A 63,405-nucleotide genomic window follows, 5' to 3' on the forward strand; every position below is an offset into this window, starting at 1 on the left:
AGTATAATGATGTTAACTAGTACTCTGTAGATAATGTTATATAGCTGATTATATAATTATGTTAATACATAATGAGGAAACACAATTATAATTATCTATAATTGTTTATTTATTCTTTAAATATGTCAATTAATGATGCGAGGTATGTGGGTGTGTGTGTTAGTGTTGTAATTGTTAAACAATGACTAAATCAAAAATAGTTTTTATAGTAGCTTATTAATTATTGCATGTTAATAAATTTTTTAATCCAATACAACAATTAATAACAGTAACACACATTCTAAAATTTTTTGTAGCATAGGAAATTTGCAATGAATTTATAACATACCAGATCATAATTTTGGGAATGTCAATGTACCTTATACACAACTGTAACAGTCCATTTCAAACAGTTGTAGCTATTAAACACATTCACATTCTGGACAGGAGCTCATGAGCCGTTTCAGTGGCTCATAAGCTCCTGTTCTGAGTAATTCATGTAAACATATTGCCGGGTTATCTTACATACAAAACACTGTTTATTTTAATGACTTGTGAAGAATTTTTTGTCATGAATTGCAATATGGAAAACTACACATAAGATGAGTACCAAATACATGTGTGTGTGCCTCATACTGGTAGGTGCCTCATACTGGTAGGTGCCTCATACTGCTAGGTGCCTCATACTGGTAGGTGCCTCGTACTGGTAGGTGCCTCATACTGGTAGGTGCCTGTTGTAAAGTTTTCAAGTTATGAAATCATTGTATATAGCTATATAGGATCTAGGTGAATTGTGAAGGCATGTAGAGTTTGCTAGGCAGGTGTCTAATTATCAAGGAAAATGATCCAGTGTATTGTAGTGTCCGACAAATCAAAACATGTTGTAATCAGTTGCATTGTCTCAATCTACAATCACTTTTAGATACATTCTATATAAATGGTGAGAAATTACCAAATTTATAGGATCTTACAATGCACTTAACACAGGAAATATCTATTAGAAAAGGATGCCACTCTTACATTTCCACATCTTGCTCATTTTAGCCTCAGATCTAGAGCTTTATAGGTTGAGATCTCTGAAAGCCGGTGTATATGTAGTGACCCACCGATTATGCTGGCATAATTATGAGCATAATAGGAAGAATATTTGAGCCATACTACAAACCCTTTAGTGAATATATAAAATGTTATTGTACAAATCCTCACTAAACCTAGTTTTTGGGAAGGGAATGCTCATGTTATGTATAGTAGCTAGTACTAGTAAGTCTAAATTTCAGATGTGAAGGTCTGCAGAATAACCTCCAAACACTGGCTAAGTGGCTAACTATATTCTTGTAAAGGATGAAATCTTAGGAAACCATACCAGTGCCTCAACACTTAGTAAGAGTTGCCTCAACACTTAGTAAGAGTTGCCTCAACACTTAGTAAGAGTTGCCTCAACACTTAGTAAGAGTTGTGTACTACAGTAAAATTAACCAAGAAACTCCTCCACTATTGTTAGTTCTTAATTGATAAAATCTTTACGTATTTTCATCATGGCACTTTATGTATACTTCTCTTACTGTACCTCCTAACCACCTCGATATAGTACTGTACCTCCTGACCACCTCGATATAGTACTGTACCTCCTGATCACCTCGATATAGTACTGTACCTCCTGACCACCTCGATATAGTACTGTACCTCCTGACCACCTCGATATAGTACTGTACCTCCTGACCACCTCGATATAGTACTGTACCTCCTGACCACCTCGATATAGTACTGTACCTCCTGACCACCTCGATATATTACTGTACCTCCTGACCACCTCGATATAGTACTGTACCTCCTGACCACCTCGATATAGTACTGTACCTCCTGACCACCTCGATATAGTACTGTACCTCCTGACCACCTCGATATAGTACTGTACCTCCTGACCACCTCGATATAGTACTGTACCTCCTGACCACCTCGATATAGTACTGTACCTCCTGACCACCTCGATATAGTACTGTACCTCCTGACCACCTCGATATAGTACTGTACCTCCTGACCACCTCGATATAGTACTGTACCTCCTGACCACCTCGATATAGTACTGTACCTCCTGACCACCTCGATATAGTACTGTACCTCCTGACCACCTTGATATAGTACTGTACCTCCTGACCACCTTGATATAGTACTGTACCTCCTGACCACCTTGATATAGTACTGTACCTCCTGACCACCTTGATATAGTACTGTACCTCCTGACCACCTTGATATAGTACTGTACCTCCTGACCACCTTGATATAGTACTGTACCTCCTGACCACCTTGATATAGTACTGTACCTCCTGACCACCTTGATATAATACTCTACACTTATCTCAGCACTTATTACTGGTGTAAGTAGGCAGCTATTATCTGTCCTCCAGAATTGGTGTCTGTAACTAACTAGTCATGTACTTTCAAATCAATAAATTTTATTCAGTTGCCAAGGAACCTGCTTATGTGTACCATACTGGGCAAACTGATAAAAGTAAATTATGGTGATTGTAAATTGTGCAAACCAGCATGAAGGATGCAAATACCAGCACTAAGTTAACCCAGAAAACACCACTACACATTTAATAATAGCTGTAGCCTTTGGACATTAAGTAAATAGAGAGGTTGCTAAGGGTAACCTGTTAACAGTCACCTGTAACTTATCAGTGCAGGTAACTCCAATTTCCCAGCTAGGTAAATAATTATGGTACTTGCATTGACTGTCGACGAAACCATTTTATTATGGGTTTTATCTTCCTTAACTTAATACTTTATAATACAATTTATATATACCTTTTCGAAAGGTCTATATAGCTGCTTAATTACAATATGTGACCCAGTCTGGGAAAACCAGTCTTATTGCCTATGTTAGCAGATTCGATTTTCACCAAGAACACAAAGCTACATGAATAAACTATCTAATTTCAAAATCAGCTAGACTTGAGTGGTCTGGTTTTGTTAGCTGCTTTTCCCAAGGTGACCTGTACATGCAGTGTGGGGTCTTAATGGAACTCTGGTCAACCTGTGGATGGCTGTATGTGGCTGTACAGTTCCGTGGTGTTGAATAAACACCTCTACCTTTCATTTTATATAGCCAGTTTTGAGGCCTGCATGGTCCATAACTTGGCCTAATTCATCCTACACCTTGATTGATTGATTGATTTATTATCCCCTTCATAATCGGCATAAGCCGTTCTTCCTTACCAGAGCTAAAACACATACGTACAGCACAAACAGATACAAAAACAAGACTATACACATATACACTAATTACTAACATACATCATTACTTAAATACATAGATTTAACACAATCAACAAGTTCAGGATAAGTCATTACAGGAGGAAATGATATCTTTGAAGTAACATCATTCCACCAAGTGCTAGCACTAGATTGAAAATACTTCATAGTCCTCAATAGATGATAATTAGATAGGTTGACAAAGTGATCACTACAATGTGTAGCATATGAATGCTGGTGGCCAAAAATTATAGGGGGTCTAAGGATAATGTCTCTTGTTGTTGGTAATAACGTGACATAGCAGCTATAAACTGTAATTGCACCATGTGTGAAACAGGTAGCCAGTTTAATTCCCTATGATGTGAAGTCACATGATCAAACTTACATAATGACATGGCGATTCAGATGACACGATTTTAATTTGTTGTTATTGAACATGAGCAATCTGATCTTTTCTAAAAGGTGTATCCCCACACTGATGAAGCATATGTTGCTCTAGAAAAGATCGATGACTAAGATAACAGTTTCAAGATTGAGAATGTTAAAGATTTACAGTGAGTACTTAATAAATGTAGATAATATGCTACTCGTTTGCAATCATCATAGACTCGGTGATCCCATTGTAACTTCTTGTCAAAAATTATTCCCAAGTATTTTTGGTGGTAAACCTCCTGTAAATTAATACCACTCATAAAAATAGCAGGGCAGGAAATATTCTGTGATGTTTTAGGTGTGAACCACATAACACTAGATTGTTGATATTAAGCTTCATTTGACTTGAAGATATCCGGTAATGCCAGATCATGAGACAATTGCTTTTTCACAGTGTCAATATCAGAACCAGAGCAAATTAGGGCGGTGTTATCTGCAAACTGTAACAAACTTCACTACAGATGGCATTGCATTGACAAAAACAAGAAATAACAATGGTGACCGTCCCAGAGCACTGTTTTGCAGGATCCCAACCCTTACAGCTGTCTAAGAAGGTACTTTACCATTGAGTTTAACCCGTTGAAGGTGATTGGAAAGATAGTTCATGAACCATTTAAGCTCATTTCCAAGCACATCCAGCTTGCTAAGGTACTGTAGGGCTGGGGGATAGTATGTGCATATTGGAATATCGGGATAGTATCACTATCGGTATCGCCTATATCGCTTGAAAATTTACTATCGGACAGTAATTAACAAGTAAAATACGGAGAAATATCTGCAAAATACTGTAAAATAATAACTTTTTGGAACAAGAATCAGCCTAAAAGGCTGTTTAATATCTTATGTAAAATACATGCATAGGTACATCCCTCCTTACAACTCTCTTTGAAGGCAACTAATAGGAAATAGGTGAACTATCACTATCGTTTTACTATCGTCTATCGTGAACAGTGTCTTGATATCGTTTGGACAGTGAAAATTTCACTATCGCTCAGCCCTATAAGGTAGTGCAGTAAAACTAAGTGATCTAAAGAGTCCAAAAGCTTTGCAAAGTTCTAAAAAGGCTGTGCAAACCATTTTCCCACAATTCAAAGCATTCACAGTAGTATCACAGCATAAAGAAGGATCTGTTCTGTTGACTTACCTTGACGATATGCATCTTGAAAGGGACTTAAATGTTAATTTGTTTCAAGGTATCGATCTAGCTGATTAGCTAGCTACAATTTTTCCAAAGTTTTAGCGATTACTGAAACTACTGAAATTGGGTGATAGTTGGAAGGATCATCTTGAGGCCCTGCCTTATGCACAGCAGTAACATTACACTGCTTCCGTTCTAATGGAACATAGCCACTTTGTATAGAGATATTATGGAGCTTTGTCAATGTTTCTGCAATCTCAGATGCAACCTCCCTGAGAAATCTACTAGAAAGACCATCAGAGCCAGTAGACTTTTGGTTGTTCAGATGTTGCTGTATTTGTTGAGGATAAATAGGTGTGAAATAAAAGAAGGAGTCAGATGGAGTCAGCTTCTACCATAAAAGAAGGAGTCAGCTTCAACCATTGGCAAGCTGCAACACACTAAATATTTAAAACTGCATTTCTTGATACTTTTAAATAGGCAATAAGACTGGTTTTCCCAGACTGGGTCACATATATACTTTGTCATGACATTAGCAGGATCTCAAGTTATGGTGTAAGAACGATAGAGTTGCACTGGCTTTTGACAGTAAAATATATAATATGCATCACATACATGCATGATGGCAAAAAGTGATCTTGTATGTTAAAGCCACAGTAGGCAGTATACTAGGTATTTTGGGTAGTATTAAATTCATGGATATAGCTACTGGTCATTGCTATTGCACATAAGAGGTTCCTTAGCATGTGAATAAAAATTTATTAAATTTGAAAGTTCATGATTAGTTAGTTACAGACACTAGTTCTGGAGGACAGATAATACCAGTAGCTGCCTACTTGTACCAGCAATAAGTGTTGAGATAAGTGTAGAACATTATATAAAGATGGTTAGGAGGTACAGTAAGAGAGGTATTGTATACACAGTTGGTAGCACCGTGGTGAAAATAAGGATTTTATCAATTATAGTGGAGGAGTTTCAAAGGATTACATCAGACATGTCAATGTTCACACTGGCAGAACAAGGAAATGTAATGGAACAAAGAAATGTGAAGATTAGCTATCTTTACCTATAGAGAATACTACAAATTACAGAGAATTACTTAGCCTCAGACCCTGTACAGTGCTGGACACTCTCCTCTCCTCTTGGTTTTATCCTTTGGTTATAATTGTACTGTAGTACACAACTCCTACTAAGTTTTGAGATACCAGTTTCCTAAGATTTCACCCTTTATATAACCTAGTTAGCCACATAGCCAGTGTTTGGAGACTATCCTGCAGGCCTTCACATCTGGAATTTAGATTTGCTTGTACTGTAGCTACTATACGTAACATGAATATTTCCTAACCAAAAACTAGTGAAGATTTGAACAAGAACATTTTATACATTCACTTTAGCATAGCCATGATTTAAGGATATCTATAAGTGTAGAGAGCCTTGGGCTCCATTCTGATATGGAAATTACAGACACTGTACAGTGCTGCACCAAGGCATAGACTTCCAAAATTTAGTCATGATTTTTATAATTCTATAACTCTGTAATGGAAAGTGCTATTACCATGAAATTTGGACCAGTTATACAAAATTAGGTACCTGCAATTTGAGCCAATTTTCAAGTTGTTTCAAAGTTCCCTTTATAAGTTACAGACCTATCACTTCATAAATCCTGATGTTTCATGAAGAATGCATTAAGTCAGTGACAGTTCAAGATAAACTAGATTTACAGCCTTTAATGTGTTCACCTATGGTACTGTGAAAAAGTTACAGAGCATTTTCTTGATTGCTGCTTTAGAATGAGTTATACAAGCAAATAACTGAAAAACTTAAAAATGCATCAACTACTGCACACTTGCAGGGATCCAAATTCTTTTCACAGAATAGAATATATATTCTATATGTACAAAAGTTACACAGCCATTTTAGCATAGCTTACTTGGTTGGGCAAATACTGTTCAATCTTTGCAGGCATGTAGAAACTTTTACTTTAAAATCTTGTAAAATTGATTTAAAATATGTGATAATTTAAGTTAATTGGCCTAAATTTCATAGGTGTGAGAGGTGGTAAGAAGTTCCATGAAAAATATTTTTAATGCTTTGGAAGTTTATGCCTTGACACACCGTATTTTTTGGAGACTGAACAGTGTTAAATAAGTTATTTTTAGGCACTATAATAATATTAGTCTCTTAACTTTCTTAAAAACATTTTGATTTTTCAATCCTCTTTGAGTTCATAATTATATCACTGCTTTTTAACAGAAATGGTAGCTAATGTACCATGCAGTAAGCAAAATAAACACCAACAATAAATAAATGTGCACACACTACTGTGTAGAATGCTTGCTGTCCATACATATATCAGTCAAAGTTTGGTGCTATGTCCATAGCTCAAAAACATTTCTATCACCAGATGTCTAATGCACTGCATGGTGGAGCAACATGTTACTTGATTATTTTGGTTTTTAGTGTTATGGTATTAGGGAATAATTCCTCTAATATTAGGCCATGCAAAGTTAATTGTATGTTTCTGGTCCTACCAATTCCCCAAAATTGACCAGGCCACGGAGACCATAAGAGTCTAGCAGAGACTGTGAGAGACTACTATAAGCGTGCACTAGATACTTGTATATAACATTTTAAACTATAAAGTGTAATTGTATTTCTATATATTTCCTTTATATTTGGTGCTGTACAACACCAAGTCACAACCAATCCGTGGTGGTCGATAAGTAAAAGTTGCTAGTTAAGACACTAGTGGAGTTTATATTGTTGTAATTTGTTACTTGTACCTAGTCAAGTATTTCCTGATGTAAAACTAATAGTTACTAACATTAAAGGAATTGTTTGGCAATTTTAAACACTTTATCAGAAACATAATGTCTGAGATGTCTAGAAAATACATAAGTGGCAAAATCTTGAGAGTCATTAATTGATGTTTATAATCAATAGTATAGTCATTAAGAATATATTTTGTTGCTCTACGTTGAAGTCGCTCCAGTGTTTTAATGTCTTTCAATAAGTTGGGTTTCCATAGTACAGAACCAAACAAAAACTGACTTCTGACATACTAAATTTGTTCTCATAGTAACTTTGTAGTGTTAGCAGTTGTTACCATGACTACCATTGCTAGGAGAGAGTGACACTGAAACATGGTATGAAAGTACAAAAATAAGTGATATCTAATTTTAAAAAAGCCAGGGTGAAAAAATGTGAAATCAAAGGTGGTGGCCAAGAAATGGGTTGATGGCAAAAATTTTAACAACAATTCAGGTGAATTTGGTGCTGAATCCTAGTGAAACTTGAAGGAGGCTACACAAATTCACCTAAATTGCCATTAATCTACCATCACAGCCATTTCTTGGCCGCCACCTTTGATTTCACATTTTTTCACCCTGGCTTTTCTGGAGGCCGCACCCTTTTTTTACAGCTTGGCTGTTTTTGATTAGATATAGCATATAGTGGAAGGATTCATTGTACATATGTCTTACCTGAATGACAACAATTTTGCAAAAAGTACCACCACATTCAATCTTGTAGCACCTATTTTCCAAAAAATTTCTAGAGGGCATGTCCCCAGGTCTCCTTAAAAGGCACACTGTTGTAATCACTGCAACCATGAACAGGTTCCACAGCTCAAATAATTTTGCCCCCCCCCCCAACTTTTTTCACCTTCCTCCACCTCTGGGGGTGGCACATACCATTGTGGAATCCTGATACAGTACATCGTGTGAATAAATCTTACTACAGTTTAAAGCTTACCTGTTAGAAACTGTTGAATTTCTTTAAATTCATTATGCTGTTTGTATTAACTGCCTATGATCTTAAAAATTGTACACAATTTCACTGTGTACTGTTTAAATAATTCATACAAAGTTGCACATATGTGACGATATTGATGATGTAATGCTATAACATTATGATAGTTATCACAATCCTGTTAGTAGCAAAATGACACAGTTGCTCAGCCCTACATATTATCAAGAGTACATAATATTAATATATACTCTTGATATTATTGTTATGACCTGAAACACAGTAAGATAGTGAAATACAAAAATATACTAAAAATCACAACACTAATGGTGTACAGCAGCACTCCAGTAGTAGTTGTAGACTTGTCAGGAGATGTGTGCCCACATTGCCTGGGGATACCCCTACATTATCATCTGGTGGGGTATGTCATGTTATCAGCTCTGGTTCACATGTGACCCATCCATCCTATACAATGACCACCATGTTGTCATTACAACATGTTTCAACCTTACTAACATGACGGCAATGACAAAGGGACCTTCCTTCTTTCCATGTGTCACCCACTTCTAGCCTACTGTTACCATGGAGACATACCCACCGTTCACATGACATGCTGTACTGCTCCATCTTAGCTACCTGCAGATGTGGGTTACCATGGTAACCATGGTAACTGATTGAATTACATACCTTCATTGCTAGTACTCCAAATGATTGTTTGATCATGTCAAGTTCTTGTTCTAATTGTTTAACACGGCAGTCCAGTGTCCTACCTAGCACAACACACTCATTGCAAATATCCTATATGGTGCACACCATATTCTATATAAATCACCTTTATCACACTTCATATCAACAAGGTGGATTAGTTGGTTGCCATTCCAACACTTGATACCATGACGACGTCTTGCCCACTCAATTAATGAGGAATCCTCACAAGTACAACTAGTCAACTCCAACTGGCTACAATGTTACCATGACAACACACAATATAAGTTATATAACATGACCTGACTTGGTATAGGTCTATACCATTTCTATTACACTAGGAGTGCATCAATTAATCCTATGGACAAGGGAGCATGTAACTTGGTAAACAGTGAAATTTAAACATGGTTGCTGTGTACTATAAAAAGACGGCAGAAAGGCAACACAGGCCCATAGTAAGACAATCTTTCTACACTGATTTGTTAGTGACACAAACTTACTCTGGTTGACAACTATTGCAAGCTTCACTCAACAGCTTTCCTACGTATTCACAAAAATGAAGCAGGCTAGAGCCTCACCTTGTTGCATGCAAGTGTGATGTAATTACAGTACTATATATTAGAGATCATGGAGGTTTGGGCTTTTCTGGCCAAAAATATCACCCTAAAACCAGCTACCTCACAATACCTTCATGGTGCCTTGGCAGTCTTGGTTGGTATAACAAAGCCCAAAAAGTGCCATCAGTATGACCTGAAATGCTACCAAAATGTTGCTACAATTTTTTAAATCCTTCAAAGATGGAATTTTGAATATGAAATAATGCGTAAGTGTGTACTGTAGGCAGAGCGTCAGGCTTCTATTACTGCACAACGGGATATTCTTATACATGAAACAAAACTTTATTTCAAGCACTACAGGAACATGTAAACAGTTTTACACAACACTAAAGAGTACTTTTGATACGAAGCAATGAACAGCAGACATTGTCTTTACCAGAACTAGATGGTGTTTTAATTGAGATAAGCGTCCATTTAAAAATCACGTGATCTTTTGTATACCACTCGATTCAGTAGCACACGAGAATTCTAATGGCGCTTAGTTTAAGGCCATAGTGTGAAGATATGCCTTGATTAGTAAACCAGTGTACACCCGTAGCGGATATTTGATGAAGAAGGCTCTTTTTCCAAGTGGTGTGATGAATGGCGTTTTACTCAAATTCTTCGATGCTTGGTGCCATTTTATCGAGAAGTTCATGGTAAGTAACGTGGTGGCTGTGGGATCTTTCTGTTGTTAATACCTGAGAAGTTATTTGAGTTTGTACAGAGGCATGTGTCAAAGCCTAAATATAGGCTTACGGTTGTTAAAGGGTTAATTAATTATTTGGTGGAGCTGCCTGATTCCTTCAGACAAGTGTAACTCAATAACAGCTAAGGCTGTGGGCTTGATTTTGACGTCACTTGCCTTTTGGCATACCGCAGTAGTAGCAGCAGTGTGTACAATGTATGCTTTATGGACTTGTGTCCTCTTTGTATCCTATTTATCTTTGCTGCCAGCGCAAGATGTTGATTTGCAGGAACACTACATGATGGCTTCCCAAGTTATCTATTGTGACTGGGTTGATCAGTGTTCTTTATTTGTAACGTTGTGTAACAGGCTGAACATAGCTGAAAGCAAAGCACAATGGCAAGAGTTAACAATAAGAGAGGAGAGTGTCTAATGCTGTATAGTCCTGTAGTAGATGATTGTGCGGAAGTTAAACGGCTTCTTTTCCGTGTAATGTATAGGCTTCTAGTATTTGTTCGTTTCCTTACTGCAATTAGTTTAGCCGCACCATGATGAATCCTCAAGAATATTTGAAGACTGAACCAAACACTGAGCTGGTATGTACAGGGAACAGTGCTCCTTCAATTGAAGAATGCTCAAAGGTAGGGTAACATGGCGACGCAATGAAAATTCAAAGCGATACTCCGCCTTTGGTTCAGTGTCATTGGTTTCTCAAACATGCCCCCCAGAGTAATCTACAAGATTAACAGCCACACTTCTTTACACAACAGAGCGATGCTCTTCATGGTAAACTTGAACATCGAGTTGAACGTACGCCCTTGTGGCTGGGATAGCCTTTGTGGTTAAATGCAAAAATATACTAGCCAGTCTGTAGATTACGCGGAAAGGAAGCCGTTTAACTTCTGCGCAATCATCTATTACAGGACTATATGGCCTTAGACACTCTCCTCTCTTATTATTAACTCTTGGTAATGGCCACTTCATTATATCAGTAATTGATAGTTGGCAGACAAAAACAATAAGCTTGGCACTATTCTCTCTTCTAATGTGGACTTTATAAATTTCACACGACTTAAAAATTCATTGCACTGGTTTGTTATCTTTTTGTAACATTACCACGACACACAGTACTGAAACTAGTGGACATTTAATCCCTTAATTCCTTGTACCTGTGATATATGTCACTAACACAAGATGTCATTTGTCTGTACTGTATGACATTGTATGCTCCCTTGTCTATAGGATTTGATACACTCATTACTATAGATACCTTAATTATCCCCCCAATATATAGTTGAGGGGGGTAGGGGGTGATCACCTGATCACCCCTTGACAAACTCTCTCCACCTCCCCTTAAATTTTAGCAAAAGTGTAAATGAAAGTCTGAGATATACTGTCGTCCCTTACTCTCATAAAACCTTATTTTGCCCCCTCTTGAGTCACTTCCTAAATGAAGGGCTGGATATCAACAAGATGATGCTACTTTGTACCCATTATCGGATCAGCTAAAATATCGGCCACAGATATGGGACCAATAACGGTATCAGTACAGAACAGGCATGGGGTGAACAATAAGTCACTGGTACTAAACAGCTCCAAGGATAACATGGAAAACAAAAGTATAATCCATTTATGAACAAACTATTGCTACTGTATAAACATCGGTAGCAATATTAGTCCTGGAACCATTTTCCAAGCATGGGGCCAAGTACATTTACGAGTACTTAAGTACAGTACAAGTACTCCAAGTATGTACTTGATAATACTTAAGTACAAATACTCGTGTACTTAAGTAAAGTACAAGTACTTTCAAATCTGTACTGTACTTGGCTCTACAGCAAGTGCTACGCTACAAGAAGCCATACAAATACACATGAATTTTTATTGTTAGAAGTTTATCACAGTTTTTGGCACCTTCAGAGCATTATAAAACAGTCACAAGATAACTAAGGAAACTTGCTGTACCAGCCTTCTTCACAAGTGCAGAGTAATGTAAAGTAATCAATAAAATATTTGTGGCTATCTAATTCTAATTGTCTGGATTGTGCAATAGAAGCCAAACCACTACTACATGAATACATGTTACTACAAGAGGCACACAAGTGATGACTTGTTTATTGTGATGGTCTGCTGTGCTAAAGGAAGGTGAATACACTTAAAATGTGTAATGCAAATATTAGCGGATTACAGTATCAGTTATCAGCTTCTTTTGGTGACATCAATATTGGATATGAGTAAATGCCAAAAACCCATATCGGTACACCTCTAGATGCTACAGTTTAGTTTGGGCTTGGCTTGTGCTCACCACTAACCAGTGCACATTATATAACTGTTATGTACCACTCACGCTAAAGGTGGGGAGAGTCTTATAGGACAGCAGCTACACCTCTTATACAGGCCAGGTTTATTGGTCTGCAGCAGTACCTTACAGAAATTACAACACTGGCAGTGCCTTTGAACTCTACAAGCAGATGGTGCATATCGTATCGTGATATTGTGACATAACCCTTGGTGACAAAAATATTATGATACAAACTTTGTTATATTGTGGCAGCATTATTTGATATTGAAATTTGAAAACATGTTCATAGTGCCATGCTTGTTCCTATATATATGCCACACACTGAGGCGATACAAAACACAGCAATTACACTCTGGACAACACATTCTGTATGAGGGAGGTGTAATAAGCTTGTTTCTACATAACATTACATTTCTTGTATACAAGCAGTTGTCAATGAGTTGTTCGTTAGACTTTGAGACACAGGGCTCTTTGAATTTAGTAAATTGGAAGGCCCTGTAGCAGTGCCTTCGCTTCACCCAGGTGCCACAACATAAAGCTCTCAGCTGTGTTTAGAAGTCTAACTACTATTTAGTGTCACTGACAGTGAAGGGACAAACTATTCTAAGCAAAAGACAAATCGAGATGAAAATTAAACCACATGCACATTTCATATGGCACATAGCTAATACATTTGATATGCCATTGGTAGGGCCTACAAAATGAGTAGGTGTCATGTTAGTGGTAGCAAAACAACACTTGTTTAAATATTGAGTCTAAAATCATTACTAGAAATTCAATGCATGGATCAGAAGCCCTCTTCATCACTATGGTGTTTCCACGTTAACACAATGTAAGTCCGGCATCTAGTAGAGCCCAGACAGTTATTTCTTAGAACACATGAGATGCATGTGATCATGTGATCATGGTTAATGAGAGTGTTAGTAGTTCTCCACACAAAAACAGCCAAGCTGTGAAAAAATGGTGTGGCCTTAGAAAACCTGGATGAAAAAGTTGTGAAATCAAAGGTGGCGGCCAAGAAATGGGCTGCAATGATGTTAATAAATTTTAACGATGCACACAGCCATTATTAGCATTAACATTATTGCAGCCATTTCTTGGCCGCCACCTTTGATTTCACAACTTTTTCATCCAGGTTTTCTAAGGCCACACCATTTTTTCACAGCTTGGCTGTTTTTGTGTGGATTTCACTTCTTTTTGTACTTTATAAGCCTATGGCTGACTTTGAGGTTTGTTTTTACTCACATTTCTTCTTTTCTATGTAGATACAATGATGATTATTGAAGACAGACTTATAAATGTATTTCATTGCATGATTTAATTCAATATTTGATAATATCATTGTAATACTCTAATAGAGTGCACATTTTTTGAGGACTTCTAATAGAACATACATAGAATGTTCTAGTACTTCTATTGGTAGATCTATGAAATTACAAACGTTTAATTATAAACTAGCAGAAATTGATCAGTCAAGGTAGCAGTGGTTCAGTGGTTAAGGATGCAGGTTTTAAGTATGGAGGTCCCTGGTTCGAACTCTGGTAAGGCTTTCTTTTCCAACATTTTTGTGGTGACTGCTCTATTAGAGTATCTCAATCTCATGATTTTACACTTGTTTGGTTTTTGCTATATAACTTTGTCGTTGTAACTCTATTGCTATTCAAACTATCAAAAGGCACTACTACAATGATCAGCCTATCTACACACCAATTTTCAAGTTATTCCTATACTCAGTTTACCCTGTAGCCATGACAGAAGTTTGATCTTTTTTTATGTGAATAAATGCTCATAACTCCTTGGATATTCCTCAGATTCACAGCAAACTTGGTAGGTGAATCCACCATTACACACTCCTCATTTGTGCCAAAGATCAAGGCAATCGAGTTACAAGTTAGCAATTTTTGCAAAGTGTGTGAAAATAAATTGAAGCCCGTACGGCATAAGAAAAAAAAAACGAAGAAATTAAAATGAAACTTTGAACGTGCATATCTCGCAAATGGCTGTTGCAAATTTAATCAAATTAGCTGTGTGGCCTACTCTACCTGGCAGAGAGCTATAGGGTGAAGCTCTATCCAGTATAGTGTCTGGTGTTAGAATTATAGTCTATATTTTAGCACCGCGGTGTTTAAACAGATCACACAGTATGGTAGTACTGTATATTAGAGTTTTGGGCTTTCTTGTCCTTCAAAATCACCTGAAAAACAGCCACAATTTTCTTTCAACAAAGCTTGACAGTATTGGTTAAGCATAACCAAGCCCAAAAATGTCTTCAGAGTGATCCCAAATCTTTCCAACTAGTTTTTAATAGAATTTTAAAAATTTCCTATTTCACTAAATTGTCTACTAACTAACTAACTGATGCTTGCATAACTTAATTAAGTATAAGGCTACGGACTTGATTTTTTTCATTGTTCAACGTCACTCCATCCCAACACAGTACAGTACGTACAATACACACATCACGGACTGGTCCCAGCACTTTTTGCTGACAACGTAGGAACATTTCCCATACTGTTCTTCATGTGTATCACTGTGTAACGGCTGTAATATAGCTGAAGACATTTCTAATAATTTTTCCTGTATTAGATAAAGTACCCAGCGTATAATTTAGTTCATGTGTTATCCCCTAGAGCTGTGTAACACCAGAAAGTTAGTACACTCAAAGAAAGGATGGACCACCTGGATGGCTGACCACTCTACAGTAAAGACTCACATTCTGGCATCAGCTACTCTAATAGGTGCTTAGTATTGTCACCTGAGCATGTCATGGTTGCCATAGTGTTAATATCAAAGTAGGGATCCCCCCCCCTCCCCAAAAAAATGCTGCGCACCGCCTAAAATGCCACCTTTAAAAATCATCCTAGAGACATCTTACGTCATGAAAATCATCTTTACGGAATAATATTAGTCCATCTAACATGAAATACAACATTAACAACAAGAAAACACTTACCGGTGACTGGATATAGAATTTTAAAAAAGCCTCCAAAACTTGAAATTTCGTCATTTCGTCCCACTCACTCACTCACTCACTCACTGACCAGTCGCAAGCCTAGAGCCCAAACGAAGCAGCGCACGGTCACCATTTTACGCCACAGCAACAAACTCACTGGTGGGATGTGCCTTTTGGGGTTCCAACGAGTGTACGCCCTGTGTGCCTTGTCTTTTCTTTTATCTTCAATCAGGTTGGTACAATCGTTGGCCTAACTTACATGCACAAGTTGGCTAGTCATGCAGCCGTATGCTCTGAGCAACCAATCTCAATTGTAACAAGCTGGTCTTCTTCAAGCATCAAAACCATACCGAGGTGTTAATTTTCCGTTTCAACACTTTTCTGTAGACACCACAAAAAATTATCAGAAAGCGCTTATGCTGCTGAAAGAGCAGGGTGCTTATAATTTCAAGTGTTGCACGTGAAACATTAAGGCTGCTGAGTTGTCACTTCGACTTTTACCAATGCCTGGACTGCAATCGACAAAGAGATTTGTTACTTAATAGACGGACTGATACTCGACGGCTTGTTCCTCTGAACACTGACTCAGCCGGACGGCAAGATCAGCGAGTGATTGGATATTACTCAAGTGGAAATTATATTACTTCATCCTGTTAGTAGAGACTAAGCTCCAGACAACTGAAAGGGCCTGTTCGTTCGAACAACTTCCAGCCGAGGTGAATAGAACGTGGACCATCGTACTGAGACAGGTCATAGATCTGAGTGCCACTGCTGCTACGATCAAAGATAAGCTATGCACGCTACTACGGGCCTATGCGCTTCCAATTTTGGCACAGTACGTACTTTAATAAGCTGTACATGAACTTAATAGCTAGTTCACAAGTTATACTGTAACTAGCTGTGCTACAACAAAAAACTAAACTGGTATTTAAAAAAAATGTGAATTTAAAAATGAAGTAGGGATCTATGCAATAAAAAGTAGTGAAACAAGAGATGAATGATGGCATTACAGCATGGCTCGATGGGAAAGTCCCTACTTTGGCACATTAGCTATAATTTACTCAGTGCCAAAGTAGGGACTTTCCCACCAAGCTATGCTGTAATACCATCATTCATCTCTTGTTTCACTACTTTTTATTGCATAGATCCCTACTTCATTTTTAAATTAATAATTTAAAAAAAAATACTAGTTATTGTGCAAGATTCAGTCAATGTTACTAAAGAAACAGCTATGGAAGAGGTGGGGGGGGAGGGGGGCTACAGGACTTTTGGTTCATATAACTATCACATACTTCTAATAGAGCAGCCACCTTCTGTTTACCAAATTAAGCTGTCTCTACTTGTACAGTATCTTATGGTAGCCATTACCATAATAAGTACACACACACCACTCTCATGTGGGAGAGATGTCCACCCCTCCCAACATACTGTTGGGTTCTCAAATACTTCACAAACCACTAGATAATTGTACCCCAGGCTACTTTAGAGTACTGCTCTCTACCCTATAGTATCAGTATACACCATCACACAACATAGTTGCCTCTATCATACATCACTGATACATTTTAACAAATGTGACCAGATTTTACAAAACCAATCCAAATCACAAAATCAAACTAACACCACCAGTGGATAGCTACACTATCGTACTACTAGTTTTGACCCTCAGTACTACTCAAACTACTCGAGGCTGGTTTTAACAGACGTCTTTTCTGGATGGTGTGGAGGACTCTAATGGCGGTTTCTGACCTTGTGAAGGGCCTGGCTTGACGATAATCAGTGGTGTACTGGTGGGATGGCCTGATAATGTTGGCCAGAAGTGTTTCTGTTGATTTTGCTGCATATCAGCCATTACAGAGCCAGCACAGCTTCAGTCATGGTCTGCTCTCAATTTTGAAGTTGATCTCTTGCCCACCCCCACCCCTTTGTGAGCACTACTTCATTCGTCCAACTACTCAGATGTTCTTTCTTATTTGGTGAGAAGCAGCTACAAGTACTGGAAGTGATCTGAATGGCAACAGATTGATACATCTTGTGTAAATTTTATACAACTGCTCAGCAAGTTATAATAATGGCTAGACTTTTTTAGGACCGTTTATCTGAAACTTCTAACACTTCTAACACCCCATCCATTCACACTGTCCTGGGTTACTTTCAACTCAGGCCAACTCTTAGGACTATCACAAACTCTCGTTCACACTCAACAACAGGGCTGATTGTACACACCTGATATTGAGCTATAACAAGTACACAATGTTTAATAATGTTTAAGGCTAAACTACTGAAAACTGTAGCAACAACATGAAGTACAATGTTATAGTTACTGTATTATAGCCAGCTAGTGCCCTTTTGCTAATGACAGTAGAACAAAACTGTTTAGAGTTTACTGGAGGCATGGTACATCTTGTGGTACGTCACATCATAATCATGCATGCTTGTAGAATAGATTGTAGAATACACTTGCTGTGTAGCCAACAGAAGAAATTAGTCAACCACAGTTGGCCATTCTGTATGAGTTAACAATGTATCCTAGCCCAGTGTAATGTGCTATTTGGGCCAGTTTATCATAATCCAGTCACAAAGCTCACATGATATGAAGAGAATCCAACAGATTGCTATGGTGAATACTGAATACTGGATTACCCTGTAGAAACCTGTAACTAGTTATGAGTTAATGTTACCATGACAACAACTGACAGTGCTTGCAGTCTGGGTAGATGGTGAAACACATTAGTTGCTATGGTGACCAGGCAGTTGTCCTGCAGAGCACTACAGATGTATACTACTTATAAGGTAATGTTACTGTTAATAGTAACTAACATAGTCTTCAGTCGAGGCAAGTTGACAAATGTATACATCATCAGTGAACAAATGTGATTACTCTGCAGATTGCTATGGTAATGAACAATACGTACAAGCATAGATAATAGACACCCCTACCTGGATTGGAAGCACACGTATAGTGCCCATACAAAAGTACGTGACTATCCGTGTTTCGCACCTGAAGTTTTGAAACACTCTTTCTCACTTGAAGATTCTGTTTTACTGTCTGGATACAGTAAGTTTAGTAGATTGTTTCTTGGGTGGTGATTAGCCTACTACTGGTATAGGAACTTTCCGTATAAAAAGTATCTGTACATGTTTGTGAAAATGGCGGGTTGAACAAGTCTAGTTTAAGGCTGATGCTTATTAGTTACTAGTGTTACGTGTACTGGTATGGGTTTCATGGTATATTCGCTCCAGTTTAGCCAAGTTCACAAATCCCTCCTCTCGTATCAACCTTTCGCGCTTGTCAAACTTCTAGCTAATACACATCAGTACACCCACTATGAATAGGCCAAACCTTATATTCCATAGCGGTGCACCTACTACTCACCAGTAAGGAAAACATGTTCTTATAAAATCCACTCCAGGTACTGTGTACAGTATAAGGGGCACAAAGCACGGATAGATTAGGTGGCGCTTAGAAGTTTCCAATCCAGTATGGGGTGTCTATTATATGGTACAAGTGATTATACACATGAAGAAGCTCCAGTATAAGTTAATTATGTGGGAGTATGAAAATTCTTTAAAACAGCTCAAAATGGCTGAAATGGGTACAGTGACTCACATTCTTAGCAAATGTTGCAGGTCAGCAAAGAGGTGTGGCTGGATGAATTGAAGAGAGTTGTAACCAAGGTTACTGTGACATGATCACAATGGCATCATCATCGTCATAACTACAACACTTACATGTTCTCTAACATATTCAGGCAGTCAAATATTCCATCAGGAAGAATAGTTAAGTGATTATGATGTAGGAATCTGTTTGAATTAGCCAATCAAAACACAGTTTGGAAGAGGAGGTTGATCACATCTCATAACCCTTACATGATGTGTAGATATATAACCAAATATGGTACTGCCGGGTGTTAATATTGATAACTTAAGTATGGATAGATAATGTAGTACTTGCTTGTTAGCTAGGAAAGTCATGCATTGTGTTGGGGTGGCTGAAAGAAGGTTTGTGAGGGTTCTGGGACAGGTGATCAACCTCCTAGTATCTTACATCATTTGTAATAGTGAACAAGATCCAAATATGGTCATTGGTAGTTCCTTGATATGGTTGTCATGGAGCTCCCTAGCAACAAGTCATGTGATCATGTAGGCGTGGCCATACTTACAGTTTAGTGAGTGCCCCATTGTTGCCTAGCAACCCAGCTGGTAACGTAGTAAGTTGATTATGTGATAATGTCCTAAACAACATTGTCATGATAACAAAATAACATTACACACACTTACAAATGTTCCAACACACTACAGCCAGTTAGTAGTGATGACGGTAGTGATGTGATGTTGTTAGAGTGAAGATGTCTATAAGGGTTGTAGTAACCATGACAACACTATAACAGTTACAGATACAGCTACATTAACCCATTAACGGCCACTGTCACCATATGGCGGCATGGCATATAATTTACTCATAGAATAAACTTTAGCCTCATTATAACTTGTAAAACACATTTCATAGTAAGATGTGTTAGTACTGAAATGGACACTCCCATAGAAGTCCCGTTTCTGGGATAACAGTATCCTACTGTGTGTAATAGCATAAAGGTGTAACTATTTGTAAAGATGAATAAAAAATTGGAAATTTTAAAATGGGAATAGGGATCGCTGAAAAAAGCCACAAAGCAAGAAGGGATCGCTGGGGTGGTAATGTAAACCACAAATCCCTATTTTGACTCTCTGTCATAAATCTTTAGTGTCATTTTGAAGTGAGTCAAAATAGGGATTTGTGGTTTACATTACCACCCCAGCGATCCCTTCTTGTTTTGTGGCTTTTTCAGCGATCCCTATTCCCATTTTAAAATTTCCAATTTTTTATTCATCTAGTTTGTGTACTTTTTATTAATCCAGTAATGGATTATGAAGATGCATAGTAACACCGTCAACATTTCAGTACACACATGAAACTGATTGTCGGAGATTGCGACTGAACTGATAACTATATGCACACACACGCAGGCGCACACAATAATGTTGTAATGCTGCACTGTATTTAGAGCTTGTTACGTGATAAGATGATGGCGTGTTAATCTAGTAGTATCCGTGTGCATCGCAAAGGACACGTTCATTCAGTCCCAGAACTTTCGTCTGTAGTATCACAACTCTCGATATTTTGGTACCGTGACCAGAGAAACTGGATGGACGATCCGAAAAAGCTGACATGCTCATGCCGCGGCCATAAGGGCCATTTATCCAAACTACTCGCCACTACAGATGATCTATTAGCCAAGCTCTCAACCGCGAAGGAGAAGGATGCCGACACCACTTTAGTAAGCTCTGATTCCGTCCTTCTGGCAGAAAACTTGAAGCAACTTCGTCTCAAAGCCCGCATGTTTGAGGAATTAGACGATAAGATTATCGCTAATACGGAGGACGAAGACAAACTTGAAGCAGCAGTATTTGAAGCAGCTGACCTGCAAGCTACTTTGTCGGAGAAAATGGCACTGATTCAACACACCTTGCAGATACTTTCGAAGACGGACTCGGCCAACCCAGCAGTTGCCACTACACAGACAAACCCTCCGCCCCAGCCACAGGAGATCTCCCAACCTCAGATGGGAAATCAGGAGAATCTGCCAACACAGCAGTCAGACACTCATCAGGCAGATCATGTGAGTACTACACATAGTAATGATAGTCCACTTCAGCCTGCGACTGATCAAAGTACTACTCACACGCGCTCCTCAACACACACGGCTCATGCTCACCCCTCCGCACACACGGCTCATACACATGATCGCACAACAAGTGGTGAGATCCCTCACGCACATCACTTTGGTGCCCACCTCCCCAAGCTGGAAATCCCAGTCTTTAGCGGAGACCCCCTTGATTGGCAGCCCTTCTGGGATTGTTTTGCAGCTGCTATAGATACCAACCCAACTGTCACCAGCGTACAGAAACTTAGTTACTTGCGTGCCCAGCTAAGAGGTGAGGCATCAAGAGTAATCACTGGACTCCCCTTAACAAATGCAAACTACAAACATTCTGTTGATCTACTGAGAGAGCGATATGGTCAGCCCCAGCGAATCATCTGTGCCCACATTCAAGCCCTGTATGATCTTCCTAAGCCATCCAACAAGTTGGCTAGCCTCAGATTTTTTCACGACACCATTGAAAGCCACGTTCGTTGCTTGCAATCCTTGGGTAAATCACCAGAATCGCTTGATACATTGTTGGCCCCAATGATACTTACTAAGCTGCCCGAAGAAACGAAGAGGAACATGGCCAGAGACCACACCAGTGCGGAATGGACCGTACTAGAACTACAAACTGCCATCCGTAATGAAATTAAAATATTTGAGACAGGCCAACAAACTTCCTCCCTCTCTAGTCAACAAGGGAATCCTACTGCCTCCTTCCACACCTCACTGCACCGCAAACCGCATGGAAAGAGAGAGATCAACAGTAAGCTAAGTTGTGTGTTCTGCAAAGGAAACCACACTGCACTTAATTGTGAAGTACACAAAGACGCCGCATCTCGCGTAGAGATCATTAAGCAACAATGCCTGTGCTTCAACTGCCTTGCCCATCATCGCATATCCCAATGTAATTCCAAGAACCGGTGTCGCAAATGTGGCAACAAACATCATACTAGCATCTGCAACGATCCAGCCAAACAGACCACTAGTGACACCAATCCCACCATTCCCAGTAACACCACCTCCAGTGAAGTAACTCCACCATCAACTGCTACTACTGACACCGCGTCCTTCACCACACTAGCACCACGCCAGCTTGCCAAACACACCACCTGTCTGCTAAAGACCGCTATTGCCATTGTTGTCGGCACCAACCTGCAGGCTGAAGCTAATATCCTATTTGATGAAGGATCGCAGCGATCCTTCCTCACTGAGAAGCTGGCAAGTGACTTGGCATTAACGCCATACAGGTTTGAAAACATCAGCCTGTCATCCTTTGGTGCTAGCAAACCACTGCACAAGCAAATGGATGTGGTGTCAATCAGAATCAGGACATCCACTGGAGAACTGCTACCGCTTTCAGCACTGGTAGTGCCTACTATAGCAACTCCTATTTCCAATCCACTGAATACAGGTGTGCTACAGCTACCACACCTCCAGGGATTACCACTGGCCCACCCAGTCACGGCAGCTGAGAACTTCGACATCTCATTGCTCATAGGAGCAGACCACTACTGGGACCTGGTTGGGGACCACATTGTTAGAGGAGCTGGTCCAACTGCCATGAGCTCGAAGCTTGGATACTTGCTTTCCGGACCTGCTCTACTACCCCGACCACCTAGCACTAGCGTTAATTCCCTTCATGTCATTACAGCACATCATCAGGAGGAGTGTGACTTGCAAAGATTCTGGCAGGTAGAAGACACAGCAATCACACCAACAGATCCAGACAAATCAGATGCTCAATTTCTAACTTCACACTCTGCCTCTCACATCTCAAGGTTGAATGATGGAACCTATTGTGCAGGCTTCCCGTGGAGAGAGGAACATCTCCCACTTCCAGACAATCTTGAAGTGTGCCAGAGGCGTACTAGATCCTTAGCTCGTAGACTTGCTAAGTCCCCCAGTTTGCTACAAACATACGATGCAATCCTTAAGGAGCAGTTAAGCAGAGGCTTCATTGAGCTTGTTCCAGAGTCTGACAAGAGTACTCTGTCCCACTACATCCCTCACCACCCAGTGAGCAAGGACTCAGCCACTACTCCTATAAGGATAGTGTATGACTGTAGCTGCCGCCAGTCACGCGAGTACCCTAGCCTGAATGACTGCCTCCTCACAGGTCCTCCATTTCTCAATGACTTAACATCAATCATTCTCCGCTTCCGCTCTCACCCCTATGGTATCTCAACTGATATAGAGAAGGCTTTCCTTCACATAGCTCTGCGGGAGAAAGATCGCAACTTCACAAGGTTTCTTTGGCTCTCAGATCCCAGCAATCCTAACAGTGAATTCACGGTCTACCGATTTCGGACAGTGCTGTTTGGATCTGTAAGTTCCCCCTTTATGTTGTTTGCCACCCTTAACCGTCACCTGTTGCAACATGATACTCGCATTTCTCACAACATACGGTGTAACCTGTATGTTGATAATGTGGTTACAGGGTGCAATACTGAGAAGGAAGCTGTATAATTCTACCGACAGGCGAGATCCATGCTGTCTGAAGCCAAGTTCAATCTGAGGGCCTGGGCATCAAACAGTAAACAACTGGTGGAACTGTCACAACAAGATGGAACATTTGACAGCTCCAACCCCATCAATGTCCTTGGAATTCGATGGGACACGTCAACAGACAAGTTATCACTCTCACTGAAGGGTTTACGCCACCCAACCACATTGACCACCAAGCGTGAAGTATTGAAGGATACATCCAAGTTATTCGACCCCCTGGGCATTACTAGCCCAGTGTCTGTGCGTGCCAAACTCTTTATGCAGAAACTCTGGCAATTACGGGTGGAATGGGATGAACCATTGGATGCCTACATCAGAGACGAGTGGAATATCATCATCAGTGATATTCAGAGGCTTTCTGAGTTGACCATCGACTGATGCTACCTCAAGAAGGTGTTCCACAGACCCGATGTCACACTGCACGTGTTTGCAGATGCCAGCACGAAGGCAGATGCCAGCACGAAGGCATATGGAGCAGTAGCCTTCCTTGTGAGTGATGATATTGTAACATTTGTGATGGCCAAGAACCGTGTGGCTCCACTGAAGAGTCTGACTCTACCAAAGCTTGAATTGATGGCTGCTGTCATTGCCTCAAGAGTTGCAACATTCATTCAAGATGCTCTGCAACTACAGGATATTCCCACCCATTTCTGGGGGGATAGCCAGATTGTGCTGCACTGGCTGGCAAGCATGAAACAGTTGCCACAATTTGTTCAACACCGAGTGGTAGAGATCAGAACAGCCTTCCCAAATGCAACTTGGAATTTCTGCCCCACTGCACATAACCCTGCTGACGCGTGGCATAAGTTTCGAGCTCCTTAACTCACAAGGTAATCTGTGGTGGAAGGGCCCACAGTGGTTGACTACACCTCACGCTTGGCCAACATGGCAGCCGGAGCCACAGATTCACTTGCATGCAGCCGCAGCTATTGCGGAGGAATTCACACCTCAGCCAACTACCAATCCCGATGTTGGTCTTCACAAGATCATCCAACTGAACAACCACAGCTCACTACACAAGCTTTTGGCTGTCACAGCGTACGTATACAGATTCGTAAACAACCTGTGCAGATCACGGCCCAAGCTGCATGGCCCCTTAACTGCCAAAGAGCTCAACTCTGCACAAACTAGATGGATCCAAGCTTGCCAAGAGCTTAGATACCCATTGGAGATGGCTAGTGCCAAATCCAAGTACATCCGTCCTGAAGTGAAGAAGCCACCTCTTGTCAGGCAACTTCGGTTGTTTATGGATGACAGGGGCCTCTTGCGGTGTGGGGGACGGATACACAATGCTCCTCTCAGTGAGCTGGCCAGGTTCCCATACCTGTTGCCTCAGAATAACCACCTAACCGCACTTATTGTTTACCACACGCATGTCTTTCTTTCCCATGCAGGTGTTGGATCTACTCTGACAGCCATCCGACAATCATACTGGATACCTTCAGGGCGTCAGTATGTCAAGTAACTTTTACGACAATGCACAATATGTAGACGACATGGAGGAAGACCATATGCAGCCCCTGAATCAGCACCACTTCCGAAGGTCAGAGTGCAGGATGTACCACCATTTTCCATCACTGGTGTAGACTTTACAGGAGCTCTGTACGTCAAACAACAGAACAATGAGGAAAACAAAGTCTACATCTGCCTATTTACTTGCGCCACCTCTAGGGCAATACACCTGGAAGTAGTTACAGACCTCTCCACTACAACTTTCTTGCTTGCCTTTCGTCGCTTCGTTGCCAGGAGATCATTGCCGGTCATCATGATGTCAGACAATGCAACCACGTACTCTTCAGCTGCAGAAGAACTCTCCAAGCTTCTGACATCAGAGGAAATTGCCACTACATTGGGCCGGGAAAGTACAGTGTGGAAATTTATACCAAAGAGAGCACCATGGTTTGGAGGTTATTGGGAACGGCTTATTGGCCTCACCAAGATGGTGGTGAAGAAGACGCTAGGAAGGGCCCATGTTAATCTTGTGACACTCCAAACAATCACCGCAGAAGTTGAAGCTATCCTGAATGATCGCCCTCTAACCTACATTTCCGATGACATATCAGACCCGGAGCCACTTACACCGTCACATCTCTTACATGGACGACGGCTGACTAAACTGCCTCATGAACAAGCTACCACTGAAGATATATCAGACCCCAGTTACCTGGACGCAGATCAACTGAGGAGAGACGCCAAGAAGCAGTCAATCCTACTAGAACACTTTACCAGCAGATGGAGAAATGAATACTTGACTTCGTTGAGAGAATTTTATCGTCCTTCAGGAAGAGGTGGCCAACAAATCAAGGTTGGCGACATAGTGTTGGTACATGACGACTGTCCACGCATTAACTGGAAGCTAGCTGTAGTTGAAAGTTTAGTGACGGGTAATGATGAATTGGTCCGCTCAGCAAACATTCGTACAAGGAACGGCGTTACCAACAGACCTGTCTTGAAGTTATATCCACTGGAAGTAACAAGTGATGCAACAAATATGCGAAGTCAGGTCGTTAATGAACCAGATAACCAGGAAGGACCTATAACTATTCCAAGTGGCCCACACATTGACAATCGTCCGAAACGGAGAGCTGCAGAGCAGACCCGGAAGCAGATAAGGGATGGGACGAAATGCATCCGTGCCCCCCCGGAGGATGTCGGAGATTGCGACTGAACTGATAACTATATGCACACACACGCAGGCGCACACAATAATGTTGTAATGCTGCACTGTATTTAGAGCTTGTTACGTGATAAGATGATGGCGTGTTAATCTAGTAGTATCCGTGTGCATCGCAAAGGACACGTTCATTCAGTCCCAGAACTTTCGTCTGTACTATCACAACCCTCGATACTGATCAAATTGCAATGTGCATACAGACTATGAGTCTCCCAATATGAACTACACTTCACATTACTGGTGCCTTTAATAGCTGTCAAATTCAGTGCAAGGATTGTTGTTATACACTTGAATGCATTATTAGAGTATTTACATGACTGCTCTATTAGAGTATTTAATCTGGATAACCCGCCCATGTACAATAATCACGGAACGAAAAAACCACCTTGCAACAAAGTCATCAGCCCAGATTAAGCTTCCTGGCCTATACTGAGTTTAATAAAGACAGATTCTATTAGCCACAAGTAGCGCACATGAAAAAACTTAACTCTGAGTGCGATCTTGTATGGCTTCTTGAGCGTAATGGTGTTTTGGCAAGAAACGGCCAGGTTTGGGCTGTTTCCATCCGAAAACGAAATCAAAAATAGGTCATGGACACGCACAATGATCCATTCAGCAAGCCTTGCTACTTTTTATCCCAGGATTCTCCTTGTAAACTTCGCTATGCCTGTGAAAGAAGAATAATTATACAACCAAGTACTAAGAATAATAAGAAATGCAGTTAAAATTACGCATAAATAAATAAATAATGAATTAATAATTAATGTTCTCGAAAACTACGAGGCCTAGAGACATGAACTAACCGGGGATAGATTCGCTTGTGAACGAAGGCACAAACGTATAATCGTTGCACCTGTTCGTGCTGATGACTTGACCATAGGTGTAATTCTATATAACGCCCAGTACCACACCCTTGCTTAATTACAGATTGCACAAAGGAGAAGATTAGCGAATGTCCTTATATAGGAAGATGGTGTACAAGTAAGTTTTTATGTTTGTAACAGCTTAAGTCTTCATGCCAGCTGCCAGTGGATTCATTCACATAAAATATGTAATTAAACAATACAAGAAAACATTAAAACACATGCCACAGCTCTTTACAATACAGTTACATATAAAATACAAGTAAACAATCTTGTCTTGTGCAGCAGGCATGGCAAACTTCCTTTGTGTTGGTGTCAGGCAATTCAATACATACTTAATCTTTTTTGCCTTCACCTGGCTTAGCTAGCTACAAGGCTCTGGCTGGCTTGGCTGTCTTCCTTTATCTGGTTCATCTGGCTTGCATACTCCTACAGCATTGTGTAGCTATCTCCTGCAAGTTGTGTATGCATAATTATAGTGTGTCACCCATCACTGTACCATTGCTACACCACTGATTAACCTTACTTAGCTCTAGTTGATGTTGATACTGTGCTGTATATTGGCTAATAATTTTTATCTGGTGATGTTGCCTATAATGTATTGCTGCATACAATACTGCAATAATGTATAGTTCTCTCCTGTATGTGTTGTATACATATACTGTGTACACATCACTGTGCCATTACCACACCAATGATGTACTGGCACTTAGCTACTGGTGGCCTTTAGTTACGATGCTACTATTGTGTAGTATCTGTCACTACTGTGACGCTACTGGTGGCCTTTAGTTACGATGCTACTATTGTGTAGTATCTGTCACTACTGTGACATAAATTATTGAGATGATTTGGGAATCATGCCTTCACCACCTAATAGCCTCACCAGGGGGCTGTCATGTTGGTGTATGTACTTGGTTGTATGTGACACAGTCCTAGTAATAATATTATGAATAATAATAATATGAACAAACTGGCATATTTCAGTTTTGTCTGAAATACACATACTGTTTCCTTTTCACTTGATACTTACTAGTGGACCTATACTCATTGCAAAGAACCACCAGAGGGTTGTTTTGAGCTGAAGGATGCTTTTCAAGGTGGTTTTTAGGTGTGCGTTCTATTAGGATTTTTGCAAAAAACATGGGCGATCCCTATTATGAACTAATAGGTGAATCAAATCGTTCTTCAATTTGAAAACTAGTAGTTGATTACAACGAAAATATTATACATCGATAGAACAGGTAAAGTTGACAGTCGGCTGCCTTGTGGACACGAGTGTAGATATTGAGCAACACCAAAAACGGGACAAATCACAAAGAAACCAGCTGTGGAATGGATCACACTGTAAGTAAACTGTATAGGATAGTTCTTTGGAGTGTAATACACCTTAGTAGATAGCTAGTTGGAGTGTAATACACCTTAGTAGATAGCTAGTTGGAGTGTAATACACCTTAGTAGATAGCTAGTTGGAGTGTAATACACCTTAGTAGATAGCTAGTTGGAGTTCTGTTGTTAGTTTTTACCAATGTTTAAACTTTGTTGTTCAATAACTTTGTTGAGGTTAAAAACAACACAGTTTACCTCTTCAGTTTATAGTGAGTATTTAGATATACAGTACAGCTCACGGGTAACGTCGCATGTACACGCACGACGCGCGTGACGTGCGCTCGAGTGACCCGTGTGGATGCAGCAAGGCTACAGTAATGCTCCACGATAGCTAACTTTACTCGAGAGCGTCACGCAAGACGAGATAACAGGTCTCACCTATGGTCTTGGGAGGCGACACTGGCTCAGTTCCGCCAGCTGTGTAGTCTCCTATTGCAGCCTGTGTTCAACCGAATACTCGGTAACTTAGCTACTGTCTTGACCTCGACTCTGTCACGGACTACAGTCAGTACTGTAGCTAGCAGTAGGCGTAAACCTAGATGGATTGGTCGCCAAGTAATGCCACAGAACCTCAGTTAGTGCATTTTTCTAATTCATATTTTCTTTATCTAGATAGTTAAAGGAATGGTCAACCGAAGTTTCAACTCTAGAAGCCAAGAAATTTCGAAGTTACAGCGCTACGAAGGGGCTTATAAGTGCTAACAGCAAAAAATTGATTTGTACAGTGACAATAAACTACAGGCGTTTAATAAAACAATCATAACATACGGATGCAGTCCTCTACCAAGATGAAACTTGCACCATCGAATTCTCCATGAACAAGCAAATCCATTGCTGGGTAGGTTTTGTCATCCAGGCCTTTCATATGTCCACGGGGTACTGGCGAAGGCGAACGAACGTGAGAAAAAGCGATAGTGAACCGCTCGTCCAACGCAAGGCAGACTAACGCTGATATCTTCTGTCTCCTTGAGAGTACTGACACGAAACAAAGATTTTGGAACTCCTCTTGCTTTTGGGATCACGATGCTACCAAGGTTTTTGGTGTTATCACTTTCCTTCATTGTGAAACAAGCGCTTTAGAATTTACGGATTTTTTTCGTTTTCGTAAATATTCGACCCATTGCGTTCTGCGGGCCCAGCGTGCATTTATTGCATTCTACTGTATAATTAACTAGTTATGCTTGCACGAACATAATTATGGGACCGGTCACAAATGTTTATGTGATTTAAGTGTTGTATGAAGTTACTAAACTCAGCAGCGAGTGTACTCATGTGTGGTGAATTTCTCGCACGGCTAGTGCATATCCACGCGATATTCCACAGGATTGTACAGTACATTGCAGAAGAATGATCCCACGAGAAGATGCGAGCATTACTCGCATGTGTATACTCGCGACGTTACCTTTGAGCTGTACTGTATGATTACTAAGTAGCTCTATGTAGTGAGCAGTTGATACAACGCGATTCGGCAATTCGGCCAGTGGTCCCTGAGAATTTGGCTGTGAATGGATTAATTAACACTTTACAAATCATACCACTATCCCGATTTTTGTAGATGAATAAAATTACACAATCCAATATGTACATCTTTTATATTTTTACACAGGTTGCTCTTAAGATGACAGTGATTGACCCCACGACGAGTCAAGAGCTGGTTGAATACAAAGGTCATGTATGGCTTCTCGGGATTTACCATATAGTTTAAATATTTCCAGGGAGAAAATTTTGCTGATTTCGAGGTTTTAGGAGTAACCAGCAAAACATTGTCCTTGAAATATTTAGACCTCCATATAGTCTAATACATTTTTGGAGTGTTTGCAAATCCGCAAAAAAAATTAACACTGTTCAACCTTGCTCATCAAAATATTTGCTAAGTGGAGCATCATGTATGCATAGCTGGTCCCTACTCCAGAGTACACCATTTAGCATCATGTTTGCTTGCCAGGTGAACTTCAAGTTTGAATGAAATCACTCCAGCCATTTGCAAGACATGGTTATTATTTTTTTTCTTCTGTTTAATGGGTCTAAGGGGGCCAGTGTACAACAGTGGCGTAGCCAAGAGGAGGGGGGTTTCCCCCCCCCCCATCACTAAGTGGTTTTATTTTTTAAAACTTCTGTTACAAGCATACCAGTAAATGACACGCATTCCTGTGTGCTACTATGCTAGTGTACACAACATTCAACTCATTTGTGAATCATGATAATAAAACAATTATTTCTTGCACGTTACAAGCAATGATGCGCTAAAAATAGGGGATGCCAAAATCCCCAGGGGTTTCCCCCATATAGACACTATGCCTTCACCAAACAAAAATATTAGACACATAATTCTATATTTAGCCCACACTACTCACGTGATAGTACATTTTTCAAGCCTAAAAGACAAGTGACCCACTCAAAGTGACTTCACAAGAGTTGCAATTCAGAAATGACAAGTGATACGCGATGATGCTACAAACCTACTGCCTACGAGGTGATTAAGTATTAAATGGACCAACTTTATTTTCTCGAATTAATCACACCCGGGATCTTCGTACCAGATGTAGTGGCATGCCAGCTTAATTTTTTTTACTTTGTCAGTGAGTCAGACAATCCGTCACAAGCTTACAAATTCTGCTAACAGGAGAGGTGTAGAGTTGGGATTTTGTGCCAATACATGGCGCTTGAATTTCGCCGGCAAAAGTGAGTGAGCTCATCACACTGTGCCAGTGTGCTAGGACTGCAGCACAGACTGTGGCTGACGTAAGTAACTGTGACACATTGTAGTTTGTACTAAAATATTCACAATATAGTTCTACTGGATTGTGGGCAGATTTGTTGGAGTACAGTTGTGGCACGTGCGATTAAGCTTTACTTCCATCAATAAGTGATAACTGGTAGCAATCAGTAATGAAGTAGCTATGCAGCTAGTTACATAAGTTGTAGTAATACAACACCGTATGTTGGCTAGCCCATCATTGGGTCATTAGCCTTTTGTGCAATTATGAACAATGTTGAGTGTTGTGGGGACACCTGCCCCCCCCTCTGGCTAGCTACGCCCCTGGTGTAGTTTGCTTAAAACCTATTTACGGTGTTATAGATGTTTATTCATACAGAAGTCCGATTTTAGTCACAGCTAAAGGATAAACTAGAGTTGATATAAATTAACATCATAACAAGTCCCTTGACAGAAATGCAGAGAAGAATGAAACGCAGTACCTTGGTAGCTTGAAAGAAACCATGGCAACTGGGTTGAAATGATCATACATTATTAGTATTCAAGTACCCTCTAGCATCAACGATCGAGTACTCACGAGTATTTGCCATACCAATGTAACATATTTTGTAACACATATCACAATATGTAGCTTAAACCATTCAAGTTACAGTGATGCCACACACACTACACTAACGTATCATCCAGTTAATGTTCCTGACAAGCAAAGTGCCTTAAACTGCACACATCAAATCTCACAGCGTCACTAACTGATAGCAAATGCATCATGTGAGCTGATACAAATTGGATCACGTAATCTTAATGACTACTAAAGTACCAATTTTACTATCTGAGTCCTTAACGAGTACCCGAGCACTTGCAGTACTTGTTTCAGCACTAACAGCTACGAAGTTAAAAGGGTCATGTCACTCTAATAGAACAGTCACCCACTGTGGTCAAGGCTGTCCATATCACTAAATTTTCACTTTATAAATGAAATTTCTAGTTTAAACTACTGCATTTCATAGTAGATTGTTCTAGAACATAGAACTCCTCAAAACTTTAGTGCTGAGCAATATACTGCTACTTATCACTTACTATTAAAAGTTACTATTACTATGACTAGACATTACTGAATACTTCACGATACTAACACAACTACAATATGATCATTGCTGGTCCCACTGATTGTATCGGTCAAAATTCCTGATGGAAGTCATTATTAGTGCCACCACCATTGGTTAGGCACCACCATTGGTTAGGCACCACCATTGGTTAGGCACAGACAAGCTCAAAAATGGCTTCAGAGCAACCCCAACCCTTCCAATGGAATTTTAAAAATTTTCTGAATTTTAACTAACTGATACCTTCAGCTAAACATAACTCAACTATGGTTAATGCTACAGGCTTGATTTCTTCACTGTTTGACATCATTCAGCCCAACACACACACACATTACGTTGTTCTGCTGTACAAGTAATATTTGGTTGCAAAGTCAATCAGAGTTATTCTGCAAAATCGGAGCACTGCAGCCATAGTTTTGATAATTTAAGGTGATACTTTTATGCCAACTGCAACAGCTACAGTGCAAGCATCATGATACCTGCCCTGCCCTCCTTTGAGTCCCACTTACTACCACATAGGTAGGTGTGATTCACAGTAATTCCTGATAACTTCAGTACAGCTGGCTGTCCTGAGAGCTGTCCATACTTTCCTGGATTGATTGCAGAGACACTTCTTGTACCGTTCTTGATGTGTAATGGGTAGAATGAAATGAAGTAGAATGGCCACATCATTTTCCAGCAATTGATAGTCGGTATGGACGCTATGCTTATAATATATCTAACTGATATCATTTATTTTCCCCTTGATACATACTGTTACAAAACAAGTTGGCATTGTGCTACTTCTAAAAATCAGACGCTATGCTGCTAGCCAGCTATAGCCAGCTATAGCCAGTTCATTTTGACAATTTTTATATCCGAATGCTTGTAAGTGTTTTTAACACTGTACTTGGTGTTGTGTAGTAAGACTAATCTGTAAAGGTGATTTTCATCCTGTATGACATTTCTATGATGGTTTGTAGATGTAGCATTATAGCGGCACACGTCACTTTAGGGGGACCCCTACCACGTTTGAATATTTTTAAAGATGTGTAAACATTTAGTCTGCTACTATAGTCTGCCATTAAGACAGTCAAACTTTGTTGTAGGATATTAATGGTCCCGTTAGTATCCTACACAGTGGATTATGGTTGCTCATGTTACGAAACCATGAAGGCCCCTCAAATCCAGCTGTAATGTTGTGGAAACACCATCATACTGACAACTAGCTAGTACCATGACCGTAATACTTTTTGTCTCTAATTATCCGAAGCCTAAATTTTAATGTATTTTGACTTTGAAATATGATAACTTCGTAATTATAAAACAAAATAAGTTGAATTAAACTTTATTTAGAAGCGAAGCATCCAGGAACGAAATTTTGATTAGTGATAACTTGTTGAAAGTAAGTATTGGTTGTTAAAGGTGATTATACAGCCCTGTACTAGAAATACGAGGTTGGATATCACTAATATACGTTGTCTTACAAGCCGATATCGATAAAATCGATATGAGTAGTGATGATGATGAGAGGGCGACACCTCCGGACAGTGGCCTGGTAGGCTGGCAATGAGTGTGCTATTTTTAGAGTACAAATTTTCCCACAATAACCCCACACTAATACCATAACTCACAGCACTTTAAGGTGTGGTAGTACCAAGTGGCCGTCGTTAATGGAGATGTGGTTAGAGCTCAATTTGCTATGGACACACCTCCACCAATAACCAATCAGTGATCAGCATTATGATTCTTACAGTGTTTGTAGTTTAGTACATCGGGAGATCTCATTTGTTGCAATGTTGGTTAGTTGATTACCATGGAGATTGCTAGGTGGTCACATGATCCACAAGATACACCCACACATCATCACTTACAGACAGTTCAGTTCAGTTAATCCAATTAATGCTCTCTCCTCTATCACCTGTATGTTGTTATCCTCTAGGTTACTATGGTGACCATGATAACATCACCATAGGAACGTCACTCACAGAAGTGTTAACTGGTTACTATCACCAAATATTCCCATTGCTAGGAATTCCAGCTTGTTACCCTTCAGGCTCCTAGTAAGGTGTTAAACAGTTACCATGGTTACCATACACAAGTGAATGTAGAATACATCAAAACACAAGCTGATACACAGATTAAACTAAAGTAAGTTACAATAATGTGATTAGTATACATGTGTCATCTTGTAGGCTGTCTGAGTTACCAAGCCGAAGATATCAGCATCTTGTGTTGGTCATGTATACGTGACCGTCTCAGCAAAACCTGACTTGTTCGCACAATTTCTGATTTAAATTTTCTCAGCATTATCTGTAGTATCCAAGGAATGGATCACCAAAGTTTCAGCCTTCTGTGGTGAGTAGTTTTTCGAATTACATTTCATTAGATCTGCTGCATGTACCACTGGTATTTCTCTTTCTACACGTGAAAATACAGCAATTAGTAGCTCAATACAAAAAGAAATAGAAAAAATGTGTCCTGTATTCAGTCACGTATGCGCTCCTCCAGCACCCACTTTCTGATTTTGCTGCACACGATTAGTCATTGGTACAACGGCATCTGAATAATCTCAGGACGTGCTCCTCCCAACAGTGGGTCGACTTCCATTTTGCTTGCACAATTGGCTCAGAATAACATCCGACCAATGGATGATTCAGGTGGTGAAGGGCTACAGATTAGAGCTGATGTCATCCCCATCTCAGAAGTCCCCTGGGAACCAAGGGCCATCACTCAATAGAAGACGAGATAGAGAAGCTTGTGACCAAAGATGCAGTGAAGGTCTCCCCCTGCACAGAACAATTCCTCAGCCAGATTTTCCTAGTCCCCAAAAAAGATGGGTCAGCAAGGCTGGTGATCAACTTGAGACAGTTGAATCAATTCATACACCAAGCATATTTCAAGATGGAGAGTCTTGGGATTATGAGAGACCTGCTAAGGAAAGACAACTGGATGGCCTCAGTAGATCTAAAAGATGCTTACCTGTCAGTCACAATACGGGAGGGCCACTGGAAATACCTAAGATTTCCATGGCAGGGCAGTGTATACGAATTCAGTGCCTCCCTTTTGGTCTAAGCAGTGCACCTCATGTCTTCACCAAGCTACTGAAACCTGTCCTTGTAAGACTCTGTCATCAGGGAATGAGGCTGATAATGTATTTAGATGACATGTTGGCGCTGGCACAGAACAAGGAGGAGCTAGTGAGTCACTTATCTCAGATAACATCTCTCCTAGGATATGTGGTCAACAGGGAGAAGTCTCAACTGGTACCAATCCAGTACCTTGGCTTCATGGTGGACTCCAAGGAGATGAAGATCAGGCTGTCGGAGTAGAAGGCAACACAAATTATGAGGACTTGTAAGAGAACCAGAGAGAGGGGATCTGTGTGTGAGAGAATTGGCCAGATTATCAGCAAGATGACGGCAACTCTCCCTGCCATTTTTCCAGCCCCACTGTGGTACAGAGAGCTCCAATGCCTGAAGAACCAGACATACCAGATGTCCCAGTTATTCAAGACCCCCGTGGAACTGAACGAAGAAGCCCTTCTGGAGTTGGATTAGTGGTCAATCAGGAGGAACCTGATAGATGGGAAGAGCACACACACACACACTACACACACACCACACACAAACCACACACACACACACACACACACACACACACACACACACACACACACACACACACACACACACACACACACACACACACACACACGCACACACTCACTCACACACGCACTACACACACACACACACGCACGCACGCACACACACACGCACACACACACGAACACACACACACACTACACACGCTCACTCACACACACTACACACACACACGCACACACACTACACACACACACACTCACACTACACACACGCACCACATACACTCACACACACACGCACGCACGCACACACACACGCGCTACACACACACACACACACTCTCACACACACACACGCACTACACACACACACGCACGCACGCACACACGCACTACACACACACTCGCGCACTACACACACACGCACTACACACACACACACACACACTCACACTACACTACACTACACACACTCACACACACACACACACACACACACACACACACACACACACACACACACACACACACACACACACACACACACACACACACACACACACACACACACACACACACACACACACACAACACACACTACTCACACATGCACACACTCACTCACACACGTGCACACACACACACACTACACACACACACGCACTACACACACACACACACACACGCACACACTCACTCACACACGCACACACACACACACGCACACACACACACACACGCACACTACACACACACACACACGCACGCACACACACACACACTACACACTCACACACTACACACACACTACACGCACACTACACACACACACACACACACTACACACACACGCCACTCTTTCAGAACAAAGTGTCTTTACTTTCACTCCCTAAGCAGGATGGGCCAACAATTTTTCGACATCAAAGACATTAATGATACCACATTTGATGATGATTTACTTATGGATTTAAATATTGATGTCATAACAGAGTCACAACTAAAGAAGCCTCCCCCTCCCCCAGATTCCCATCAAGCCACACCCCGGAAGAGGCAGGCAAACGCCGCCTCCATGCTCTCTTGGAGCTTAAGATTCCCAGGTTTGAGGCTACCACCCCATCAAAAAACAAATCGCTCAAAAAACAAATTGATCATGTTTCATGTGTTATCCAGCCATTTTTAGAGTTCTTAAGAGGTGTTTACAACACATGTCCCACTTAACACAGATACACAGCTACATGGGATGTTGATGTGGTTATCAAGTATTTCCAATCTCTGGGTGAGAACAATACTCTTGAAGACACTGACCCAGCAATTAGTCCTACTGATGGCTGTAGTGGGGGCAAACAGAGCGTCAGAACTATAAACTCTAGACCTTCGATACCAATCCAGGTGTTTGTTTTCATCTACCAACTCTAGGCAAGTAGGCTGGAGCACCTATCAAGCAATTTACATTTGGGGCTTTCCCCAATGATAGCCGCCTATGTGACATGAAATATTATGACAATATGAAGCAGTTACACATCAGTATAGAGAGTGTGATACAGGAAGCCCTCAATTGCTTTCTTGTCATATGTCAAACCTAACAAACCAGTCACCTCACAACGTCTAGCTAATTGGAGACTCTAGGTAGACACCTCCATGTTCAAAGCACACGTACTTCTAGCACTACAGCAGCAGCAACAAAAGTAGTGTTGCGCGATATGGCAAATTTTGTATATTGCCTATCACAATTATTTCCCTCTTTTATCATGATACGAATTGCTTGCTAATATTCAAGTATAAACCACGTAAAATAGTCCCTAACATGCACTTTCCTCTGTAAGTAAGTCTGTTATAAAGAAATTAATACTGTCTCTGGGTGGGCCTTTGAACATCATTACTTTTCTGATGAAATTGCTACACCATCATATATCACGATATAACGATATAAATTTTTTTATCACGATATAAAAATTAATACATCGCGATAATCGATATAATTGATATATTGCACATCACTAGACGAAAGGGGTTCTTATCTAGGATATACACCGTACTGCAGACTGGAGCACTGGCTCCACTTTCCGAAGATTTCACTATCACCCCATGCTAGAAAATAATTATGCTCAGACATCACTCCAGCCGAGAGTAGTCATCTCAAGAGGTCATAGAGTCTTCAAGACATTTATTCATTGTAACAACTTTCATCCTTGTATCTATCATTTACACTACTGACCTCAGTGCCACTTATCATTGTTGGTTTTTGTACCATTAACCTTCCTTTGTGCCATTTATGCTATCTGTGGTTGTGCTGTTTATATTATTGGCCTTGTGCCATTTACTGGTCTCCTCCCGTGTTATTGGCTCTATAGGCTCACTATGGTGGCAGCAAAATCAGAAAGTGGGTACTGGAGCACATGCGTGACCAAATATGGGACACATTTTTTTCTATTTATTATTTGTATAATTACTGTATTTTCACGTGAAGAAATAGAAATACCAGTGTACCATGCAGCGAATATCACACAATTTAACTTCAGGCCCTTTGGGCCCTCATCAAATCATCAATTATAGTGCTAGACAGTAGGAAGAGCAAGACAATTGATTTGTACAGCAACTACGCTGAAAATAAACTACAGGTGCTTACATTCGAAGCCATAACTTCCGTTTGGATTAATGATGCATTTGTTCTGTGTAATACTGTGTAACACAAGCAATGCTTCACCAAGAAATCCTGGGGCTTTTTATATTGCACAAGTACACAGAAAAATTTGGAATTTTCAACTAGAGTAGGGACCATAGCACATCGATAAAAAGTACTGAAACAAGCTGGAGTAGTGCACGATATTAAATCAAAATAAAACAATAAGAATTGTTATATTCCTACTTTACATTTCCGTTATGGTATCTTGAGCACAGTAGGGATATAACATTTCTTATTGTTTTACTGTGATTTAATATCATGCACTACTCCAGCTTGTTTCAGTACTTTTTATTGATGTGCTATGGTCCCTACTCTAGTTGAAAATTCCAAATTTTCTGTGTACTTGTTTGTTAACTTTTTTTTGTTGTAAATTATGAACTGGTGAACCCACGCATACCGCATCTGAAATCGTGCCGCACGCCCCAGTTATGTCAATTATTGTCTGAAAAGTGAAGTATCCATAATGTTTCGTTGTCAGCTATGTTCAACCCATTACACAGCATTTCGGATCTAGAACTGTTTGAAAAGCACCTCTGCAATCAAAATAGCCACTATGAAAAATACGGACGATTTCCATTATGTGAAGGGAAGCCATCACGTGCTACCGCCAAATCGACACTTTTTAGCTGTCAGCAAAGATGAATGGGACACAAAGGAGGACACTGATAAGTCCATGAAGAATGCACCAAAAGGCACCTCTCGGGCCAAAGCAACATCGAACAGTGAAAAAATCAAGCCCGTAACCTTAGCTATTATCGAGTTACGCTGGCATCAGTCAGTCAATTACTCAATCAGTAGAAAATCCCGTTAAATAATTTTTTTTTTTTAATTCTGTAGCAACTTGTTGAAAGCATCTCAGGTTGATCTGAAAGCTTGTTTGGGCTTAGTTTTATCTACCTCATCGTCGTCAGGGAAAAGTGAGGCTGGTTTTTGGGTGATGTTATTTCGTGGGCCACGTCTACTTCTTTGTGGTCCCTACTATACAGTACGATATGATGAACTCACTGCTCTAATGAGCTTCACTGAACTACATTCCTTCTGGAGGTGCATGTGATGTGTCCACCACAGAGAATTAAAGCTAACTCTACACCATTGTCCTACCTTTCATATTAAACATTGTTAAAAATGATTTACTTCGCCAAAGAGAAAAACTTCATTTTGTCATTACATAAGCTACAGACACTTTACAAAAACTTGTAATTCAAATCTGTAAAGTGTAATTCGTGAAAACCATAAACTCACTAGCTGGATTATCTATGAGTTCATTTAATATCACAGTGCTACAAATACTTTGTATCCTTGCCTCTTGTACTCGTCCTGTACAGCAATTATGACTAGCACTCAGCAGGCTCTAGCTAACAATTGTTTAATGGTCACGTGAGCACGCTTTTCGCCTTGGAATTACAAGGAGTAGGAAAGTGTCTGTACATCCCAAGCCAAAAGTGGATTTGGGTCAGACTAGCCACGAAATCATCAACACAATGACTAACAATTGTAGACACATTAGAGCTGGGTGATGTGTATCATAGAAAGTATGCCATTGTTGTACCAGATGAGTTTAACCACACTTTCCAGAGGAAAGTTTTGTATAATATTGTACTGTATAATATTGTACTGTATAATATTGTACTGTATAATATTGTACTGTATAATATTGTACTGTATAATATTGTACTGTATAATATTGTACTGTATTTGTACCATCTAATACCATACACACCACCCAGCTGCTCTAAGACACATTATTCCTTACACTGTCTCCACAGCAGTTAGACTAGAGAACACACCCTGAGGCAACTGACTGATCTGGTTACCATCCAATATCCTATGACAATAAACTAGTAGTTATCAGTTAATATGAGTGGTGGGTCACTTACAAATATCTCAGTGACTTCAGCCCTACAAACACATCACTAGGTAGTCTAGTAATCTTGTTGTTAGCTAGTATACTATGAAATACATCAAATGTGATATTGTAAATAACGTTGTGTTGATCCCATAGTAACCCATAACCCCTTATTACACCACTGGGTAGTCTAGTAATCTAGTTGTTAGCTAGTATACTAATAATAGCACATTAGATAATTATTATGGTATGGATAATCTTAGGATGACAATGTGGTCTGTAAAAGACCTCTCCTTAAAATGGCTAGATACCTGCTAACAGGTCCTAAAAGTAGACCCCAAACATTGCAAATCTCACTTTCGATCATTGATTTACCAAGTATATTACAGGCTAATAGCCTGTAGTGGGTGACCCAAGCCAACATGAGTTCAACCATAACATTTTATAAAGAATTCAATTATGAGAGGTTGAGTATAACAATAATATTTGATATGAAGATGAATGGATGAGTCCACCAATATCATAGATAATTCTGTTTAGTGCACACCCGTTTTCTATAGTAGTGCTGAGCAACACACTGATTATTTAGTTAAACCACAGTGTCTATTGTTGCCACCGTCTGATTTCAATACCGACACTGTGGATTTAAAAACAGTCTTTTTTATAGTTTTGCTATTTGTACGAAAAGTGTACATAAGAAAGGATAGACTAGTGTACAATAATATGTATACTGCAACAAGCTTGCCAACACAATGTTGAGGAAAAAAAGTTAAAATTAACCCCCACAAACATCACCCAAAAATGTATTCTCCCTCATAACTCAATAAAGCTGAATCCTGTTATTTTCCCAAATCAAAAGTGCATTCCAACAAAAATAGCAAATACCACACCCATAGACAAACATAATGAAAATAAGCTACAACATAATAAGTATCAAACAACAACTATATAATTAGCCAGACCCAATTTCATCAAGGTGGTACTTATCAATTAGAGATTATAAGAGTTCCCCTTTCCGAGGGGGTGTTCATAATCTCTTAATCTCAGCAGTGCTACTGTAGGAGACAGAGATTAGAGAGACAGAGATTATAAGAGTTCCCCTTTCCAAGATGGGGGGGAGGGGGACACTCATAATCTGTAATTGATAAGTGCCAACCCCTGAGGGGACCTGGGTAGTATTTATAATAGGGATCGTGTACATTTAGGCTTTTCTCTGGTCAAATATATTACTACTGCACACATACCCACATGGCTTTCGGATGTAGAATTTACAGTTTAGATGCAAATAATGTAAGTTGAATTTAGTTGCAATATTTAAGTGCTGCATTTGTGTTGTTTGTTGTGGCTACAGTAAATGTTTCAATTAGCACTTAATACAAGATACACAGTGTGACCCAAAATAAACATGGCAAACACAAGAACAACATATACATCAAGGTACAACATATACATCAAGGTACAACATATACATCAAGGTACAACATATACATCAAGGTACAACATATACATCAAGGTACAACATATACATCAAGGTACCAAAATTAGCTGCAGCAAAGTAGCAAAACAATTGTAGTAAGTATGAAGACTTAATTAGCAGTCAGTCATGCTGTCAACCTGACTAGCTATATGTGTTCAAGTGCTACAACAATATAACAAAGTAGCTACTTTTCGTCTTAAAGAAGTAACAAGTTCTATCGTCATGTATTCATGGTACTGATTCTAGTTTTAGTTGTTAACATTAAGTAATAGTCTATGTAAAAGTGGAGGCACTTCTAGTTTTAGTCTTTTAAAACATCATAATATCTTAGTTTCAGATAACTAAAGCCATTTTAGTTCACATATACATCAGACATGAACACAATCTAAATACTTTGAATACATCTATCTACTTCATTACTGATGTCATGGGAAAAATAGCCAATAAGATGCTAGTAAGAATTTAAATATCGTGAATTGTAAGTGAATAATGTTTTTTGGCGTCACATGAGTGAGTAGGAGATTTGTATGGGATTACTCACATTTGATTGGTTATTTTATATAGTCAAATCCAAAAACATGACCACTCCATGATAATATCACGACATACCTACTCATCCCTAGACACATTCCATTGGTGTTAAGGAATGTACACAATAGACACAACATCCCATTGTGTACAACAACTATGGTTTCCAATAACAACTAGAACAATAACAACATGTTTGTGGTCTAACCACTCTGTAACCATTGGATACCACTGTAACCATGGCAGAAAGGCAGAAAAAAAATAGCTTTTCTGCTATCAACTTTACGATCACTGATATTTGCATTTGTATATTTACCTTACAAATTAGCACATGTGCTACTATCTGGGTACATATACAGCTAAATAATACACCCACAATACATGATGGGTTGTCCATAATAATACACTCAGAGAGAAACTAGAAACACTTAATTCAGCCATGGGGGATTTAGGGATTAGATGTCGACCAATACATCTTCAGGTGTAGGTGACCTCTCTTGTTCACTACTTCATTTTATTTCTTTGATCACTAATCAAACTTAAAAGTTTTACTTGTTCGTTTACTTATTTGTAACATTACAATGACCGGTGAAACCAAACATACCACGCTAAATAGTCATGCTTTTTGTTTAAGTGCACGCTGCAACTATTATCAAAGTGACTATTACAAAGGACCTGTCAGGCTGAAGCAACATCTAACAGTGAAACTGCCTTAGCCATTACTAAATTATGCTTGTCTAAAGACATCAGTCAGTCAGTCAGTTGGTCGGCCAGTCAGTCGGTCGGTCGGTCGGTCGGTCAGCAAGTCAGTCAGTCAGTCAGTCAGTCAGTCAGTCATTTAGATAGTTAGTTAGTGAGTAGAAAATTCCACTGAGTAAAATAATAATTTTGTAGCAACTTGTTGGAAGCATTCATGTCATACTGAAGGCACTTTTGGGCTTGGTTATACCTAACTGATACTGGCAAAATACCATGAAGGTACTGTGAGGTAGCTGGTTATAAGGAAACATTTTCTTGGAAAGTACAACCCTCCATGATCAATATTACGGTGCCGCTCAAATGCAACGTCATCTTACAAGAGTGCAATCGATTAAAAAGCTCCCTAATTAAAGGATGTGACACCCACTTCGCTTGCGAGTATTCATTCCATTTTGTTTAGGACGAATATAGGGTTGGGTAATATTTCAATAAATCGCCAATATCGTCTAAGCAAGTGCTCACAATACCATTATCGCATGTATTTTGCCTTTGCAATATTATCACATTTATCATCTATTTGTGTCTCTTCTAGGCTTTATATTTGATACAGTTCGTGCATATTATTGCTATATAGGTCAACTTGTTAGCAAAAAAGTTATGTTTGTAAACTAATTCTCAGTGAAAACAAGCAGTTATAGGGACTTTTCAAACTATGTGGTTGTGTTTCAATTTTCACATGCAATATTGCAATAATCGCATTAAATGACTCATGCAATAATCACATGTCATAAATTCAACCCTAGCGAATACTCATGACCAAAATGGGTGCCGCGCCCTTTAATTAGCAAGTTTTTAAATTGTTCGCACTCTCGCGAGACAACATTGCAATTGAGCGGTACTGTACATGATAACACTCTTCCCTATGAATATGACACCAATCTGTATAGTGGCCAACAGTGCTGTGAATGTGTTCACTTGATGATGACTGTGTGTTTGGATGATCAATGGATTACAGATTATGGAGACAGATTATGACATACCTTATGTAAATAATTCATTAAAGAGCTCGTGAAATTTATCCATAAAAGGAACTAAACAAAGATATCCCCTATAGCTATAACTCTTACCACAAGACTGGTGTATGAGACTTAGCAACATTTTCTATTTAACAACAAACAAAAATACAAATTTTCAGGACAGAACAGCTACCCTCTGTGGAAACATCTCTAAAGACTTAGAGCAGTTGAATTTGTGATTGATGTTTGTAGTCAACCAAACATGAACTCTAATCATATTAGTGTATGTACACATCTATCCTCTAAGCCACTACAAATAGTTTCCCTGTCCACCGCCCAAATCTGGTTACTGTTAGCTCAATTGTTATAAGATGATGGTCCGCCCCATTGTTGAATATGCATCCTCTGTCTGGGCCCCCCACACCCACACCAACATAAACCAACTTGAGTCCATCCAAAGGAGAGCAGCTAGAATTTGCTACAATGATTTTTCTGGATTTAGTAGCGTAACAAGAATGATGTCATCATTAAATTTACCTACCCTCGAAGAAAGAAGAAACAAGTCTAAGATAACTACAATGTATAAGATAATTAATGGCAATCTAAGTATACCCACAAATGATCTAATACCTAATCATCGTCCATCAAGGGAAGGTTATTATAAACAGCTTGACACTATGATTGATTCTTATAAATTTTCCTTTTTCCCTTCTACAATCAGACTCTGGAACACACTCCCCCCCTTTGTAATTCACTCCCCTACCTTAGATGAGTTTTGTACTAACCTGAACATTCATTATGATCACACCTGTGCACAACTGATTTCTGCACAGTAACAAATATAATAATAATAAGCTCTAAATATTCCATTACTTCATATTCTTCTATTATTTTCCACATACTGTACAGGCTCAATAAAAGTGATCTTGTAATAGTGTCAGCTCATGTGTCAATGTGCTATCAAGTTTGCATGTTTGTGTTACTTTTGCAAGCTAAAAAAGGTACAAGCTGCTCTTTATGATCATGCCAGACAAATAATGGCCTAAAAAGCTGTCAATCTTATAATGAAAATGGACCGCCCATATGCCTGTGTCCAGGACAGGAACCAAGAGATATTTGGAGTGGCCTGCTGCAGTTGATCTTGTGTGTATATGCAAAATACAATCACGTGAGAACAGGCCACACTTACAGATAAGCTAGATGATTTAAGTGATGCAGCTCGTTAGATGATATCTCATCAATGTCGTTATCATTAAGATACCTATGGATGAGGGATAGGATGGACTACACTACAATTATGGCTACCTTACAAGCGACTGGTCGAGTCGTGCACTACAGGGACGCGCCTTAATTCCAACCAGGAACAGTCCACGATACGAGCCGCCTCTGCACAACGACACTTTGGAGGACAATAGAACGAACTGTACGCCTTCACCACTGACAGTACTAGTAAGATTGACAATAGGTACTTCATTGTGTCGAGTTGTTTTGTGTGGGCACGTGCCACCAAACTTGTGTAGTCTACCCGCCCAATTGGCGGCGCGCGACTAGATTTTTAAGAGAAAGCTATTTGTGGTCCCATACATGTCCATAGTCCTGTGTGACCAGACTGCTTTTTGAGTATCATAATGGTCGACCTTCTTACCACTAACTGGTTATCTGAAAAACAAGCAGTTGTATCAATCATTTTGTCATCAAACACATCCAATAATATTATTATCATGTAATAAAATAAATATACACTTCATTAAACAGTAAAAACAGAGACAACAAAAGGTAGTAAAAATATACTATCAGTGTATTAAACTATAAGGATACACTATGAGGGCGTGGCAGGCCGGCAGTTCTTAGTTGTCCACACACAGAACATCCCATCATCCTCTGTTGTGACCGAGAGGAGAACATGTTGTAGTGACGCTGGTCGCTATGACGTCCCGACGACATCCCATAAGTGTACAGTTTACCCTTGTCAGGTATAGCACTGTATATTGGGGTTGTGTTGGGAGGGATGGAGCGAGCTGTGTACGACCTGTGTAGTAAGACCACCTCATTATAGTGACCATGTCAAGTAGGTCCCAAACATAGCTAAGGTGTACTTCATGACCTCATTAATAAGACCACCTCATTATAGTGACCATGTCAAGTAGGTCCCAAACATAGCTAAGGTGTACTTCATGACCTCATTAACATGACCACCTCATTATAGTGACCATGTCAAGTAGGTCCCAAACATAGCTAAGGTGTACTTCATGACCTCATTAATAAGACCACCTCATTATAGTGACCATGTCAAGTAGGTCCCAAACATAGCTAAGGTGTACTTCATGACCTCATTAACATGACCACCTCATTATTAAGGACAAATTTGATATGGTAGCTGCATGCCCACATAATGAGGTGTTACTATAGAGATGAACACAGCTGTTATTCCAGTCCCACTATTAGGGCTGGTTACACATACCTCACATTAGTGTCAATCATGGACTTGTAGGATGGAAGAGGATAAGTGTGTGTCCTTGTGTGTGTCTTCTTGTCCACTCCACTACGGCTACGCAACGTGACAATGTTGGCGTGGTCAGAGTGAGTATTGCTTATCCCAGCCAACACCTGTATAGCAGAGACCAACATGATAAGACATTGAAGGTGTGTCCAGAGGAAGTTGATCACATGAAATTTGTGATTGTATAACCAAATATGGTACTGCCTGGTGTTAATATTGGAAATACTTTTTGTCACATCTCAAAAAGCATGGGTTCAGGGACACATATGACTTACCAATTCACACAATAGAATTAATAATGAGGTGATAGAACTATGAGATCATGTGATGTTTGTTGATCAACTTCCTTAGGACGGACAGCATACATACCTGTCTATTACGATACAATAGTGTAGTGGTGTTTGGCTCAGCAGACCAGCTCTGCCGATCATGCCACACGTAGTCTCGAGGAGGATTATGTGTCATGCCACTCTTTTGAGACCACACCTACAAAAGATCATGTGATACAAACATACACACGTGATCACACTAACAGTAATTGTCTGGCCTGGTTCGATAGTGACTCCATTAGGGAACTTGAAGGCTGCAATCAGTCGATCATTGATGGATTGTTGTATGCTACAACCATTCAACAGCTCTGGGTGATCTCCAGTATTCACTACCTTAACAAAATATCCTTTAGAGTCCACTGAGCATACTTTCAACCCTCCACTAGCACTACAGGATAAGATGACATCACATGATGTAATATGACATCACATGACAACCAGTACATGCATAGTTGGAAGACCCTATGACAAACACAGCAACACACAACGTAACTGCTATCCCATGATGCAATATACCATCACATGATGTAATATGACATCACACTTACAATGACGACATTTTTCCAGTTCCAGCGAAGGTGTTAGACCACAACTTGTTTGACCCATCAACTTGGTCAACATTGTCAGCAAACGATAGCTGCTTGCTACGCTTCATAGTTGAAGCTATATCCTCTCCAATTGGGGGCAGAGAAGTGGACTGTGGTATGTTACTGCTCAAAGGTCTTGTGATGGATTCCATTGAGTATAATTGCAACCTGTTTATAGCCATTAATTGTTTATTACATCAACACCCAACAAGTGTTAACAAGTATAAACATTAAGGTGTCAAATATTACCTGTCTTCTTCATCACTTAGAACTTGCCTAAACGTCTTCAGTTCACCATCTAGTGGTACCTGTAAACTGTGGTAATATTCCAGCTCCCTCTCCTGCAACAAGGATCATGTGATACACCAGCCCCACCCCCTAACGTACAACACCTTGTCTTTTATGTCTTCTTTAAGTTTTCTAATCTCATCTCTTGTGAGATCCTCACGTTCTGCAGTCAGCTTACGTTCATTGGACAATTTCTCATCCAACGCTGACACTTGATGTCGTAGGTTATTAGTCTACAAATGACAGGACCACATTATCATTATGTCCATCTACCTCAAAACTAACCTCTCGAGTCATCTTGCTCTGCAGCTCAATACGAGTAAAGGTTTCATTTTCTAGTGAAGCCTTCACTGACTCAAGCTGCGCTCGAAGACTGAGACACTCATCACGTGTGTTCTCCAGTATCCTGCAGCAGGGGTGGGGCTGATTATGTGAGCAGGTTACAGGCCGGCCATACCTGTTAGTGCTTTCCAAGTCACGACTAGTCATCAACAACTCCTTCTCCTTGTTGTCAAGCTTCTCTTCAGTATGTTGTAATCGCTTGTCCAGACGATAATATTTCTCCTCTTCATCTGCCAACCTGTAAACAAAGCTTTAGCACCTGCAACCCAGCCATAGACAGGGCTGCCCAAAAGTGTGTGAGGCCAAACCCTAGTCAATAAGTCTCTGTACTATTTCCCCGCAATGTAAGGGGCTCCACTATAAAACTGGCTCTGCTCCGCCCCTTGCCAAAGATTATGTTTCAGCGAAGGCCAAACAAACGGCTTGCTCACCTTTGTTGCAGTTTATCATTCTCCACGAGCTTCTGGTCGAGCGCCAATCTCAATTCCTCCTTCTCAATCAGGTAACTCTCACATTTCTTCTGCTCCTCGTGAAGGTGTCCCTGCAGTGTTACCCGCGTGTTCAGTAGCTCGTTCTCTAACGTATGCACGGTCGACACGAGCGAATTAACTTCAGGGTTCTGTTCTTGCAGTTGGCGGATACGATACGTGTAGCCTACCAACCGATCACCTAGTACTCTCAGCTCCTCCTTCTCTTGAAGGCGATCTGCTATGCTCGCCATTGTTACCTTGGTAACCGCCCCCACACTATTGATATTATTGCACGCGCAAAGTGGGAGTGGTTTACCCAGTTGGCTCTATGCGCCAGTACAGTAGTGGCTTATAATATTATTCATCTCGTGCCCAGTCGGGGCCCGCGCTAATGCGTACAAATGCGTAAATATTCGAGGGGGAATTTTTCGCGGTTTTGGGGTTTATCAGCGAAATTTTTAGCCTTGAAATATTTAGACCTCCATATAGGCTAATACATTGCAAATCCGCTAAAATTTTATTTTTAGCAACATTGCTCAACCTCAAAATATTTGCTCCTCGAAATATTTAGGCTATGGGTTTCATTAGTTTCACATCGTTTGATGCCTTACGTAAAATTACGTAACAACACTGCGCTATAGGCGCTTTTATAAAATAATAATTATTAAGCACACTGACACGCTTTATCAAACCTCGATTCTGGGGAGAGGTGACAGCAGCCAGTGGCCTATGATGACGTGCTACTAAGGGGTCTGCCAGGATAACTGAAGTGAGTTATGTATGCATGAGTATGTATCACATCACCACCAAGATCACCACTGTTTTCCTGGTCAAGTTGTAATGTTTTATGCTACAATGCTATGAACAGAATTCTTAACATAGACATGGTGATAATTCCTTTAGTCCAGATATATTTCAACTTGCCAGTAGAGGGGCAGAGGCTTAGATTGTCCCATGCAGTTGCAGTGGTGTTGATGGTTTTGCAGTGTTGGTAGTTGAACTAGACCTACAGAATCCCCCCCCCCCCCCCTCTTCCCCTTAGAATTGCCTGTGAGCATAACTACATAGCTATTGGATAATACTATAGTACAATTTCTGAAAGGAGAGCTGTTCTCTTCGAGACTCAAAGTGTTACCACTGTCAACTACTGTCACTCCTGTTAGTACTGTCACAGCTGTTACTACTGTCACTACAGTTACTGCTGTAACAGCTGTTACTACTGTCACTACAGTTACTGCTGTAACAGCTGTTACTACTGTCACTACAGTTACTGCTGTAACAGCTGTTACTACTGTCACTACAGTTACTACTGTAACAGCTGTTACTACTGTCACTACAGTTACTGCTGTAACAGCTGTTACTACTGTCACTACAGTTACTACTGTAACAGCTGTTACTACTGTCACTACAGTTACTACTGTAACAGCTGTTACTACTGTCACTACAGTTACTACTGTAACAGCTGTTACTACTGTCACTACAGTTACTGCTGTAACAGCTGTTACTACTGTCACTACAGTTACTGCTGTAACAGCTGTTACTACTGTCACTACAGTTACTACTGTAACAGCTGTTACTACTGTCACTACAGTTACTGCTGTAACAGCTGTTACTACTGTCACTACAGTTACTACTGTAACAGCTGTTACTACTGTCACTACAGTTACTACTGTAACAGCTGTTACTACTGTCACTACAGTTACTGCTGTAACAGCTGTTACTACTGTCACTACAGTTACTACTGTAACAGCTGTTACTACTGTCACTACAGTTACTGCTGTAACAGCTGTTACTACTGTCACTACAGTTACTGCTGTAACAGCTGTTACTACTGTCACTACAGTTACTACTGTAACAGCTGTTACTACTGTCACTACAGTTACTGCTGTAACAGCTGTTACTACTGTCACTACAGTTACTGCTGTAACAGCTGTTACTACTGTCACTACAGTTACTGCTGTAACAGCTGTTACTACTGTCACTACAGTTACTGCTGTAACAGCTGTTACTACTGTCACTACAGTTACTGCTGTAACAGCTGTTACTACTGTCACTACAGTTACTGCTGTAACAGCTGTTACTACTGTCACTACAGTTACTACTGTAACAGCTGTTACTACTGTCACTACAGTTACTACTGTAACAGCTGTTACTACTGTCACTACAGTTACTGCTGTAACAGCTGTTACTACTGTCACTACAGTTACTGCTGTAACAGCTGTTACTACTGTCACTACAGTTACTACTGTAACAGCTGTTACTACTGTCACTACAGTTACTACTGTAACAGCTGTTACTACTGTCACTACAGTTACTACTGTAACAGCTGTTACTACTGTCACTACAGTTACTGCTGTAACAGCTGTTACTACTGTCACTACAGTTACTACTGTAACAGCTGTTACTACTGTCACTACAGTTACTGCTGTAACAGCTGTTACTACTGTCACTACAGTTACTACTGTAACAGCTGTTACTACTGTCACTACAGTTACTGCTGTAACAGCTGTTACTACTGTCACTACAGTTACTGCTGTAACAGCTGTTACTACTGTCACTACAGTTACTGCTGTAACAGCTGTTACTACTGTCACTACAGTTACTGCTGTAACAGCTGTTACTACTGTCACTACAGTTACTGCTGTAACAGCTGTTACTACTGTCACTACAGTTACTGCTGTAACAGCTGTTACTACTGTCACTACAGTTACTACTGTAACAGCTGTTACTACTGTCACTACAGTTACTACTGTAACAGCTGTTACTACTGTCACTACAGTTACTGCTGTAACAGCTGTTACTACTGTCACTACAGTTACTACTGTAACAGCTGTTACTACTGTCACTACAGTTACTGCTGTAACAGCTGTTACTACTGTCACTACAGTTACTGCTGTAACAGCTGTTACTACTGTCACTACAGTTACTACTGTAACAGCTGTTACTACTGTCACTACAGTTACTGCTGTAACAGCTGTTACTACTGTCACTACAGTTACTACTGTAACAGCTGTTACTACTGTCACTACAGTTACTGCTGTAACAGCTGTTACTACTGTCACTACAGTTACTACTGTAACAGCTGTTACTACTGTCACTACAGTTACTGCTGTAACAGCTGTTACTACTGTCACTACAGTTACTACTGTAACAGCTGTTACTACTGTCACTACAGTTACTGCTGTAACAGCTGTTACTACTGTCACTACAGTTACTGCTGTAACAGCTGTTACTACTGTCACTACAGTTACTGCTGTAACAGCTGTTACTACTGTCACTACAGTTACTGCTGTAACAGCTGTTACTACTGTCACTACAGTTACTGCTGTAACAGCTGTTACTACTGTCACTACAGTTACTGCTGTAACAGCTGTTACTACTGTCACTACAGTTACTACTGTAACAGCTGTTACTACTGTCACTACAGTTACTACTGTAACAGCTGTTACTACTGTCACTACAGTTACTGCTGTAACAGCTGTTACTACTGTCACTACAGTTACTGCTGTAACAGCTGTTACTACTGTCACTACAGTTACTACTGTAACAGCTGTTACTACTGTCACTACAGTTACTACTGTAACAGCTGTTACTACTGTCACTACAGTTACTACTGTAACAGCTGTTACTACTGTCACTACAGTTACTGCTGTAACAGCTGTTACTACTGTCACTACAGTTACTACTGTAACAGCTGTTACTACTGTCACTACAGTTACTGCTGTAACAGCTGTTACTACTGTCACTACAGTTACTACTGTAACAGCTGTTACTACTGTCACTACAGTTACTGCTGTAACAGCTGTTACTACTGTCACTACAGTTACTACTGTAACAGCTGTTACTACTGTCACTACAGTTACTACTGTAACAGCTGTTACTACTGTCACTACAGTTACTGCTGTAACAGCTGTTACTACTGTCACTACAGTTACTACTGTAACAGCTGTTACTACTGTCACTACAGTTACTGCTGTAACAGCTGTTACTACTGTCACTACAGTTACTACTGTAACAGCTGTTACTACTGTCACTACAGTTACTACTGTAACAGCTGTTACTACTGTCACTACAGTTACTGCTGTAACAGCTGTTACTACTGTCACTACAGTTGCTACTGTAACAGCTGTTACTACTGTCACTACAGTTACTACTGTAACAGCTGTTACTACTGTCACTACAGTTACTACTGTAACAGCTGTTACTACTGTCACTACAGTTACTACTGTAACAGCTGTTACTACTGTCACTACAGTTACTACTGTAACAGCTGTTACTACTGTCACTACAGTTACTACTGTAACAGCTGTTACTACTGTCACTACAGTTACTACTGTAACAGCTGTTACTACTGTCACTACAGTTACTACTGTAACAGCTGTTACTACTGTCACTACAGTTACTACTGTAACAGCTGTTACTACTGTCACTACAGTTACTGCTGTAACAGCTGTTACTACTGTCACTACAGTTACTGCTGTAACAGCTGTTACTACTGTCACTACAGTTACTACTGTAACAGCTGTTACTACTGTCACTACAGTTACTGCTGTAACAGCTGTTACTACTGTAACAGCTGTTACTACTGTCACTACAGTTACTGCTGTAACAGCTGTTACTACTGTCACTACAGTTACTGCTGTAACAGCTGTTACTACTGTCACTACAGTTACTACTGTAACAGCTGTTACTACTGTCACTACAGTTACTACTGTAACAGCTGTTACTACTGTCACTACAGTTACTGCTGTAACAGCTGTTACTACTGTCACTACAGTTACTACTGTAACAGCTGTTACTACTGTCACTACAGTTACTACTGTAACAGCTGTTACTACTGTCACTACAGTTACTGCTGTAACAGCTGTTACTACTGTCACTACAGTTACTACTGTAACAGCTGTTACTACTGTCACTACAGTTACTACTGTAACAGCTGTTACTACTGTCACTACAGTTACTGCTGTAACAGCTGTTACTACTGTCACTACAGTTACTACTGTAACAGCTGTTACTACTGTCACTACAGTTACTGCTGTAACAGCTGTTACTACTGTCACTACAGTTACTGCTGTAACAGCTGTTACTACTGTCACTACAGTTACTGCTGTAACAGCTGTTACTACTGTCACTACAGTTACTGCTGTAACAGCTGTTACTACTGTCACTACAGTTACTACTGTAACAGCTGTTACTACTGTCACTACAGTTACTGCTGTAACAGCTGTTACTACTGTCACTACAGTTACTACTGTAACAGCTGTTACTACTGTCACTACAGTTACTACTGTAACAGCTGTTACTACTGTCACTACAGTTACTGCTGTAACAGCTGTTACTACTGTCACTACAGTTACTACTGTAACAGCTGTTACTACTGTCACTACAGTTACTACTGTAACAGCTGTTACTACTGTCACTACAGTTACTACTGTAACAGCTGTTACTACTGTCACTACAGTTACTACTGTAACAGCTGTTACTACTGTCACTACAGTTACTACTGTAACAGCTGTTACTACTGTCACTACAGTTACTACTGTAACAGCTGTTACTACTGTCACTACAGTTACTACTGTAACAGCTGTTACTACTGTCACTACAGTTACTGCTGTAACAGCTGTTACTACTGTCACTGCTGTCACGCTGTAACAGAAAAATTTTTACAAAAGTAAAATTTGACAAATTGGTTAATTTGTCCAATAAGCACCTCAAAAGTCAATGTTTAGACCTGTTATTTTTTGCTTTTCGTCAAATTATATTTCGTCAAAGCTGATTAATAATATTGTGAATTCTTCAAATTTTTCTTTCGTCAGTACTTCCTGTTGTATCTGTAAAACTTTGTTAAATATCTGCATACCTAATCATCTGTGCAGCACTGTCTGCCTTTCATTTGTGACAGTTAGCTATAGTGTGTGGGTCATGCCATTCTACAGGTGTATGTTATATATTACTCCACCATTACTGAGGCTCAAAGCAGCCACTGAAATCAATTTATTGTCATGCACAGTGCTGTATAGGTTGAGTAGCTGTATTGCTTGATTAAACACCTTAAATTAATTTTTAATATTTCATTGAATTAGTTAATACAGAAATATTGGCATTAAATTACATTTGCAATCTTTGCTGATAGTACAGTCTCGTGCAAGGTTTTGTATCCTGCCCCATGTTGTGCGTGCAGATAACCTTTGTTATTTTATACAATTAGGCACGAGCAGCTGTTACTTCATAACATAAACACAATGAACTGCTTATGTTGGGACTGGTGGGATACAGGGAATTGAGGGATTCACACATTCACCCTAGGGACCTGCAATATATTAGCACAGACTGTCCCAATATTAAGTAAACTCAAGAGGGTTATCATTTCTGCCATTTGTTATCCAGCGTGTGCAAGTTCAACTCTTGCTCGTGATTAGATATAATTGAATCACTCCAGTCTAACAGTTAAATTTCAAGTACATTTACTGCAAAATGGTGTTACACTGCACACAATCAGTAGAGTCTGAGTTAAAAGACAAACCAAGTGAATCGCCTCAGTTGGTAGGTATCAAATCATCCTCCATAATCAATAGCAAACAAATTAAGGTACAGCAACATGTGTGTGCCTTCAAAATACCAACTATACTGTTACAGTATGTACTAAATTGAAATTGTTTACAAGAACTTTGTCCTGTACACTGTCATTGTAAGGCATACCCACAGAATGTGGACCATGTTAGCGTGTCCAAGTGTGAAGTAATTTATTTAGCTGGTCTGCACTATATTTAGCAGCGACAATTCAGCACGTGCACTATTCTCTTTCCCTACATCAGGACCCTTTCCCCCTTCACTAAGGCTTGAAACATGTTATTACTATGTAAAGCTGCTCCTGTACAACTGTAACTACTGTATTTATTAGACCAAAATGTTGTTTAAAATCCATTGCTTTCGTATCATGTACAGCACAGCGTGTTTTGCACTGCTAGGGACATTAAGTACGTATAGGCTTCAGATGAAGTGATCCAATTCATGTGTGGTAACCCAGGGGTTTAAATCAAAGGTAAAGTGCAGTTGTGATTCTGTGTACAGTGAATATGTATGGGGTTTGTTGGAGAGTCAACTACGGAAAGGTTGTGAATAATACTTAATGGTGAAATCGTACTTAGAACAAGTAATGTCCCCTTCTGTTGGAGAAGCGACAAGTTCCTGGTGATAACAATCTGACTGAGTGTACAAATGATAATTATGAAGTTGTAGATAATGACACTCTTGAACTGTCTAAACTTACATGAACATTATTGTTAGTGTCTCTATTGATTATGCATTCCCCCTCCCCCACTGGATGCATCAATAATTACAGACTGTCCAGTATAATAAATAAAGAAATAATGGTTTGGTTCCAAATTCAGAAAAGAAGACCAAATGGTGTTTCCTAGTACATATAAAACAGTGAAATTGTCAGACCACGTAGGACATTTGAAATAAAAGCTTCAGGGTGTTTTAGCAGGTCAAGCATTACTACGAATAAGCCACATTCCATTCATAAATTATTAGGGCTACCATCTGAATGTAATAGAGGTAACATACTGTACATGTTCTGTTACAGAAAGAAGTTACGGTAATATTGGATCTACTATAAAGATGTGATAACAAAGGGTTAGTTATTTGTAAATAAAAAGATGTGATATTTAAACAACAATAATATGATCAGTTACAGCATGTACATAAAACTTGGAACAAAAAGTTATTGAGCAATGTACCACAGTCTAGCATCACACTATTGCAAATGCTGCAGTTCTTCAGCAAAAAAAGTCACCCTTGATGATAGAGTTCTATGTACAATATGAGGAGATACTGGCCAATTTCACCTGCTGTGCGAGTAGTCATGATTGACCCACAATTAGACGATGAAATCATTGCTACCTGCATTAACAAACACAAACAAAACAATTACTATTGTATTTCATTTTACAGAGTATGTCTAAAAAAACTTTGCAAAATGACATTTGTATTAGGAGAACGGCAGAATTCTACATGGAAAGTCACTACTGTCATCAAAATGAAGAAATGAACACATACATAGCTACAGAAAGAAACTCAGTCATTACTGATGTGCGTAACATGCGTATGTGGGTAAAACCCAGTGGGTTTTTCCCTGAATCATCTTGGTGCTGGATGGTTCAAAATTTTTACGTTTTGATTTCTTGTTGCTAGCCCTCACTCTCCATTGTTGTATTTAGTCTTTCATTATATTCTATTCACTTATGAATGTAAGTTTTCAGGTAGTCGTGCTCCTGGACTTACGTATGGTTATTGTCTTGTATCTATGGTTACTAAGTATGTTGTTGGTTGTTTGGTAACAATGATAGATAGCCTGCTACAGTTGCTAGTGGTGCAAAACCCAGATGTTATAGATTACAATGGGCAAACAGGGTGTGGGTTATTTGGAGTATGGTGGAGGGGGTTAGACTGTGACTTCAGAATCACCTGTTTAATTGTAGTGCTAGGCTTATAAAACAAAACACTAGGGGTATCACGTATCACTTACTAAGTCAATCTCAATCTGTGATTGTGGTCAAACTCACAGTCAACAGTCAAGACTACAAAATATCACTACAGTGGGAGATGGGAAGAAGTGTTAAAACTCAGAGTTACCTATAAATAAATATTAAAACTTACGAGATAGAAAAACTTAAAATATTTCAAAGCTCTGAAACAATTTCACTGTGATTTCAATGATGTATCTTTCACAGTTGTAGATCAGAGGGGTAAGACAAGATCACGTGCACTACAAAGCACTAACAAAAATATTTTATTAAACCATAGTCATACTACCTGTTGAAAGTAATAGATCATACAACAACGATTGTATTGTAATCATTGATGCCTACTGCTACTGTTGACATGAAAGTCATGAGACAAAGTGGCAGTAAAGAGGGATTTCTAGGGGTCTGGGCATACTCCCCAAGAATTTTGAAACATAAGTGTGCCATGATTGAACCTGGAAATGATTTTAGAGAATGAGTGAGATCTGGAAATAATTAGCAAGCTGAAGGGACAAAATAACTATGTATATAATTATGTGCATGAAAGCATTGATTTGATGAATGTGTTGATTTTCAGTTTGTAGTGAACTGTAAGGAAGAAATTAAAACTAGTAAGGTAATTTTTAATCAGAGTAGTAGACCATGAAATAGAAAATTTTTGAAAATGGCTATCTCAAGATGTATCTTTAGACTTTTAGTCAAATCCCTGTGGTAAATTGTAAAAGAGTTAAGAGGTACAATACGTAAGTATACTTTCCTGTGGTAAACCTGGCTATTTTGTCTAAATTTTAGAACTAGCCCAATCACCATTTGCAACTAGCCAAAAGTCATTTACAACTAGCTTTTTGGCCCCCTTTTTAGCCCTTTCCATAACAGCAGCATCTTTCCAATCATGAATCACACCATTGCAAGCAACGAACTAAATAGAGCAAAATATGTATGAAGCCCCTTCCTCTACTTTTTGTACAGGGTCTATTCAGTTCACATGAAATACTTTAAGTACTTGTGCCACATTATTACGCATTCACGTGGTCTTGTCCTACTCCCCTGGTTATATAGATAGGATGTAATAAGAAATTTTAAAGCACAGGACTGGTGTGTTTGGTAAATGGATATAATAAACCTAAATAGCTTCAACACTTAAATAACAATGAAGGTGTACGGATTTATATCTAGCTGGCTCACATGGCCCAGACAGCAGCTTTCTTGGTTTACTATAGCTAGTTATACTAACTTTTAAAAATGCTAAATGGCCACATCCAATGAAAACCTAACAATTAAGCCTAAAACAGCAGACAAAATTTCAGGAAGATGCATTCAAGTTAGGTCAAAAGCTATAAGCCAAAGGCTAAGGTAAATTTTGTCTTTAACGCAGATCATCCAATAGTGAGTGCTTGTGTGACACCCCAGTGAAACAAACGTACACTAGGTCCCTATTAAAAGATGGTCACCAGTAGGTTGAAATATCCCTGAAGTAAATTATCACCATGCTTGTGCTAAGAATTCTGTTCATAGCATTTTTAAAACAGTACACTCAAGGATAATGGAAGGTAACAGAGGTGATGTGATACATAATGCATACATACCTCTGTTATCCTGGCAGACCAATTAGTCGCACATCATCTTCAGTCATCACAAGACTGGCTGCTGTCACCTATTGAGTTTGACGTGTCTCAGTGCTTTATCAATATGCCTATAATGTAGTGTTGTTACATAATGGTATGTAGAGGTGCATCAAACAATGTGAAAGTAACAAAAACTGTTTCAGAAATTGTAAGATTATGTGAGTTTCAGACCCTTGGGAAAGAGGCTACAGTATTATCCATTAGCTACAGTTATGCTATTCCTCTAGTAAAGAATACTTCAACTATGAACACTGCTGCAAAACCATCAACACCACTGCAACTGCATGGGACAATCTGAGCCTCTGGCCTTACTATAATTGACAAAGGCAGGTTGAAATATATCTGGAGTGAAGGAAATTGTTACCATGTCTGTGTTAAGAGTTCTGTTCATAGCATTAATAGCGGTATTGCAGCATAAAACATTACCACCAGGCATATTAAAGTGATCTTGGTGGTGATGTGATACATGCTGCTGCATACATTACTTACCTCTGTTATTCTGGCAGACCCCTTAGTCACAGATCACTAGCTGGCTGCTGTTACCTCTCCCCATTAGATTCTATGTATCTGGTTTTATAAAGCGTGTCCTCGCGTGTCTCAGTCAGTGCTTAATAATTATTTTATTAAAGCGCCTCTAACGCAATGTTGTTACGTAATTTTACGTGGGGCATCAAACGATGTGAAAGTAACGAAACCCTTTAGGCTATACGGTAAGTTTGCGCATTAGCGCGAGCCTCGCTAATATAGTGGAGGCGAAAAATAAAGCGCCAAACAGCTAGGTGATGCGCAGCCATAGTAACATTGATTGATTGGTAATTGATCACAGCTTCAGCATGAACTATTTGTTTTATTTTTATTTGTTTCTGCCCCACCACCAGCACTGGCTGGAAACACATGCCATCATCACTCAAGGCCATACTCCACAATCAAGCTGACCTTCAGATTAGATGGTATAGGAAGATTAGTCATTGACTGATGAACCCACTGCTGAAACGCATCAGTCACAGCAGAATGAGCAGATCTTATTACAGAAAAGCATAACCTACATCACAGCCAACCTGGTGTGAACCTGCACTATCAGCCAACATGGAGACAAGTAATAGTTGCTTGAGAACTCATATACCACCAGCAAACACAGGCCTGCCAACTCTCACGGGTTTACCGTGAGTCTCACGGTTTCACTACCCTGCTCAAGGGCAGCAGATCGAATCTCACGGTTTTTGAGGCCTGCTAACTCTCACGGTTTCACTAACCTTCGTCGGATAGAATCTCACGGTTTGTAGCGCGAATGTCACGGATTTCAAGTTTAAAAAGTCGAGACCTTTTTTTTTTTTTTTTTTGGTCTCAGCATAGCATCTACCAGTTTTTTTTTACTACACACTGCAATACTACAATGAAGGTACAGAAATCTCAAGATTTTTTTACTTTCCAGGTTGGCAGGCCTGCAAACACCAATAGTGAAAAGTATGCTCTCAGCTCCACTTCTCAAATAAGTCCATCTTAAGCCTGATGTTTGTCTTGTTCGTGGGATCTACAGGAGTGGTAAAACATCCTAACATCAGACCCGCATTATCTATTTCAACCCCACTAACCCCTAGTAACATCACCAATTGTTTAAAAGTTAAACCTTTATACCTTTCAATAGATATAATGGTATGACATCATTATTTTTCTTGAAAGGATATTCTGAGAATAACTACTTTTGGTTAAATGTATAGCTGTTATTTCTACAAACTTGATACTTGGGATGAAATACTTCCTTTTGCAACTATAGTAATTGTATATGTAGTTGTCAAGGGCATCATGGAGAGCAGTGAGGCCAGAGCCTCACCACTTTTGGAACAATAAAACTTTTAAACTTTGTAGTGAACATGTAATATGTACTTAGCAACATCAAATTAATAGAATTAAGCAACACTTATTTCACCACCCGGCCTCCTACACTATATAGAGCCTTAGCTATATGGGCCACTTTCTCTAGTATGTAGGTTCTTTATACAATATAAATGACAAAGTACACTATTATACCTTATTGAATATGAATCAGAAATTCTCTACCATGAATAACAGGCACTTCCCTGGTCAGTGAAATCAATTGTAACATTAATTCAGTAATATTGTTTCCTTTTTGTACTAGTACAATCAGTTTAGGATTGAATATCTTACAACTTCTGGAGGTTGCACTCCTAGCTAGACTCCAACTTTGAATTCTAACCATATACTAGTTGTTGCATTATTCTGTGTTCTATATTATACCGGCAGCTATACGTAGTTGCACTGTATGGTTTACTTAAAGTGAATCACAATATACTAATGTTTGTTCAATGAGGTCCTGAAAATTACCAAACTCAATCTCAGAAAGCTAAATTTGCAAAAAAAAATTTCCTATGATGGCATTCCCCCGGATCCCCTATAGATAATCATGCTGAGTGTGGTTCTATAGCTAGCTAGCTACTAATTGTATCAACCAGTTGTCACATTTCTTAGGCCCCACTACAGTTGCCTCTAGCTTAGCACCCTCTTGGGAATCCTAGATCCACCCCTGCATGCTTGCTTCATTGTGGCAAATAGATTGAAAACAACCACATGAACAATTCAAAGTATGCTCCGAACAAAGGATTTACCGCATGGACAGGTTAACAGGCTGCCATCTGAATCCTTAAGTACAGAAGATAACTGCATGAGAATTTCCCCTTTGCTTAAAGCAACCACCTGCTCTTTAATGGGGTGTGTTGATGGCCAACATGACGCACCTAACTCTGAGGCAGCTTCAAAGACACACCACAGATGTGGAGACAGATCAAGTCTACCTGAGCAGATAATTCACTGTGGGACTAGAGACCTTAGCTCATGCTTGCAGTGGTACATCTGCTGATAGACATCAAGACTACAAGAAGTACATTGTCTCAATAGATATGGTCAATTAGAGGGACTGCAACATGATTAGAAGATGAAACCATAGATAATATATACCTCCGTGTCCGGAGGTATATATTATCTATGATGAAACAGATGATGAAAAATTAACATAAATAATGATGACATCATGCAAGTCCACAATGGGAAGCTGGGAGACCAAATGTTGATTGACCAGTCATAGCATTAGCTCAGGACATCATCAAGTAAGTGGAGGGAAAAGTTGACACTGTCTGAATACCATGCGAGTAACCAATGATGTAGAAACACAAGTGTATGGGGCATGACATCATTGACATGCATTACAGGCTATAGTCTCAGAGAATTTATTTTAGCTTATGATCCCATAGTTAACCCTATTGATCCCATAGTTAACCCTATTGCATGAGGTTTCATGTATATACTCATACATGTAATAATGCATGAACTTGGGGGCATGTACACGCTGAGCAAAGCAACATACTTAACAACACTAGTAGAGGTGTGCGATGACTAATTTAGACATAACTCAATATTTCTTTTGAACTTATCTCGATTATCTAACACTAGCATTGGTACCTGCCCTATGTGCAGGACCATCTCCACATTAAACATTTTAATGCCACGAAGAGGGACTAAGCATTAAACACCAGCACTGCTAATGTAGCTATGTAGGGTACATGGTGATGTCACATTTTTTAAAGAACATGAGGTTTTCTTATGTCATTAATGATGCAAAACACTAAAGTTTATTGTTTGTGGTTTAGACAGGAATGTAGTTTAATTATTCAGTGCATCTTCCCTACCAGTGACTTCAACGTGCTGTATAGAACAAACGAAACCTTTGCTGCTTTACATGAGAACTAATGCAACAATAATTAATATATTGGGAACCAAGCATAAATATTAGTGTCCTATATTTGCTGTGTAGCATGTATATCGATAGTGCTTTAAAGTACATGATCCTTATGCAGTACATAATAATTTATAGTGAAACATGCATGCAAGGCTAGCTAATTAGTTAAACTGCATGCGAGCTAAGGCAATTGTATACAGTATACCCTACATTACATACAGGTTGTGTACACACGGTACAGTTTCAGTTTCTACATTTTGATGTTTACCTTACCGACTGTCACAAAGAGAAATGAACTTGAGCATAATTTAAAGTCAACACAATTTGCAGTTATAGTTACTGCATGGCAAGCAAAAGTTCAGAACTTGTCCTATGCACTTTCAGTTCTGATGTTGCAGTGACACATATACCTCTT

General features: G+C 39.7%; 2 protein-coding genes and 2 long non-coding RNA genes across 8 annotated transcripts; 1 reads left to right on the forward strand and 3 right to left on the reverse strand.

Moving 5' to 3' along the window:
* Positions 1 to 8,829: 8,829 nt before the first annotated feature.
* Positions 8,830 to 46,103, reverse strand: LOC136259082 (leucine-rich repeat-containing protein 15-like). 5 transcript variants are annotated; one of them, XM_066052505.1, is made up of 20 exons: positions 45,881 to 46,103; positions 45,760 to 45,831; positions 40,882 to 40,953; positions 40,758 to 40,829; positions 34,700 to 34,771; positions 34,586 to 34,657; positions 34,466 to 34,537; positions 34,346 to 34,411; positions 20,077 to 20,148; positions 19,959 to 20,030; positions 19,844 to 19,915; positions 19,528 to 19,599; positions 19,406 to 19,477; positions 18,616 to 18,687; positions 18,493 to 18,564; positions 18,384 to 18,449; positions 9,384 to 9,511; positions 9,239 to 9,321; positions 9,068 to 9,187; positions 8,830 to 9,016 (listed from the first exon to the last, which is right to left on the reverse strand). In XM_066052505.1, the coding sequence occupies exons 1-20, from the start codon at positions 46,042 to 46,044 to the stop codon at positions 8,978 to 8,980; spliced, it is 1,602 nt and encodes a 533-aa protein (XP_065908577.1). In that variant the 5' UTR covers positions 46,045 to 46,103; the 3' UTR covers positions 8,830 to 8,977. The 5 variants fall into 5 exon arrangements, 4 of the variants coding, with proteins under 4 accessions (XP_065908577.1, XP_065908578.1, XP_065908579.1 ...); XM_066052506.1 differs by lacking the exon at positions 18,384 to 18,449; XR_010703177.1 differs by lacking the exon at positions 8,830 to 9,016 and having other exon boundaries at positions 9,239 to 9,317.
* A 153-nt stretch (positions 46,104 to 46,256) lies between these two features.
* On the reverse strand, positions 46,257 to 49,377 carry LOC136259081 (lamin-B2-like). Its single transcript, XM_066052504.1, has 10 exons — positions 49,048 to 49,377; positions 48,732 to 48,854; positions 48,560 to 48,680; positions 48,379 to 48,507; positions 48,236 to 48,327; positions 47,948 to 48,154; positions 47,604 to 47,787; positions 47,440 to 47,556; positions 47,032 to 47,177; positions 46,257 to 46,599 (listed from the first exon to the last, which is right to left on the reverse strand). Exons 1-10 carry the CDS (start codon positions 49,335 to 49,337, stop codon positions 46,377 to 46,379), a joined length of 1,632 nt encoding a protein of 543 aa, XP_065908576.1. The 5' UTR covers positions 49,338 to 49,377; the 3' UTR covers positions 46,257 to 46,376.
* Positions 49,378 to 49,707: 330 nt separating this feature from the next.
* On the forward strand, positions 49,708 to 57,333 carry LOC136259083 (uncharacterized). Its single transcript, XR_010703178.1, has 3 exons — positions 49,708 to 49,855; positions 56,675 to 56,724; positions 56,780 to 57,333. It is a non-coding gene; the product is annotated as an uncharacterized lncRNA (long non-coding RNA).
* Positions 56,588 to 59,953, reverse strand: LOC136259084 (uncharacterized). Its single transcript, XR_010703179.1, has 3 exons — positions 59,729 to 59,953; positions 59,201 to 59,307; positions 56,588 to 56,991 (listed from the first exon to the last, which is right to left on the reverse strand). It is a non-coding gene; the product is annotated as an uncharacterized lncRNA (long non-coding RNA).
* Between the last annotated feature and the right edge of the window lie 3,452 nt (positions 59,954 to 63,405).

This window comes from Dysidea avara, chromosome 6 (genome assembly GCF_963678975.1).
Source record: "Dysidea avara chromosome 6, odDysAvar1.4, whole genome shotgun sequence".
Lineage (NCBI taxonomy): Eukaryota > Metazoa > Porifera > Demospongiae > Dictyoceratida > Dysideidae > Dysidea > Dysidea avara.

What these genes read in the sequence shown, in the direction of transcription:
- LOC136259082 (XM_066052505.1), bottom strand. Translation starts at nt 46,044, where the DNA reads ATGAAGTACCTATTGTCAATCTTACTAGTACTGTCAGTGGTGAAGGCG. An exon ending in AATGGGGCACTCACTAAACT is followed by an intron (nt 19,916 to 19,958) that starts GTAAGTATGGCC and finishes ACTTGTTGCTAG; the next exon opens with GGAGCTCCATGACAACCATA. An exon ending in CTGAATATGTTAGAGAACAT is followed by an intron (nt 19,478 to 19,527) that starts GTAAGTGTTGTA and finishes ATCATGTCACAG; the next exon opens with TAACCTTGGTTACAACTCTC.
- LOC136259081 (XM_066052504.1), bottom strand. Translation starts at nt 49,337, where the DNA reads ATGGCGAGCATAGCAGATCGCCTTCAAGAGAAGGAGGAGCTGAGAGTA. An exon ending in AGAGCAAGATGACTCGAGAG is followed by an intron (nt 48,508 to 48,559) that starts GTTAGTTTTGAG and finishes TGTCATTTGTAG; the next exon opens with ACTAATAACCTACGACATCA. An exon ending in TATTGTATCGTAATAGACAG is followed by an intron (nt 47,178 to 47,439) that starts GTATGTATGCTG and finishes TCTGCTATACAG; the next exon opens with GTGTTGGCTGGGATAAGCAA.